The 72,089-nt window shown below is 38.4% G+C and overlaps 1 protein-coding gene and 2 pseudogenes across 1 annotated transcript; all 3 read left to right on the top strand.

The window, feature by feature from the left end:
* Positions 1 to 21,539: 21,539 nt before the first annotated feature.
* Positions 21,540 to 26,983, top strand: LOC149164128 (uncharacterized). The gene is made up of 3 exons (XM_089429378.1): positions 21,540 to 22,335; positions 22,946 to 26,066; positions 26,155 to 26,983. The coding sequence occupies exons 1-3, from the start codon at positions 21,540 to 21,542 to the stop codon at positions 26,981 to 26,983; spliced, it is 4,746 nt and encodes a 1,581-aa protein (XP_089285504.1).
* A 17,023-nt stretch (positions 26,984 to 44,006) lies between these two features.
* On the top strand, positions 44,007 to 44,582 carry LOC149164127 (LRR receptor-like serine/threonine-protein kinase EFR; annotated as a pseudogene).
* On the top strand, positions 44,581 to 46,079 carry LOC149164126 (putative leucine-rich repeat receptor-like protein kinase At5g63930 pseudogene; annotated as a pseudogene).
* The last annotated feature ends 26,010 nt before the right edge of the window (positions 46,080 to 72,089 follow it).

The following is a 72,089-nucleotide window of genomic DNA, read 5'->3' as shown; positions in this document are numbered from 1 at the left end:
ATAAATTCTGAATTTTGAAAACTTTAATTAAATTATAAAAGTTTCTAAAGTCTTGTAGGTTCCATTGCCTCGGTGAGCACAAACAATCATCAAATAGATGTGTTGTAGCTGCTACAACCACCCTCTAAAATTTTTCCTCGCATGCAAATTTCGGACCCTAACTTGGATCCTGTGATCAATCGTTCCTTGGTCACTTGTTGGTAAAATGATGATCTCAAGCTCCCGTCCTTGATATTAAGAGTTGTCCATGTTCTCATCTTTATGCAGCATGTGTCATCTTTGGGCATAGGGATTGTTGTTTGTCATGCAAAGGGGATGTTGTTTTGCTTCAAGGGAAAGCATGCACGCATGAGTTGTTATCATCACATAGACATGTTTCACACTCACTTCATGCACTCTTGTCATGAAGGTTGTTGCATCAAGTAGAGTATGTTTTATGCATTTTAGATGGTCTACGTTGTATCACTAAGTGTTCGTGTGTAATCATAGTCTAGTCCTATCACTGTTTACATATGTGTCATTGATCTCACACTTAGCCATTTCCCGAGCAAACTAGCCTCATCCAGCTTCCCAGAACTATGCACTTTACTTCGCAACCCTCGAGCTTTCTCCCTTGCCCACTGGAAATGCATAGTGCATAGAGACCCCAGCCTCCCTTGGCATCCAAAACTACGCAGTGGTTTCCCCCAGTGTCCCCCCCCCATACGGAACCCACTGTCTTAAAAAATTGCGCAGTATTCTCCCTCAGCTGCTCAGTCTGCCTTGCAACCCGAAACTGCATAGGTGTGTCCTCCTGGAACCCATCCCGCAGTAGTGCCTTGCATCCAGAAATTGTGCAGTATTGCCTCTTAGTTTCCCAAGTTGCACTGCACTCAAAAACTATGCAGAGTGGTCCTCTTAGAACCCCATCCCACAGCAATGTCTTGTGCCTCAAAATTGCGCAGATGGGCCTCCGATGGCCTCATCCCGACAACATTCACTACCCACTGAAATTGTGTTGATCTACCTCTCAGTAACTACAGGAAAAGGTGACATGCTGAGATCACCCGCAAGGAGTTGAGGAGAAGGACCAGGAGACCAAGTGATGGGAAAAGATCAGGATCGTTTGCAAACTCTGTCGGATGCATGATCATCTTAAGGGTAAGTATGGTAAGTAAACAACACCTTTCAAAGTACACCTCCTAGTTGAGTTCGCAAGACTGCTTGTCATTGTCATATCATCCTGTCTTCAGTAACATGCATGTGTGCAAACACAAAAAAGTCATTTCATGTATTCCCTCTACATGTCTTGCTCCCTTTTCACTTGTTTGACCAATTGTTGTCTTTAGCATGTTGATTGGTATGTCATGCTTGCGACCTTGTTCTGGTGATGTTGAAGGTTTGTCTTTGTGTGTATGAGTTGTGTCCTCTATGTGATCATCTATTGCAGTCACACACGAAGTTGTAAACAATGTCACATAAGTGTTGTCATGTTCGTTCAATGCTCTATCTCAAGTGTCCCACTTGCTCAATCTTTAGATAGTCACACTGAGACATGTTGTCTTGTTGGTTTGAGGTGTCTTGTCGTCAAGTCATGTTGAGTGTATGTTCACAAGGTCATGTATACACAAGTTTAATCGCTCACACACTTAGCCATTTTTTCTAAAAATTGGTAGACCGGACCACCCTCCATTAGCTGAACCTCCACTGAACTGCACTGCGCAGTCTCAGCCCTCAGTGACCAAGCACTATTGCCCAGAACTGCGCAGAGCTTAAGGCTGCCCTCTAGGCAGTCTGCACTGCGCAATTCTGGAATCAACCTCGCTGACTGTCACCCAGACCAACGCAAAAGTTTCCCAATAAGCCATATCAATATGCACTCCCCACAAGCCTATCCATCAAGCCTCCCGCTGCTCAACCAGAGAATTTGACTTGAGTAGTGACCCAAGGCTTCACTCATCTCCAAAATTGTGAAGAAGTTGTTCAGCCTACCTACCTGCAATGCCTGAAGAAACTGCGCAAACATGAGGGACATGCACTCACTTCCTGTCACTGCACTGTCTTGGGAAATTGTACAGTTTTTCCAAGCAATCCCCTTGCTGACCTGTCCTCCACTCCTCCTGAAAAATGTGCAGATTTCATTGACAGTTCACCTCCTTCCTGACACTATGCTCAGCCTAGAAATTGCGCAGTCATGTCTTTCTTGAATTCCTCCCAGAACTGTGTAGTTATGACCAGCAGGTTTTCATAGCCCGATCCTGCCCTCCTCTCGAAAAATGAGCAGTTTTCATAGCTAGTGATCCCTACTACTCGCATTGCCTTCCCAGGAAAAACTATGCAATTTTGCCTCCCAGCTGATCCATATCTCACAGATGTCACTGTTGTCCCAAACTGTTCATCCCAACCTCCCAGTGACCTCTGTGCATTTTTTCCCGATAGTGTCCCGGAGCCTCGCATCCTGACCTGACATGTGCTATGCGCTGTTTCAAGGCCTTTTCCTCTCTCCTGGTCACCTGCACCCAGAAACGAAAGACAATGCATCATGGTAGATTAGGGTATTTCTACATTTTATGTCATCTCATCATGAGTGATTGCAGAAACATGTACATGGATGAGACATGGTGCAACGACGAATGGGATGAACAAGGAGCACATGCTAGAAGACTTTCTCACGGTTGGACAAACACATGAAGCATACCAAGTAGCAAGCGAAGGAGACACATGCACATGCATGAACCATCAAGTGAACACCAAGACCATTGAAGACTCCACGCACTTTGCCATGCAGAGGTGAAGCTATGGTACACCACGAGCACACTCATCACTCAGCAGCACAACAACTCGACACGAATAACATAGTTAGCATGTGCATACCAGTAGTGTCATGTCGAGTTGTGTCATGAGTCGCCTCGGCCACATCACTACTTTGGGTCATACTTGTGTAATCAATGTAATGTAATGTGGAAGTCCAAGAGACCCACGGATGAATTTAAAGAGTTGTGTAAGTCGAATAATCATGAGGGAAGTTGAAGAGTCACAAGGGCTAGTTTCACCCTTGGCTATATATACCCCTCATTTGTACATGCATAGGAATTTTCACACTTCCTCCTCCCACATAGCCTTGAGAGTCTGTAGTCTTTTCTTTGAGGAGCGAGTGGTGGCTCCAACGCTCCACTACTGGTGCTAGTGATATATGGTGTATGAATGTGTCTTGGAAATTTCGCTTAATTCAGAAGCCTGTCATAGGCTAGCACGTTTTCACACATGTATTGTATTCGTTTGTAAGACTATTGTTTGGACGCTTGTAATGCATGTTTCTTTAACTTGTACTAAGATAGTTGAACTATTTCGGTTTTTTTAGTGCATATGCTGTTGGAAATGTGTTGTATTAGTTGTTATCATTATCTCACCCGTGTGGACTACTCCGTCGGACACTAGACAAACTCATTCTTGTAAACTTGTTATAACGGCCGTCGTACTTATGTGGACTACTCCGCTGGATGTTATATGTGCTATCTTTTCACTTTTGTGTAGGTGACTGTCGCATCCGTGTGTACTACTCCACCAAAAGCTAAGCAGATCCTGTTGTGTGGTGTGTCTCTACTTGAGTTGAGACTACTCCCTTTAGACTTGAGACTCACTCTCACCCTCCCCCTCTGCAGTGAAATAAATTTGACACAAGTGACACTAAGCACTCACCATGCATACGAACCTTGTTGTTTGAAGACCAAGTATATCACTCTCATGTGCTAACAAGCAAGAGCTAAGGCATATCTTTAAGATAATAGAAACTGGGACATCGTACCGGATGGGACTCCTACACCAAAAGGTGTGAGGTCTAGTTGGGATTTCATACAAGGGAGATCCCCTGAATGTTGGCGGTTCCAACATTGTCAACATTTCTAGCACTAGAAGGAGGGCCAGATGACAAGTTGAGCCTGTTGCATTTGATTCAAATCTCTTATCAAAATGGATCATACACAAATCATGCTCCCGATTTGTTTCTCCCATTCCTCCCTTAATAAACTATCACTCATCGATGAGCTTCTCGATCACTTATCCTTGTTAAAGTTTGATGGTGAAGACAACATATTCGTAACCATGCACATTTCTGATTTTCTTCATTTCTGTGAATCTCATGAAATAGATAATGAAGAGCTTGTTTGCATACTTTTCTTCCTCACCCTTGAAGGTCATGCTAATTGGTGGTTTCATATCCTACCACCTGCTTCCATCCATTACCTTCTTACTCTCCTCAAGGAGCTCCATCAAGCATTTGATAAGTATAACCACCAAGATGTCTATGAAATATTCTCTCGTTTAAGAATGAAGAATGGCGAATCAATTGAGGACTTTGCTACCCGCTTTCTTCACCTCTGTCACGAAATTCCTGAACATTTTTTGGACCTTGACTTCATGATCCAAGAGTTGAAATGCTTGGTTCATGTTTCCCGACACGGTGAACCTCCTGATTTCCCTTCTTCCTTGACTCTTGTGGATCATGAGGCCCCTCAATTTGTAGAGGAGGATCCCAACACCTTGTTTGTTCCTTGTCCTCCCCCCTTTCCGATCTCGAAGTGAGTGCCCCCTCGCAGCGATTACAAATTTGAGAAATATGTGTAGAGGGTGCCCCCTCGCTATAGTCGCAAAGTTGAGAAATCTGCGCAAAGGGCACCCCCTTGCAACAGTCACAAAGCTGAGAAATCTGTGTAACATGTTCCCAACCCATCTTGTTGGGTCCCTATAATACTAGTGATTACCCCATTACTATTGTAGTTATACCCCTTATTTATATTGTTGTGCCCCTATTACCCCCATATTGTTATTTATGTGCCCCATAGAATCCCTCTATTGTTATTTTTGTGGCTTTATATTATTATTGTTAGGTCGGCTGGATTATATTGTGACTCCTTAGACTCCTATATATAGAAAGGAGGTTTTGTCATTTGTATCATCCAAGAATTGTTCATTTATGTAATGTAAAGGAGGTTGCCCCCTCGAAGAGGCTGAATTCTAAGGCGTTGATCTATCTTTTCTATCTTTTCTTGAGCTGGTTTCATAACATTTGGTATCAGAGCTTTGGATTCTAGGGTTTCGCTGCTCCAAACAGGTCATCGTGGCATTTTCGCTATAAATTTATTTTCTGTGACGTTTCAAAAGTCACAAAAAAACCCATTTGAGAAGAAATCGCGCTGAACCTTGGTTCCGAATTTCAGAGCTTTTAGCGCGATATTTGCGGAGATATGATCTGAGGAAGTTCGTCTTTTTGTAGACTTCTGAATTACATTCAAAACAGGTGACCTGACGAAAATCGTCATAACTTTCTCTCTGGGGATCGGATTGAAATTTCGTAAGAAGGTACAGAAAGAGGACGGACTGTAGTTTCTTGTATGTGTGTTTCAGATTCAAAGGTTGAAACAGTGACTCGTGGCACGTAGTACAATTTCGCTCTACTGAACCAGTCTAAAAGCAAGTCACTGTGGGAGATTTCACATAAATCTTCCTTGGAGAATCCAATTTGGCTCAGACTTGTGGCATTGGAAAGAGGACGTAGAAGGCTACTACAGGTAGCAATTTCAGAACTGGATGATCCGAAATTACAAAGATACATCAGATTCAATATCAGGCTTCTATAAAGTGAAAAAAGGTGTGTAGTTTTTTTTTAAATTTTTTTGTAAGCTTGGTTTAACGGAATTCAAAGGGCATAGTAAAGCATTATTATCGGTAACTGATGCCCCGAGGAAAGAAAATGAAAATACCTAGTAAGGAACTTGAAAGCTCTAGCATGACTCATGAAGAAGAGGAAGAAATGCTACATGATATATCAAAATTACAAGAACAAGTGCAACAAATGTCACGCTCACAAAAGCTAACAGAAGCTAAGATAAGTGGCGTGGAATCTAAGATAAATGGCGTGGAATCTAAGATAAAGGGCATGGAAGCTAAGATGGATGATTCAAAGACAGATTTGAAGAGAGACATGGCAGATTTGAAGATAGATTTGAAGACAGACATGAAAGAATTGAAGAAGTTGCTACAAGAAAGGGTCACTAATGGTGAAAAGGTAGTAAAGGAAACTCATGATGAGAACAAAAGAAATGTTAATCATGATTCCATAGACGCTAATGTTGGATCGAAGAATCACCATATTCCAAAAATCAATATGAGGAAGTTTGATGGCAAGGATCTCGCTACATGGATATTACAGATGGAGCAATTCTTCGATCTCAATAATGTGCAAAACACACAAAAGGTATGTATGGCAACTGTATATTTGGAACCAAATCAGTTTGTATGGTATCAATGGCTTTGCTCTCGTAAACAATTTATCACTTGGGCAATTTTTACGGAAGAATTGATAGCACATTATGAAGATACAAAAAGCAACACTTTTTTTAGCCAATTGATAAGTCTCAAACAAAAGGGTTCAGTAATGGAGCACATTGAGGAGTTCCAAAAATTGAACATAAGGGTAAAAGATATTCCAGAGGAGCATAGGATTGATGTGTTCATAGGGTCTTTAAAGGATAATATCCAACATGATGTTCGCCTTTGGGAACCTGATTCATTAGAGAAGGCATTCAGGTTAGCAAGAAAAATGGAAAGCAAAATTATGGCAACCAGGAAGCATACCACTCACAACTATAAAGACGGAAGTGTTGTTGCCCCTAGTCTTCCACAACCTATAAGGTTGACACCACAACAATTGGAAGAAAAAAGAGCAAAAGGGCTTTGTTACAGTTGTGATAGCAAATACACTAAAGGTCATAAGTGTGCTGAGAAGAAATTATTCTACATAGATTGTGAAGAGGAAGAAGAAAAGGAGCAAGAAAGGTCAAAAGAAGAAGATATACTCCAGGAACAAAGCCTAGATGAAGAAAAAATAAATCCGACCATATCTTGTAATGCATTGGCGGGAATTACCACTCCTCAAACCATCAAGATAGAAGGACAAATCAAGAAGAAAAAGGTAATAGTGTTGATTGATTCAGGAAGCACCCACAATTTTATTCATTGTAGGGTAGCAAAAGAATTGAATTGCTTCCTATATCCAGCACCAGAGTGTCAAGTGATGATTGCAAATGGAGGAACAATAAATTGCTCTGGAAAGTGCCATAATATCAAGCTATCCATGGGAGAATATGTATTGACTAGCCCAATGCTTTCCATTCCAATGGGAGGTGCGGATGTTGTACTAGGAGTCCAATGGCTACAATCCTTGGGTACAATAGCTTTTAATTTTCAAGAACTTTTCATCAAATTTTCTACGGAAGGAAAGGAAGTTGAATTAAGGGGTATTGCAGGGAAACCAGGAAAGATAATCAGCTCTCATGGTATGACAAAGCTTCTAAAAAAGGAGCAAAGAGGTGTAATTGCACAATTATGCTCCCTAGATGTTTCCACATTGGAATCATCTATTTCTCCAGATCTCCAAAAAGTCCTGGACAATCATTCCAAGGTATTTGAGACTCCCAAGGGTCTCCCACCTATGCGTGATCATGATCATGCTATTCATCTGATTCCAGGAAGTGTTCCTCCAAACATCAGGCCGTACAGATATCCCTATGTCCAAAAAAGTGAAATTGAACGTATGGTTGCAGAAATGCTAGAGGCTGGTATAATTCAACCGAGTCAAAGTTCTTTCTCAGCTCCAGTAGTATTGGTGCACAAGAAGGATGGATCATGGCGCATGTGTCCAGATTATAGGGAGCTCAACAAGCTCACTATTAAAGATAAGTTCCCCATTCCTGTTATTGATGAATTACTGGATGAATTGCATGGATCAATTTACTTCACCAAGTTGGATCTTCGTTCGGGATATCATCAAATCAGAATGAAGATTGAAGACATTCCGAAAATGGCATTTAGAACTCATGAGGGTCATTATGAATTTTTGGTCATGCCTTTTTGCCTTACCAATGCACCTTCAACATTTCAAGGTTTGATGAATTCAATTTTCAAACCATTCCTTAGAAAATTTGTGTTAGTATTTTTTGATGATATACTAATCTACAGCAAGTCTTGGAAGGATCATGTTGAACATGTTGACAGGGTGCTACAACTATTGGAGGAGAAACAATTATATGCAAAAAGATCCAAATTTTTCTTTGGAGTCCAGGAGGTGGAATATTTGGGTCATATTGTATCTCATGAAGGAGTTAAGGTAGACCCTAGCAAAATTAAAGCCATTAAGGAATGGAAAATCCCCACATCCATAAAGCATCTGCGAGGATTTCATGGGTTGACAGGGTATTATCGCAAGTTTGTTAAGAATTATGGGAGAATAGCAGCACCTCTAACAACATTATTGAAGAAAGATTCATTTTCATGGACTCCGGAAGCAACAAAGGCCTTTGAACATCTTAAAGAGGCAATGTGCCAAGCACCGGTCTTAGCTACACCGGACTTCACAAAAACCTTTATTGTGGAATGTGATGCTTCAGGAAATGGAATTGGTGTTGTTCTAATGCAAGATGAAAGACCCATTGCTTTTGAAAGTCGTCCAATCAAGGGAAAGTTTTTAAGCAAAGCTATTTATGAGAAGGAAATGTTGGCAATACTCCATGCACTTAAGAAATGGCGACCCTACCTAATGGGAAGACACTTCAAGGTAAAAACGGATCATGATAGCCTTAAATACTTTTTAGAACAAAGATTATCCTCTGAAGAGCAACAAAAGTGGGTCACAAAGATGTTGGGTTATGACTTTGAAATCATCTACAAAAAAGGGAAGCAAAATGTGGTGGCAGATGCACTCTCAAGAAAGGATGAGGATGTGGAAGCATTGTTGTGTGCCATTTCTATTATCCAACCAGATTGGATAAACGAAGCAAGGGAGGAATGGAAGAATGACGAAGAAGTGTGGGCACTTATTCGAAAGCTACAACAAGATTCCAGTACTTCTGATACATTTAGCTGGAAAAATGATTCGTTATGGTACAAAGATCGCTTATACCTCTGTAAGAATTCCCAGCTAAAACAAAAGATTCTTATGGAATTGCACACTTCTCCCTTAGGAGGGCACTCAGGATTTTTAAAAACTTACCACAGGGTTAAGAAGGAATTTTTTTGGGATGGCCTTAAATCAGATATTCAAAATTTTGTGGCGGAATGTTTGGTTTGCCAGCAAAATAAAGTTGAAACAATTAAGACACCGGGTCTATTACAACCTTTATCCATTCCAAGCCAACGTTGGGAGGAGGTTTCAATGGATTTTATCACAGGTTTACCCAAGTCTGAGGGAAAGAGTGTCATCATGGTGGTAGTTGACAGACTTACCAAGTATGCACACTTTTGTGCATTATCACATCCATTTAAAGCCAGTACAGTTTCTACTGCATTTATGGAAACAGTTCAAAAGCTACATGGAAACCCAAAGATTATTGTAAGTGACAGAGATCCCATTTTCACTGGAAATTTTTGGACAGAATTATTTTCTTGTCTTGGTACTCAGTTAGCTCATAGCTCATCTTATCATCCTCAATCTGATGGGAAAACTGAGATAGTAAACAAATGTTTGGAAGGATATCTTCGTTGCTTTGTATCTGATAAACAGACACAATGGGTCAAATGGTTGCCTCTGGCTGAATGGTGGTATAACACTTCCTTCCATACAACAACAAAAATGACCCCATTTATGGCACTTTATGGGTATCAACCACCATCCATCACATCATATTTAAGAGAAAATTCTAAGGTTCAGGCAGTGGAACATCACATCGAACATCAACAACAAGTCCTCCAACTCTTAAAGGATAACCTCGTGTTGGCACAAAATAGAATGAAACAACAGGCAGATCAACATCGCAGTGAAAGAAGTTTTGATGTAGGTGATTGGGTATTCCTACGGCTACAACCATATAAGCAAATGTCCCTAAAGCAAGATAAGAAGGATAATAAATTATCACCAAAGTATTATGGTCCGTACAAGGTGTTGCAAAAGATTGGTACTATGGCATACAAATTGGAGCTTCCTGCAGCTTCTCGATTGCACCCAGTTTTCCATGTTTCATGTTTAAAGAAGGTTATAGGTGACAAGCTCCCAATTCAAACAATATTGCCAGAACTTGACGAGGAAGGAAAAATTATATTGGAACCGGAAGCAGTCACAGAAACAAGAACTCGACAGCTACGAAATCGATCAATTTCAGAGTATCTTATCAAGTGGAAGAACTTATCGGCTGAAGATTCCACATGGGAGGATGAGAATTTTATGCAGAAGTATCCAGAACTACTCAAGCGTTGAGGACAACACTTTTTTGAAGGAGAGGGGCATGTTGGGTCCCTATAATACTAGTGATTACCCCATTACTATTGTAGTTATACCCCTTATTTATATTGTTGTGCCCCTATTACCCCCATATTGTTATTTCTGTGCCCCATAGAATCCCTCTATTGTTATTTTTGTGGCTTTATATTATTATTGTTAGGTCAGCTGGATTATATTGTGACTCCTTAGACTCCTATATATAGAAAGGAGGTTTTGTCATTTGTATCATCCAAGAATTGTTCATTTATGTAATGTAAAGGAGGTTGCCCCCTCGAAGAGGCTGAATTCTAAGGCGTTGATCTATCTTTTCTATCTTTTCTTGAGTTGGTTTCATAACACATCTTCTCAGCCATTTCCCACTCTAATGGAGGAAATTCCAAAATCGCTCAAAAATCCTATGGCGAAGATTCATTCCTCCATTCGCAAGAGGAAATCACCATTCATTACCCAAATTTCAAGTCTAATCTACACCTCTACCATCCTCCATCATCTACAAGCCATGACTCCTTGTACCATGAATCGCTTGATCAATCCGCTTCACAAGCTAGCTATGCACATTCTCTTGATTCTCAAGCTGCTGGCCCAAATTGCGGTCATGTGCAAGGTAGTCTCGTTACACAAGTGAAGGAGCAGAAAGGTGAAGACATAATCAATTCCTCTTCTATGCTTCAAAATGGTTCACATCAAGACATTGAGCATCCATTCTTGATCGATTCTCAATCCACTAATATTGGTGAAACATCATGCACAATTAATTCTTTCGATAAACCTCTAGGCTTGGGATGTCATCACTCCCATGCTTCCATATGTTTTGATGAACACCCAAGCACATCATGTGAACTTTCGTTTTATCATGAATACTCTAACTCAGATCCAGAATTTCCTCTGGTCAAAGAAGACGTTCATATCGAAACTTCCTTTGCACCTCACTTGCCCATGTGTCCTACCATTCATAATGCATCTACATGTAGCAGAGATACTCCCTGTTCTCTTGCTTTTTCATCTGATGAGTTATCTCCTCGATCGACACAAGGCAATGAGGTTGTCCATGATGAAAACAATCTCAATGCATAGGACTCTTCCCACTCATCATCATCTTGTATGTTCCATGAAGAAAACTCATCAAGTCAGCTTGCTGAAGCTGAAAAGTTTGATGAAGCCTATGACAGAGATGGTTGCCATCCTAAGAGCAGTTTTGAAATCAGCAACAACATCCATCCTCAAGCCATGCATGATCTGGTTCACATCTCAAAATGCAATTTTTCAATTCTGGAAAGTTTCGGGACGTGCCATGGAGTCGAGGTACTTCAACGTTCTTTTATGGTCATGTCAGGACCTCACGACTATTATAAGGTCCTTGAATTAAATCGAATCCCGTTTCTCACGCACAATCTGTCTATCTGCATGGTTTCACTCGATGTGGATCCCCGTCTAAAAAATGTTTACTACTCCGAGTGTGATATTTCAAGATTTCAAAATTTCACTCATGATCGAATCCATGAGTCTATTACAGCATGTCTGTCTTCATGCACTTACATTACATCTAATTTGGGTTGGGAGTGTCTATCTCTCATGTAATCATGGAGCTGTCAAGTTGATTATCTCAAAGACTGTCTTTATCTGGAACCATACTTATCGGATATTCTCTCTCATGATCAACTCCTTGGTCTTCTTGCGAATCTTACACTTCAAATATTTCCGCTCATCACACCAGCAATTTCCTTGTGTGATGACGAGCACACAAGCTATCACGCAAATCAAGTTCCTCTCATTTCACCACACCCGAACTAGCTTCACACATTCAAAATGCTGGCATCCTTTCTACATTCCTGTGATGACCATGATGCCTGCACAATTTTTCACCAATTGGAGGTGGGTGTTTTGTCATATCTAGCGCACAGTGAACTTGGTTCCATCATTCAAAGCATTCACAAGATTTTTCAAAAAAATTATTTGTTCATGTCAAACTGGGAATCTAGCATCTTGACCAGCTAATCTAATATTTCTTCTATCTTAGATGATTATCATGCAATTTATCATTTTCCCAACAATAAATCTAATGAAAGTCGCTTCACGCACTATGATCTTCACCTTGTAACATATTTCTCCTAAGAATTCTGTTAAGTAGGTGAGGCACTTTAGCCAGTGCTGATGGCTATGGCAGGTCTTCAATGTCTTGACATGACCGACATTAATGATCAGATCTATATATATGTACCAGATTCCCATCGAGATCCCCTCTCTTGAATCAGAAATCCATATTTTCAAGGATCATGAGTCTTTCAAAGAAACCATCACAAATTTTATGATCCAATCATTGAATGGCTGGAACGATCTTACTTGGTGAGTTGTGTTGCAAGTAACAAGCTTCAGTGCTTCCTCGCACTCACTAAGAAAATTGGTGCAGATGAACACACACTCGTAAGGGGTTTCCAAGGTTTGTTGAAAAATGTGTTGGGTGTGGAGCCTTATTATCTTCTTTATTCACAGGTATTATCACATTGGACCCCATTTCGTAATGTGCCTGCAACGCTGCCTGTTATTTGTGCCGACGCTAAAAATAGATGTAAAATTTCCTTGTAAAATTTGTAATTTCGTAGTCAATCTGGGATGTTCATTAGGCGGAAATCTGACGGTAGAAGTTATGTTTAATTTAGGTTTTTTTCCCTAGAAGGAAACCCCTCAATATATATGAGGGAATTGTATTGCTGCTATATAGATGTTTATTTTGAGTGAGAAAGAGAGAGGAGATTGTGTGAGAGAGAAGAGGGAATTACAACGGATTTGTAGGTTGTATCTTTTCATTTTGCTGGATAATATAAAATGCAGGACTGGATGTTTCTTTGTGGACGTAGCCCAAATTGGGTGAACGATGTATATTTGTGTCTCTCTTGTTTTATGTGTTTTCTATGTTTATATTTGTGAAATATATTTTATGTGTTCCGTTGATCTGTAATATATAATTTTCTAACAATTGGTATCAGAGCTGAAGGTATATTTGGCTGATAAACTCATAGGAGCAATGACGGAAGATGGTAGGTTTAGGGTCGAAAAATTTAATGGCAAAAACTACTAGCTGTGGAAGATGCAGATGGAATATTAATTGTATTAGAAAGATCTGTACCTACATTGAGCAGAAATACAAAGAAGCTGACAAGTATGACTGACACATAATGGGATATTCTCGACAGAAAGGCACTTGGAACAATACGGTTGTGCCTAGTGGCGTCGGTAGCCTTTGATATTTAAAAGGAAATGACAACAAAGGGTTTAATGTCGGCATTGGCCAAACTATATGAAAAACCCTCATCCTCAAATAAGGTATTTCTTATGAAGCGTTTATTCAATATGAAGATGTCAGAAGGTGGATTTGTTGTTGATCATTTAAATGAATTTAATACAGTTACCAGTCAGTTAAGTTTTGTAGGGGTAACTTTTGATGATGAAGTTAGGGCTCTGTTATTTCTGTGCTCATTTCCATAAAGTTGGAATGGTTTAGTTATGGCCATTAGTAACTCTTTCTCTGGATCTAGTACTTTAAAGTTTGATGATGTTATCGGTGCAATCCTTAGCAAGGAAATGCAACGGAAAAGCTCCGGTGAGACATCAGGTAATGCTTTGATTGCATAGACTAGGGGAAGAAAAATGGAAAGAAGGAAGAACCCAGGATATCACACTAAGTCAAGGAAAGGCATATCCAAATCCAGATCAGGGATAGTGTGTTGGAAATGCGGGAAGTAAGGACACCTAAAGAAAGACTGCAAGTCTTGGAAGGGAAAAGGAGACACACAACAAGAAAACAATCATGAAGCGAATGTGACAGGTGATGTGTTGCAAGATGCTTTTATTCTTTCATTAGAAAATATTATTGATGCCTAGGTGGTATATTCAGGGGCCTCATTCCATGCCACACCTGATAGGAAACATTTTCATGATTATGTTCAAGGAGATTTTGGAGAGGTTTGATTGGGTGATGATAAACCCTGTAAAATCATTGGAATGGGTACAGTTTTCATAAAACGATAGAATGGAAATCAATGGTTGTTGAAGGAGGTAATGCATGTTCCAAATCTGAAGAAAGATCTAATTTCAACGGGGCAGTTGGGAGGTGAAGGTCATGTAACTAATTTTACAGATAAAACTTGGAAGGTCACTAAAGGAGCCCTGGTAATAGAAAAAGGAGAAAAGGTTGGTACATTTTATTTATGCAATGGTATTTCTAATTATGTTAATGCTTTAACCTCTACACGAGCAGATACGACATTGCGACATCATAGGCTCAGGTACATGAGTGAGAAGGGGGTGCAAATTCTTCACTCAAGAAATTTGTTGTTAGGTTTGAAGCATGTTGATTTAGAATTCTGTGAGAATTGTGTTTATGGAAAATATAAGAGAGTCAGATTCCTCAGAGTTGGGAAAGAAAAGAAGAGTGAAAAATTAGAGCTTGTGCATACATATGTATGGGGACCTGCTCAGGTATCATCTCTCGGTGGCTCTCATTATTATGTTACTTTTATTGATGATGCAACTAGAAAAACTTGGATTTATTGTATTCAAAATAAATCTGATGTATTTGATACTTTCAAGAAATGGAAATCTTTGGTTGAAACTGAGACATGAAAAAGTTTGAAGTGTCTCAGATCAGACAATGGAGTTGAATATTGCAGCAAAGAGTTTGATAGGTATTGTTCATAGAATGGAATTCACAGAGAGAAGACAGTTCTAGGAACACCACAAGAAAATGGTGTGTCAGAAAGGATGAACAGGACAATCATGGAGCGTGCAAGGTGCATGAGATTGCATGCAAGATTGCCTTTAAAATTTTGGGTAGATGTTGTAGATATTGTTGTTTATCTAATAAATAGAGGGCCTTCAAGTTCCTTAGATGGTGGTATTCCAGAGGAGGCATGGACAGGTAAAAAGGTAAACTACTCATTTTTAAAGACTTTTGGTTGTGAAGCCTTTGCCCACATTAATAAGGAAAATAGAACAAAGATTGAGGAAAAATCAAAGAAATGTACCTTTATTGGATATGGTGGTAATGATTTTGGCTATCGCTTTTATGATTATGAAAAACACAAAATCATTAGAAGCAGAGATTTCATATTCAATGAAAATGTTTTGTATAAGGATCAGATGCGGGAAAAGAAACAGGAAAAATAAAATAGAGAATACACAGTGCTTGATGAGATCACAGAAAAAGTGAAGGTGTCTAAAAATCATAATGATCAACAGCCAGAACAACAACAGAAACCACAACACCAACAAGCACTTCAAACACCTGCAAGTGGTATTAGAAGATCTACCAAGATAAGTAGACCCCCTGAACGATACTCTCCTTCATTATATTATGTATTGTTGACTGATTCTAATGAACCAGAATGTTATGAAGAAGCAGTGTTGGTAGAAAGCAAGAAGAAGTGGGAGCAAGCCATGAAAGAAGAGATGGACTCCTTGGTACATAACCAGATTTGGGACTTAGTCAGGTTGCCTACAGGTAAAAAAACATTACAAAATAAATGGGTTTACAGGTTGAAGGAAGAAGATGGAGGTAGAAAAGGGTATAAATCTAGACTTGTGGTGAAGGGGTTTGCACAGAAAAAGGGTATAGAATTTGATGAGATATTTTCTCCTGTTATTAAAATGACTTCAATCAGAACTATTTTAAGTCTAGTAGCAGCTGAAGATTTTCATCTTGAGCAATTAGATGTAAACACAACCTTTCTCCATGGGGATTTGGAGGAAGAGATATATATGCAGAAACCACAAGGATATGAGGTAAAAGGGAATGAGAAACTAGTCTGTAGGTTGAAGAAGAGCTTCTATGGCTTAAAACAGGCTCCAAGGCAGTGGTATCTAAAACTTGACAGGTTTATGTTTGAACAAGGTTATACTAGATGTCACTCTGATCATTGTGTTTATCTCAAAAGAAAAAATGACGGTAGCTATATTATATTGTTATTGTATGTAGATGACATGCTTGTTGTAGGTTCTAACATGCAAAAAATAAATGTGCTCAAAAGAAAATTGGTAAACTCATTTGCAATGAAGGATTTGGGTGTTGAAAAACAAATCCTTAGTAAGAGAATAACTAGAGACAGGAAGAATTACAAATTAGCATAGTCTCAAAGTGAGTACATACAAAAGGTGTTGAAAATATTTAATATGTAGAATGAAAAACTAGTTAGTATACCTTTAGCTATCCATTTCAAAATAAGTAAGGAGGTGCGTCCCAAGACTCAGGAAGGAATGGCTTATACCTCTAAAGTTCCATATGCATCAGCAGTTGGAAGCTTAATGTATGTAATGGTCTACACAAGGCCTAATATTGCACATGAAGTGGGAGTTGTAAGCAGGTACATGAACAATCTAGGAAAATAACATTGGATGGTTGTGAAGTGGATTGTTAGGTATTTGAGAGGTACCACAAATCAAGCATTATGTTTTGGGGTTTCAAACATTTCTCTACAGGGATATGTTGATGTTGATATGGCAGGTGATAAAGATAACATGAGGAGCACCATAGGGTATGTGTTTATTGTAGGTGGAACAAATGTGAGTTGGGTTTCAAAACTGCAAAGTGTTGTTGCACTCTTAATGACGGAAGCAGAGTATGTTGCTGCTACAGAGGCTAGTAAAGAAATGATTTGGTTACAAGGTTTCTTGATGAATTAGGTAAGAAGTAGGAGTTCAGTAGGTTGTATAGTGATAGCCAGAGTGCCATGCATCTTGCAAAGAACTCTGCATTTCATTCCAAGACTAAACATATACAACTCAAGTACCATTTCATATGATCAGTGTTGGAAGATGGAGAATTGAAGCTAAAAAAGATACACACTAGCCAGAATCCTACAAATATGTTAACAAAAGTTGTAACCAGAGAGAAATTGAGATTCTGCTTGAATTCAATTAGTCTTCAAGTATGATGATGAAGATGAGAAACAACCAGGTCCAAAGTGGAGTCATTGTCCAGCAAATGAAGCAATGGTGGAGTTGCTATAATCAGTCTCCAAGTGGGAGATTGTTGGGTGTGGAGCCTGATTATCTTCTTTATTCAGAGGTATTGTTGCATTGGACCCCATTTTGTAATGTGGTGGCAACGCCGCCCATTATTTGCGCCGAAGCTAAAATTAGATGTAAAATTTCCTTGTAAAATGTTGTAATTTCGTAGTCAATCTGGGTTGTTCATTAGGCGAAAATCTAATGGTAGAAGTTATGTTTAGTTTAGGGATTTTTTCCCTAGAGGGCAAGCCCTCGCTATATATGAGGGAATTGTATTGCAGCTATATAGATGTGTATTCTGAGCAAGAAACAGAGAGGAGATTGTGTGAGAGCGAAGAGGGAATTACAACGGATCTGATGTAGGTTGTATCTCTTCATTTTGTTGGATAATATAAAAGGAAGGACTGGTTGTTTCTTCGTGGATGTAGCCCAAATTGGGTGAACCATGTATATCTGTGTCTCTCTTGTTTTATGTGTTTTCTGTGTTTATATTTTTGAAATATATTTTATGTGTTCCAATGCCCTGTAATATATAATTTTCTAACAAAACTGTAGTCATCGAAGAGGTAAGCGTGTGTGTTGGGTGGTTTTGACACATCTTTCTGCCCACAGGAAATACCTTCTCTCTCGTGTGCAAGATTATCAAGTTTTTGTATTTTCTATTGCACACTAATTTTTGTTCTGTTTTAATTGCTTGTATCTTTTTGGTTGCAGGTTGGGTGCGCCTATGGTGGCTTCACTGGAAATTTCATTTCACATAACCCCGACTGCTTAGCGTAGGAGTAGGATTAATGTTTTCTTTCTTTCTTTTCTTTGCTTTATAATTTTCATATTTGTTTGCTTGCTGACTTGGTTTGGTTTGGTTGCTTTTCTTACTTGATTTGCTTTCTCTTTACTTCTGTTTTTTGGCTTTTTTCTTTCTTTGCTTGTTTGTATCTGTAGGTTAGCCTAACACGAAACCATGTTTAGCTATCGAGACAAGCCCAAGAAAATCTAAGAGGACTTATACAACTATCAACATCTGGTTATCTGTTGTCCTCTCTCTTTATTAAGAGCTTGTTGTCTTCAGTTTATGATACCCTGATGGACAATACGTTCTGTTCAGAGTGAGTCTTGGTGAAAACACAACGCTTGCACTGTTAACTAGTACTGCCTACTCTATTCGGTCTTTTGGGTTAACCCTTGTTAGCTCAGTCAAGTAGAGTAAGGTTAGGGAGAAAACCTTAACAAGTATGTCAAAGGTATATATAACATACTTCTATGAAGGAACAACCTCTTCTTCTCTCAATAAGTCGGGATCCCTCTTCTTCCTCTGAAACAAATAAGTGCCTATGCACAGTTCTTTGAAAAAATGAAAAAAATGAAAAATGAATAAGGTGAAAGAAGAGAAAGGCTTCCTACACAGAGAGGTGATGCAAGTAACTTTGCTAGGGTACTGACCAGGCTCGATAGCAGCGGAGTGACGCTTGTGTTCCTTCTTGACTCCACCAGGGTACTGTCCAGGTTTGCTGGCAGCAGAGCAACACCAGAGATGAAACTTAAACTCTGACATTTATATTACTTGTTCATAAATATACCCCTCATCCTCAATCGAAACAACTAAGTTGAATTGGCTTGGAATTTGTTCTGACTAATCAAGAGAATGGTAGGGACTACATCTTTCACACAAGCTAGTGCGAAAGTCATCACGATCAAAGAATTGAACAATACTTCTCGAAGCCTTAGACTCACTTTTCATGAAACAAGGTCCATATAGAGAGTTGGAATTCTACCAATGTGTTGCCCATGTTGTAGCAGCTACAACCACCCTCTAAACTTTTGGCTCACATGAAAATTTTGGAGCCTACCTTGGATCCTGTGATCGATCGATCCTTGGTCACTTGTTGGTAAGCTAATGATCTCAAGCTCCCCTCCTTTTTCTTAAGAGTTGTACATGTTATCATCTTTATGCAACATGTGTCATATTTGGGCATAGGGATTGTTGTTTGTCATGCAAAGGGGATGTTGTTTTGCTTCAAGGGAAGAATGCGTGCGTGAGTTGTTATCATCACATAGACATGTTTCACACTCACTTCACACACTCTTGTCATGAAGGTTGTTGCATCAAGCAGAGTATGTTTTATACATTCTAGATGGTCTACGTTGTATCACTAAGTGTTCGTGTGTGATCATAGTCAAGTCCTATCATTGTTTACATCTGTGTCACTGATATCACAATTAGAATTTTCCCAAGAAACCTAGCCTCATCTATCTTCCCAGAACTGCGCACTTTGCTTCTGCAACCCTCAAGCTTTCTCCATTGCTTGCTAGAAATGCGCAGTGCGGAGAGACCATAGCCTCCCTTGGCATCCAAAAATGCATAGTGGTTTCCTCTAGTGTCCTTCCCCGAGCCGTAACCCACTGTCTTAAGAAACTACTTAGTATTCTCCCTCAACTACTTAGTCTACCTTGCAACCCAAAATTGCACAGATGTGTCCTCCCAGAACCCATTGCGCAGCAGTGTCTTGCATCCAGAAACTGCTCAATATTGCCTTTGAGCTGCCCAGGTTTCACTGCACTCGGAAACTATGCAGAGGTGTCCTCCCAGAACCCCATCCCACAGTAGTGTTGTGTGCCTCAAAAATACGCAGTTGTCCAAGCTTCCCTATCTATCTTGCATGCAGAAACTCTGCAGATGGGCCTCCCACGGCCTCATCCCAGCAGGAGTCACTGCCCTCTGAAACTACATTGATTTATCTCTTAGTGACTATAAGAAAAGGTGACATGCTAAGATCACCCCCAAGGAGTTGAGGAGATGGACTAAGAGACCAAGTGATGGAAAAATATCAGGACCACGTGCAAACTCCATCAGATAAATGATCATCTTGAGGGTAAGTATGGTAAGTAAAGAACACCTTTTGAAGTACACCTCTTAGTTGAGTTTGCAGGACTACTTGTCATTGTCATATCATCTTGTCTTCAATAACATGCATGTGTGCAAATACAAAAAAGTCATTTCATGTATTTCCTCTACATTTCTTACTTCATTTTTTCTTGTTTGACCAACTATTGTCTTCAGCATGTTGATTGGTATGTCATGCTTACGACCTTGTTCTGGTGATGTTGAAGGTTTGTGTTTGTGTGTATGAGTTGTGTCCACTATGTAAACATCAATCACACTCACACACAAAGTTTTAAACAATGTCACACAAGTGTCATCATGGTCATTCAATGCTCTATCTCAAGTGTCTCACTTGTCCCTCTCAACCTTTAGATAGTCACACTAAGAAATGTTGTCTTGTTGGTTTGAGGTGTCTTGTCAAATCAATCTCTTTGACATTTTGAGGTATGGCTCTGCAACATGGACCATCGGAGACCCGTATGAACGGGGTTTACAGGCCGGAAACGGCCCTGTAGCCCCCCCGACCCCGTTTTCCCTTCGCTATTACCTTAGTTTCTCTGTGCCGAGGTATTACCCCACTGTCTCCCTGCTCGGTCCTCCTTTCCATTAACCCTGCACCTCGTTTTTTACCCTCTTTGGTTTTTACCTTGTCACGGGTTTTTACTCTCTCGACCGACGCTAGGGTTACTTCAGCCTTGCCGACCACTAACGACAGGGATCCTGCCTGCGCGACCTGGCTGAGCACCTAACTCCTCCAGCTTGTTTTCAACCCTAACGGATTTCCCTTACGGTCGGTGCCGATCCTGGGCGGTTTCCTGGATTCGAGGTCGTTCCAAGCAGCTGGCGACATGGACATTGACGAGGTGGACTATTCGGACTCCCCGCTGGCTGAAAGCTCCATCTGGCGCTCCACGTTCTCGACTTCTGGAGGTATGTACAGTGAAAATTTCTCTGCCAGCTTTGAGGACCCATCTCTGTCGACCGATCCGTCTATTCCCACCTCTCTGCTCCCTGGCGAACCCTCCTCCTGGACCACTTTTTCTGCTCCATCCCCGGCTACCCTCGGATTCCTTGCAGACTGCTTACATTCCTCCCCTACTGTCGTCGGTCCTTCTCTTCAGCCGGGTCTCCCTGTCAACCCCCCCTGCCCTCTGACCCTCTGGAGACTCCCGCTCCCACTGATCCAATCCCTCCCCCTCCCCCTCCGGCCTCATCTGGAAGCTACCACGCTATCCCACCTCTCCCGGAGGCTTCCCCCCCCCCCCGAGCTCCCCACAGGCAGTGCCCAGGGCTCCTGAAAACCCTAGACGCATGTCCTCCCGCCCCCTGAAGAAACAACGCTGTTTTAAATCTAGATCTGAGGACGTCATCCTTAGACTTGAAGAAGACATCCAGTGGGGAGACGCTATGGATCTAGCGGACAGAGTTCTTGTGGGCCGCATTCGGGGCAGACACATCTCAGCGGAAAAACTGAAGATATGGGCCACGGAGATATGGGGCCAATATCTGGCGGAAATCCCCTCTGTCCAGACATTCGTGCGAGGCTGGTTCGCACTGAGATTTGCAAGGGCGGACCACACGAGCTGGGTATTGTCTTCGTTCTGGCATTTTGAAAAAGCTCCGGTACTCCTCAAACGTTGGACGCCCCTCTTCGACCCGGAGTCGGAACAGATTGGGATCGGGCCAGTATGGGTCAGACTCCCGGGCCTGCCTCTACAGTATTGGTCCGAGGACATCTTCAGAAGAATAGGGAACTCACTGGGTACTTTCATGGAGTCAGATAAGTCTTATATTCAGACGGGGATGATGGCATACGCCAGGGTTCTTGTCCATCTTGATACCAGAGGGGGTTTGCCTGAACACATCACCATCCAGTGGAAATCCTCCTCAAGGAAGCAGAAACTCGACTACGAAGGAATCCCTTATCGCTGCAGAAGATGCCATCAAGTGGGACACCTCTACAAAGACTGCCCTCTCCTCCAAAAAGCACAGCAGATCCCCATTACACAAGAACAACCCGCTACTGAGGGACTACCTGACCCTCCGGCAGTGGCGGTTCCCAGAACGGAGCATAATATAACCTCTGATACGGTGGAAGCGCCGCCTGCACCTCGGCAAAGGAAGCAAGGAACGATCCCGATCCGGCCTCCATCTCCTCCTATGACGCGTTCAAAGGCTGCAAAAGGAGCTGTTTTCTCTTCGGGTACGTCTTTTCCTTTAAATGTCTCTGCTTCGCTTCTTAATTCTTTGAGTTTATCTCTCCCCTTCCCCTTGCCCCACCCGATCAAGATCCCCCCCCCTCTTCCCCCTCTGCCCTTGATCTGGTCAAGGTCTCTCGCCCGCCTCATCCCCCTTCTCGCTCTCACTATACGACCTGCCCCATCCCACAACCCTCGGGCTTACCTACCCCCAGTTCCCTCCCCTCCATCCCCCCCCTCTCCTTCCCCTCGCCCTCCCCCTCGGTAAACTCTACACCGAGGTACTCCACCCGCTCGATCACCAAGCAGTTTGAAGCGGACGCCATTGGGCTGTCTGCGGAGCCTCTCATCCTATCGCCCAAGCAAGGAAGAGGCAGACCTCCCTCCATCAACAAGGCTAAGATTCAAGCCGGGGTCGATGTCATCCAGGGCAAACAGCACACCATCGATAGGGTTCTTAGAGCAAAGGACACCCTCCCCCACCCCCCTCCATGAAGATTTTATCTTTCAACTGTAGAGGGCTGGCCAGCCCAGAGAAAAAACTGGCCCTGAAGTGACTCTTTTTCTCAGAACCGGTTGATATTATATTTCTACAAGAAACTCTATGCAAAGCAGACTCGGTCACATATTTCCTCGGCTCTTGGATGCCAGGATGGTCTTTCCACGCCTTAGATGTCTCTGGGCGATCTGGGGGCATAGCTATTGGTTTCAAGACCAGCTCCATCAATCTGAAGAATATCTGGGGCGGAGTTGGTTTCTTGGGGGCAGACATATACTCCATGGATCTGGAGGAGGATCTAAGAATTATAAATGTCTATGGACCTTGCCTCAACAGGGAACATTTCTGGAGAAAGCTCTTCAATTCCCCTCTCCTCCTAGCCGAGAATACAATTATAGGGGGAGATCTGAACTTCTCAAAGGGCCACGCTGAATCTTGGGGACATATGGCGCAGATCGACCCGCTCTCGGATTTTTTCGAGCAGCTGCTTGAGGACCATCACTGGATAGACATTCCCTCGGCAAAGATCCAACACACATGGAAGAATAATCGAACTGGTGATCATAACCTTGCCAGGAGGCTGGACCGCTTTATTATCAAGGAGGACTTCCACTGTAATCATCCCAGATCCAGGCAATGGGTTGGAAGTGGAGGGATATCGGACCACAGACCGATATACCTTGAAGTTGGAGCAAGGCAACAGAAACACAAGGCCCCTTTCAAGTTTAATTCCACATGGCTCCGGGACCCCTCCTATATTAATCTAATATCAGACTATTGGAAATCACATCCTTTCCCTGAAGGAGCAGACCCGGTTCCCTGCTTCGTAAGGAACCTCTCTGAAATCAAGGTGCTATCCAGGAAATGGGCGCACCAGAAGAGGCAACAAGATGACCAAACGATCTCCCTTGCAGAGCAAGCGATTGCAGACCTAGAATCCCACTCGGAGGGAACCTATATCTCCCCGGAGCAAAAAGCCAGGTATGAAGGCCTTATCAATCAGAGAACACAAGTCCTAAGAGATCGTGAGGCAAGCTGGAGATTAAGAAGTAGAGCAATCTGGCTCAAGGAAGGGGATGAGAATACAAAGTTTTTTCACCGGTTCGCGAATGGACGGAAAGCGATCAACACCATCTGGGAGCTGCAAAATGAACATGGCCAACAGGTCCACACATCCAGAGAACTTGCATTCCTAGCCTCCTCACACTTCAGAAACATATATAAGGCCCCGAGAGAAGCAAGTCTGCTAGAGATCATGAGAGTAGCCGAGCTCTTCCCCAGATTTGTGGATGAAGAGGAAGCAGCTGAGCTCACTAAAGAAATTACAATGGGGGAGCTGGAAGCCACCATGCGGGGGTTCCAAAGGGACAAAAGCCCGGGACCTGATGGCTGGTCCATAGAGTTCTATCTAGCTTTCTTCGAGCTATTAGGCCAGGACCTCCTCAAAGTGATCAATCATTGCAGCCTCTCTGGCAACATCCCCTCGGCCATCAAAGCCACATTCATTGCCCTCATTCCTAAAACCGACAAGCCTGTCTCTTACAATGATTTTAGGCCAATCTCGCTCTGCAACTGCCTCTACAAGATCATGGCCAAAATCCTTGCGAACAGACTCAAACCCATCCTTTCTGCCCATATATCCCCTGAACAATTTGCTTTTCTCCATCGCCGCCAAATCCATGAAGCTATAGGTACTGCTCAGGAACTTCTCCACTCGATGCATAGCAAGCACTTGAAAGGAATGATCCTTAAGGTAGACCTCTCCAAAGCTTTCGATAGGGTAAACTTGCTCTACATTCGTATGCTTCTCACCCATCTGGGGTTTCCCTACATGTTTATCAAATGGATTATGAGCTGTATATCTGATGTGTCGTACAGTGTCCTTCTAAATGGGGCCCCTACTCCTTTCTTCACAGCTGAAAGAGGTCTACGGCAAGGGTGTCCACTATCTCCTTTACTTTTTCTTCTCATCATGGAAGGGCTTAGCAGGTTGATCGCATCAGAACACAGGCGGGGAAGGATAAAAGGGATAAAAATCACTGAAAACTGCTCTCTCACTCACCTTCTGTTTGTGGATGATGTGCTCATCTTCTTAAATGGAAGCCTGGCCGATACCTCTGCCTTACATTTTGTCTTTGATCTATTTCAGAAGGCTACAGGTATGATTATAAATGTCCATAAATCCACTCTCACAGCAACTGGCTGCTCGGCCCATGAGATCATCTATACGAAAAATCGGTTCCCTTTCCATATACACCCGATGGAGGAAGGACTGAAATATCTTGGCTTCCGAGTGAAACACGGGGGATATAAAATTGCGGACTGGACCTGGCTTATTGCAAAGGTGGAGAAAAGATTACATGTGTGGTATAACAAATACCTCACCAGGGCTGGGAGACTCACCCTTATAAAAGCTGTTCTGGAAGCAACACCGGTATACTGGATGTCACTGGCTTGGATACCACGAGGAATCTTAAACAGACTTCAAAAGATATGCTGCAGTTTCCTTTGGAAGGGGAACAAACAGGGAAACCTCTTTGCCTGGGTCAAATGGGATACCATAGCAAGGCCTAAGAAGTGGGGAGGATGGGGCATAAAAAGACTGGATTTATTCGCAAAAGCCCTGGCAGCAAAACTAGGATGGCAACTCCTCACATCCAACAGCCTTTGGAAAAGGGTAGTAGTGGAGAAATATATCGCCCCGGAAAGTATTTTCAGTTGGATTCGCAGGGAACACAGGGACAACGGAAGACACTCAAACATATGGAAAGCGGTTCTCTCATCCCTCCCCCTCATCCGGGAAGGTTTAACTTGGAGAATACATCAGGGGAACGCAGTCCGCATAGGTGTAGACCCTTGGATTGGATGTGGCAATGCCCATCAACTCCCAGCACAGTTAACGGAATACCTTATGGACCAGGGTATCTCTCATATAGCACATATTGCAGACCAACAAAACTCCAGCTTTCTCCAACAGGCCTGGAAGACAGCTCTAGATCTTCACATCCCGGAACAGTGGTGGCAAGAATGGGAGAACTACACAGATGCCCTTACTCAAGCACACATTAGGATCTCGGATGAGGAAGATGAGATAGTATGGGCACTTGCAAAAAATGGTTCATACACTCCTAAGGAAGGGTACCAACAGCTTATGCAACAATTTCAGCCTGAAAATGCACAACAGTGGTGGAAGGCTATTTGGCACCTCAAAGCAGCCCCCAGAACGCGCATGCTTATGTGGACCATCCTCTTCAACAAAATTATCACAGGCTCAAATCTGAAAAAAAAGGTCATTCCATGGACCTTTCTGGTGCCACTTATGTAGGTGCAATGAGGAAGACACTGAACACCTATTTCTGACCTGCCCTGTTGTCATTGAGCAATGGACCCATCTCACCTCCCATCTCCCCTCCCCCAACAGATGGCAAGGACAGACAATCATCGAAGCCTGGCTGCATTGGCTGGAGCACCACTCGGGCAAAGAAAGAAACATCCCCCTCCTCATGAGCTGGGCTATCTGGATGGTGAGAAATCGTGCAATATTTGACCATAAAACTCCATCCTGGCCATCCATCAGAGCACACATCTTGGCAGATTATGCTCTCCTCCCTGATGATCCCCCTCCTACCCCTCCTCGAACTATTACCCCCGAACACATCGACAAATCTTACCCCTGGGCCTATTTTGATGGCTCAGCACAAGCAGATGGCTGTGGGGGGGGCGCCCTCCTCTTCCTTCGGGAAGCACACTGCTTCAAATTACAAATATACCTGGGAAGGGGCACAAACAATTATGCCGAGCTATCCACAGCCAAATTCCTGATCCAATTTGCACTTGAGAATCATTGCACAAAATTACAATTATTTGGAGACTCACAACTTGTTTGCAACTGGCTCAACAGAAAATCTAACTGCAATGTTTATTCTTTGAGACATATTCTGGATGAGACACATAGGCTAACAACAGCTTTTGAAAAATTTGATTGTTATCACATTTACAGGGAGCGCAACTCAAGGGCAGACCATCTATCCAAGCAAGCAGCGCAAAGGCAAGAGGAAGACTGGTTAATAGAGGAAGAAGTGGATGGAACCTACCATCGTCATTATCATAGGCCTTTTGTAGATCCACGAGCTCAAAGAGATAATCAGATTTGAAGTTGGCTCCATCCTATTCACACAGGTTTTTTGCATTCGGTTTTGAAGTTGCTGCAAACTCGGATTTTTTATATATTACAGACTTACTATCCGGTCGCCACAGGCCGGCTTATGCTAGTTTTTTATATATGGTTCATACTCTAAAGTCTCCCTGCATGGAGCACTATAACAAAGTATATCACTGGTATTTTATGATACAACAACTATATGAGTCCAGAAAACTCCCTGCGTGGAGGTAAATGGTTTTTTTGTAGTGCTGAATGTACATGGTCGAAAAAACTGTGTTTAATTTTGCTACTGTTAAGAGAGGCAGTCAGCCTCACTATGCATATGTCTAAACATCTACAGAATGTAATTTCTTTTGACTAATGGAAATTACGACTTTTTCTACGGGAAAAAAAAGAGGTGTCTTGTCGTCAAGTCATATTGAGTGTGTGTTCGCAAGGTCACGTATACACGAGTTCACTTGCTCACACACTTGGCCATTGTTTCAAAAATTTGTCGATTGGAACACCCTCCATCAGCCGGACCTCCAATGAGCTACACTGCACAGTTTCAACCCTCATTGACCAAGAATTGTTTCCTAGAACTGCGCAGAGATTGAAGCTGCCCTCCAGGCAGTTTTCACTGCCCATTTATGGAATCAACCCAGCTGACTATCATCCAAAATAATGTATAAATTGCCCAAGATGCCATCTCAGTGCGCACTCCTAGAAAGCCTATCCATCAAGCCTCCCATTGGTAAACCATATAATTTTACTTGAGCAGTGACCCAGGGTTGCACTCATCTCTGAAAATGCGCAGAAGCTGTCCATCCTACCTACCTGAACTTCCTGAAGAAATTGTGCAAACATGAGGGATAAGTACCCGCTGCTGATCACTACACTATCCCAAGAAATTGTGCATTTTTTCTAGGCAATCCCCCTGTTGGCCTACCCTCCACTCCTCCTGAAAGCTGTGTAGTTTTCATTAACATTTCACCTGCTGCCGGACACTACGTTCAGCTTGAAAACTACGCAGTCATGTATTGCTTGACTACCTCACAAAACTGTGTAGTTCTGACTAATAGGCTTTGGTAGCCCGATTCCGGCCTCGTCTGGAAAACTACGTAGTTTTCATTGCCAGTGCTCCCTGCTGCCTACACTGCCTTCCTCAAAAAAATGTGCAATTTTTCCTCCCAACTGAGCCATATCCTGTAGATGTCACTACTATCATGAAATTCTCATCCCAGCCTCCTAGTGACCTTTGTGTTGTTTTTCCCAAAAGTGTCTCGGAGCCTCGCATCCCGACCTGACATGTGCTTTGTGTTGTTTCAGGGCCTTGTCCTCTCTCCCAGTCACCTGCACCCGGAAATGAAAGACAATGCATCATGTTAGAGTATGGGGTTTCTAGATTTGATCTTGTCTTTTCATGAGTGATTGCAAAAACATGTACATGGATGAGACATGGCACGACGATGAACGGGATGAACAAGGAGTGCATTCTAGAAGACTTATTCGTGGTTGGACAAACACATGAAGCATACCAAGTAGAAAGAGAAGGAGACACATGCACATGCATGAACCATCAAGCGAACACCAAGATCATTAAAGAATCCACACACTTTGTCATGCAGAGGTGAAGCTATGGTACACCATGAGCACACTCATCACTCAGCAGCACAACAGCTCGACATGAACAACACAACGATCATGTGCATACCAGTAGTATCATATCGAATTGTGTCATGAGTCGCCTCGGCCATATCACTACTTTGGGTCATACTTGTGTAATCAATGTAATGTAATGTTGAAGTCCAATAGAGCCACAGGTGAAGTTAAAGAGTCATATAAGTCGAACAGTCATGAGGGAAGTCGAAGAGTCACAAGGGCCAGTTTCACCCTTGGCTATATAAACCCCTCATTTGTACATGCAAAGGACTTTTCACCTTGCCTCCTTTCACATAGCCTTGAGAGTCTGCAGTCTTTTCTTTGAGGAGCGAGCAGTGGCTCCAATGCTCCACTATTGGGGCTAGTGATGTATGGTGTACGAATGTGTCTTGGAACTTTTGATTAGTTCAAAAGCCTATCACAGGCCAGCATGTTTTCACACATGTATTGTATTCATTTGTAAGACTATTCTTTAGACGCTTGTAATGCATGTTGCTTTAACTTTTACTAAGATAATTGAACTATTTAGGTTGTTTTAGTGCATATGTTGTTGGAAATGTGTTGTATCTGTTGGTATTGTTCTCTTGTCCCTGTGGGCTACTCTGCCAAACACTAGACATACTCATTCTTGTAAACTTGTTATAACGACCGTCACACTCATGTGGACTACTTCGTTGGGTGTTGTACGTGTTATATGTCCACCTTTGTACATGTGACTGCCGCATTCGTGTGGACTACTCCACCCGAAGATAATCATGTTTTGTGGTGTGTCTCTACTTGAGTTGAGACTACTCCCTTTCAACTTGAGACTCACTCTCACCCTCCCCCTCTATAGTGAAAGAAATCTAACACAAGTGACACTAATCACTCACCATGCACACAAACCTCGTTGTTGTAAGATCAATTATATCACTCTTATGTGCTGAAAAGCAAGAGCTAAGGCATATTTTAAGATAATGGAAGCCAAGCCATTGTACCAGATGGGACTCCTACACCAAACGATGTGAGGTCTAGTTGAGATTTCATACTGGGGAGATCCCCTGAATGTTGGCAAGTCCAACACCGTCAACAAGATGTAAAACACAACTGTTTTAGAACAAGGAAGCAACTTTCACATGCTTAATACACTCAACCACCTAAAAAATAGCATCAAAGATGATTGTTTAAACTTGAGACCCCAATTCCAATCCCAATAAGCTAATCCTACCTTGAGACCATCCAGGACTAGGAAGAGGCAAAACATGCATAACATTATGCCATGCAAATGACAGAACCCAAGAAGCACCTTGTCAACACAACAACAAAGAAGCAAAGAAATATTTTGAGCAAACAATACCTTGTTAGTCTCGGACCAACCAACTACACCATGACAGTGATGAGTGTGACACAATATTAGCTCCCTTAACTTTCTCAACTCCTCTTGACAACATTGGTTTACTACATTGGTTCAAAAAATAGTTATCAACCGATCCATCTGCTATTCCAGCCTCATAATTGTTTAGAAGAGTTACTACCCACTTCAAACGTATTTTCCTTTGCCACAGAATCCATTTGCATGGTTTAAAGGCCTCAATAATTTTGATCTGAAAGATTCAAGGCTTACCTCTAAAAGGTTGTTTTCTCCATTAGTGTATAAAGCACTTTTGAATTCCTTAAGACATATGAAAATGTAATTATTTTTAAACTATTTTCCTTGGAGATAATAGATATTTACAAGTCAAATGGTTTCTTTAATCTTGACCATTCTAAATTATGTAACAACTCTTCTCTCTCTTCTATGCCACTCTATCCAAATTTCAAACGTACCTATCATTTAAGGAAATAAGGTAGTTTACAATCATGAAAAACAACATTTGAGAAAATAAGATAGTTTACAATCATGTATAGAATCACATTAAAGAATTGTGCCAAACCTCGGTAGTTGCACTATCGTCCACCCATGTCCTTGTAATTGTTGTAACTCGGAGCTTCATTTGGCCATCAAAATGTTGGTAAATGCATACAAAATTATTGCAACATCATGATGATTTTTTTCCATAATTATTTTATTTGACACAGCCAAAGATGCGCAACTGAAAAAAAGCAATTTAAATGAACAAAAACAATGTATTGTGTTAGAAACAAAATAAATAGTTGTTGATTGGCAACCTGTAATGTTGACCTAGAACATTCACTTGGTGAAACATTGAATAAAAAGTTTCTGGTTGGAAACCTGTAATGCTGAGCTAGAACGTTCACTTGGTGCAACATCGAAAATATCATCAAGGAAGTATTTTATTAAGTCCACACATCTATTGGCATTATGATACTGGTGTTGTCCTTGATGGCAACTCACTTAGAGGTATGATACAGGTGTTGTCCTTGATGGCAACTCACTCAGATGACAGATCATAGTGCAGCAGGTCAAGAGCAAGGAATTAATGATCAGAGAGAGGTATACGCAGGTTAATCTTTATGGAAGTGCGTATACACATGGGTTAGCAGAACAAAAGGCGCGTATGCGTATACACGCACTTTCACGCAAGAAAAGGTGCGTACGTGTTGGAGAACTAAGTTTTGGTCCGTGGTATTTGGTCCATGGTATTTCGGTATTTGGTCCGAGGTATTGACCCCAAGTATTGGGTCCAAGGTATTGGTTCTACGTGGTTTTGGACCATGGTATTGAGAGAGGCCTAAACCTATATAAGGAGAAGATCATTAGGCCAAGATGTGCAAGTGAGCAAGGATTGAATATCTGATGAAGTGTGAGATCTAGTATGTTGGTTATGGGTTTGTGATGCTTTGCTTGATCTGAACCAAGGAAGCACCTATGCGGTTGATGATGGATGATGGATCAGGATCATAAGGCTTGGAATGTATTATCATTATGTGGTTTGATCATGGATAGACTAGATCTGAATTATTGACGCATGTTTTATTGTATGAATGTTATGATCTGGGTATGATTGATGTCTGGAACAACTGCAAAGTTATGAGTAAATATTTGCAGATCTGTACGCGGGTTGGCTTTGGTAAAAGTGCATATGTACACTGGTTTGGTTCATCATAGTAGCGTATACATTATGAGATATGATATTTAAAGTTGCAGTTGGATCTGGTTATTGTTGCAGAGTTCTGTGTTCTACTCTGTGTTCTGGTGACTATGTTTTGTTGACAGGGTTTCAGTGATTCAATGTTGGTTGATTCAGAAATGAATGATGCAAGTGTAGTTGATGGTTGTATTATAGTGGTGATTGATTTTGTGCTTCATTGTTGTTGATGGGTCCAGTATGAAAATTGGATGAAATGTGGCCTTCAGATTATGATGTTGTGCTTTAGGAGTATCCATTATGAAAATTTATGAAACGTGGTCCCTGGAGGAAGAAAGAAGATTGTAGCCTTTTGTAGGCCAGCGCCTATGTACTGGTAAACATATCAGTCAGTACAAGATCCAGGGGGTTGGAGCTCCCTTCCAGTAGTAGCTGGAAAACGAGTGAAGGTTGGAGCCTTCAGTAGGTCGGCGCCTACGTACTAGTAAATGGATCGGCTAGTATAAGAGCTAAGGGGGTTGTAGCTCCCTTACAGGAGAAGCTGGAGAATGAGAGAAGGTTGTAGCCTTCTATAGGTAGAAGCCCGCGTACTGGTATAAGACTGCACCAGTACATAAATATTGTAAAAAGAAGTTTCTTATTAAAGGAAGATAGAGATGAATTGCAGCAGGTGGTTTTCACCCACATTGGGTTTCCACCTTACATCATGGTGTTCATGTGTGCTTCTTATGTGTGATGATCTGTTCTGTTTTACTACACCTGTTTACTGTTCATGAAGTTCTGATGCACTGATTAAAGATCAACATTTAATGGATTAACTAAATCATAAGTTTACTGGATATACGCTAGTTGCTTTAGACATAGTTGCATGTACACGCGGGTTCCCTTAACTAAAGTAGCTTATATGAATCTAAGTATGGAAATGAAAAATTTATTGATTTGCTAATATTGATTCACCCCCCGCACCCCCCCCCCCCCCAGTATTATTTCCAACAATTGGTATCAGAGCAGGTCCTTTGGTAGAAGCTTGATCGCTTGAAGGAGATCTATAGAACAATGGGAAAGAAAGCATGTCAAAAGAAGAAGACAACTCAAAGAAACAATGATAGCCTGCCATTGAGTGGAAGCAAGTATTCAGATTCTAAATCACCTCATATTGAAGATGAACAAGCAAATGAAGCATCAGATAAAATCATAGATCAACAAGATCTATTTAGCAAAAGAGAGAGTGCCCTCAAAGAAGAAATTATTAGCTTAAAAGCTCAGCTGGAATGTGCCTTCAGAGTTCGTCAAATGCTACAGGAGTTTAATGAAGAACAAGAAAAAGAGATTCTCAAACTAAGGAAACAAGTGGAAGAAGGAAGAAAGTTTGAAGAAATTTTGAAGAAGCAATATCTAGAAAAGGAAGAACAAGATCAGGTTGAGGTAAATATCTTGAAAGGTAAATTAGAAGAAAAGGGTAAACTATTACGATTTCAAGACAATACTAAGATTTTGGATGATATTCTTAGTAGTCAAAGGTCTCCTGCTATCAAAAATGGTCTTGCTTTTCATGAATCTGTTGAAGGTGAATCTAGCTCACAGGGTGAGGCAAGGAATTCTAATGAGAAATCTGAAATGCTCAACAAGGAGATGAGAGGACAACCCCATCAACAACCAAGGAAAGAAATTCCTCAAAGAAAATATTTTTCTCCTAACTATGGAAGTGATGACGATTATTTCCTCCAATGAATAATGTTGAATGTTATGTATGTCATAATCTTGGACATGTTACAACCAGATGCAGAAGTAGAATGGTTCAAGACCATCACACAGAAAGATCATCACGTTCCAGGTACTTTAAGGGATATTGTTTTGCTTGCAATATGTTTGGTCACAAAGCCATTGACTGCTATAGGAGGAATATGAAACATATAAGATGTTATGCATGTAATAAGCTTGGACACATAGCAAAGGAATGCAGGAGAAGATTTTGGGCACCGTACCAAAAGGAGAAAACAACATCACAGTTGAAGATATGGAAGAAAAAGGAAGTACAACTAGAAATATGTGGCATAACAAAATATATAGACATCACAGACTCAGAATAAGCTGAAAGTGTGGAACATCAGTGTTCTAAATCTCATATGCAGGTCTCATGAAGAAAAGTCGCGTATATACACGAGTTAGATGTTGCACAGTTGTGTATATGATGTTTTGAAGAAAAGCAACAGTACAAAAGTCTGATATGGTTCAGTCACTTATCTGCTCTTTTTGATGATGGCATGGCACAAGTTCTAGGGGGAGCATATACTTCAAATAATGCATTTTTGGCATTATGGTTAGAAGTATTTGGTGATGATGCTTATGTGGCTAAATGATACATCTTGCTACTTATTATTGGTTGGTCAAGAGTATGATATTGTAGGTTACAGGCTGTTGATGATGATGATAAATGCTTATAGTGCAGATCATATGGTGTATGGCAGTTACTAGTGACTATCATGGTCTTGTTTAGACTTGAAATGTGCTCAGGGGAAGCATGGACAGATTGGTACATCTTGGCATGTACAAAGGGGGAGCTCAATCAGAGATTTCAGCAGATACTCAGGAGGAGTATGGACAACAGAATGTATATCAAGGAAGAGAATATCTTGGTCCGCCCTTTGCCCTTGATGTCAAAGGGGGAGAGTGACTTGGTGTGGTTTTTGCCATCAAGTCCAAAGGGGGAGATTGTTGGCATTATGATACAGGTGTTGTCCTTGATGGCAACTCACTCAGAGGTATGATACAGGTGTTGTCCTTGATGGCAACTCACTTTGATGAGTCATGACATATCATAGTGCAGCACGTCAAGAGCAAGGAATTAATGATCAGAGAGAGGTATACGCAGGTTAATCTTTATGGAAGTGTGTATACACATGATTTAGCAGAAAAAAGGCGCGTATGCGTATACACGCACTTTCCTGCAAGAAAAGGTGCGTACGTGTTGGAGAACTAAGTTTTGTTCTGTGGTATTTGGTCCATGGTATTTCGGTATTTGGTCCAAGGTATTGGTTCTACGTGGTTTTGGACCATGGTATTGAGAGAGGCCTAAACCTATATAAGGAAAAGATCATTAGGCCAAGATGTGCAAGTGAGCAAGGATTGAATATCTGATGAAGTGTGAGATCTAGTATGCTGGTTATGGGTTTGTGATGCGTTGCTTGATCTGAACCAAGGAAGCACTTATGCGGTTGATGATGGATGATGGATCGGGATCATAAGGCTTGGAATGTATTATCATTATGTGGTTTGATCATGGATAGACTAGATATGAATTATTGACGCATGTTTTATTGTATGAATGTTATGATCTGGGTATGACTGATGTCTGGAACAACTCCAAAGTTATGAAGAAATATTTTCAGATCTGTCCGCGGGTTGGCTTTGGTAAAAGCGCATATGTATGTCGGTTTGGTTCATCATAGTAGTGTATACATTATGAGATATGGTATTTAAAGTTGCAGTTGGATCTAGTTATTGTTGCAGAGTTCTGTGTTCTGCTCTATGTTTTGGTGACTATGTTTTTTTGACAGGGTTTTAGTGATTCAGTGTTGGGTGATTCAGAAATGAATGATGCAAGTGTAGTTGATGGTCGTATTACAGTGGTGATTTATTTTGTGCTTCATTGTTATTGATGGGTCCAGTATGAAAATTGGATGAAATGTGGCCTTCAAATTATGGTGTTGTGCTTCAGGAGTATCCAGTAAGAAAATTTATGAAACGTGGTCCCTGGAGGAAGAGAGAAGATCTTAGCCTTTTGTAGGCTAGCGCCTACGTACTGGTAAACATATCAATCAGTACAAGAGCCAGGGGGTTGGAGATCCCTTCTAGTAGTAGCTGGAAAACGAGTGAAGGTTGGAGCCTTCAGTAGGCCGGTGCCTACGTACTAGTAAATGGATCGGATAGTACAAGAGCTAAGGGAGTTGTAGCTCCCTTCCAGGAGAAGCTGGAGAATGAGAGAAGGTTGTAGCCTTTTGTGGGTAGAAGCCTGCGTACTGGTATAAGACTACACCAGTACATAAATATTGTAACAAGAAGTTTCATATTAAAGGAAGATAGAGACGAATTGCAGCAGGTGGTTTTCACCCACATTGGGTTTCCACCTTACATCATGGTGTTCATATGTGCTTCTTATGTGTGATGATCTATTCTGTTTTACTGCACCTGTTTATTGTTCATGAAGTTTTGATGCACTGATTAAAGATCAACATTTGATGGATTAATTGAATCATAAGTTTACTGGATATACGCTAATTGCTTTAGACACAGTTGCGTGTACACTCGGGTTCCATTAACTAAAGTAGCATATATGAATCTAAGTATGGAAATGAAAATGTTATTGATTTGCTAACACTGCTTCACCACACCCCCCCCCCCAACCACGCCCCCTCTCAGTATTATTTCCAACAACATCGTCCATGAAGTTGTATTGCCCTAACCAATCATAATGTCTGAGGAAGATAACCCTTTCTGAAAAATTATCCATGTAAATGGCATTATTAACTGATATATTATTTCAAAATAGTACTATATAGGTTAGGCTACTTTCTTAATGCTCTGTTAATTAAAACTACTTGCTTCAATAAAAGTGATATACTTAAAATATACTAAAAATGAAATCAGGGTTCTAATTCCAAAGACCTTCAAATGTTTGTTACAAGATAGGACAAGAGTATTTATTGGGACCCAAATTTAATGTATCTAAGAATTACCTGAGTGTATCATATATTTGAACATAGCTAAGTATCATACTAAACAAAAAATATTCTGAAACAACAAAAATAATATATCAATGATAGAAAGGCAAAAGTGAGCAAGGATAAACCTTTTCCAAAGATGAACAAGGTCCTATAATACCTTGAATATTTACATCCTTAGAAAAATTTACTTCAAAGGTGCCATTGCAATAAACATAGTATGTCAACTTTAATTTAGCACAAATTTTCTTACATGAAAAATCTTGTCAAATCATCAAATGCGAGTTGAGACACATTTTGAAAGGCATGTAGCAACTTCTGACAAATTAATACGTTTTAAAAATAAAAATGCAGTATGATTCCTGTCTTTTAATAAGAAAATTACACAATTTCCACTAAATAGATGGTAGATATCATAAAGTTCTCATTCAAACACAATATTTCAACATAATCAATGAGCAATTACAAAAAAGCGGAGAGATTTAAAGTAAGATGTGATTTTGTTAAAAAGAAGAAAAAAACTATATTAGCATACATAATGAGTCATGTCAAAAAATGCAAAAAATAATAATTATATATATATATATATATATATATATATATATATCTATATATATATCTATATCTATATCTATATCTATATCTATATCTATATCTATATCTATATCTATATATATATATATATATATATATATATATATATATATATATATATATATATATATATATATATATATATATATATATATATATATATATATATATATATTTATTTATTTATTTATTTATTTAGAGAGAGAGAGAGAGAGAGAGAGAGAGAGAGAGAGAGATTGTGTTAACAGAATAGCGCTAACACCTAGTATATATCACAAACTGAATAAAAGATATCATCAAGTTCTCATTCTGAGTCATTATAGCAAGTCTCCAACCCTTCAGACACATTCTTTCAACACGATCAATTATAACCAACACACAGGTGTGCCAGATTAAAAGCAATTAAAAAGTCGAAAACATTAGTATTAGCATACATAAAGACGTAAAAAAAAAATATAAAAACATACTATGAACAAAATAACAATGATACCTTGTGCTGATCACTGAACATTTCTTGGTTCAAATCATGTTAATGTGTTGATGTACTGTGAATGGATGACATTTGTAGATTTGGCTGGGATACGTACATCAAATATTATTAATTAAGGTGAGTCAACCTAGCAATTATCAAGTGTGTTCTCTACCACAAAGCTAATAGCACATTTGAATGCATGTCTTGCTATGCCAAAAGCGAGAGAAGCCTTGTCCCTCTCTTTCTCTTCTAACCTCAAAAGAATATTAAAGCTCATTAATTAGCTCCTACTTCACTACCCTCTCTTAGCTTAAGATTTAAATGCGGCACACTCTCTTTTGGGTGTCAAGCAAAACCAAACCAAATAGTAAAGTAGCATGAGCTCTCCATAAAAATGATGTTTTATTGCCACAACTACCAATAGGGAAAGTACCCTGTTACAACTCCATTCCTATAACTAGCTTTGAATCTAGCATCAAATCCCTTTTGATTAAGGTAGAAACTATAGGAATGGCCAACACCCATACTACAACGTGCTACATGAGCAAGTTCTGGGTACAAGTATGTTACAATACTACTTCATGAAAGTAAGTTGTAGCCTGCAATAAAAACTAAGGGAAAATTTATGGTTCAAGTGTGTCTTTGTAAAGGTGCAATAATCCTTTCTCCTAGTCATAATAACATGTGACACCTAGATAAATGGCACATGACGACTTGAAATCCTTACATTACTCCAACTTATCACAGGTGATATCAATCAAAGTTTCCAACATCAATAGCTTCCATTACTTTACCAAGCACATTATGGCACAATGTTTTGCTTCAAATCATATACCATTAGTGTTTACTACTCACATCTTACTATAAACCTAGGTAGATATCTCCTTATCCCTTAGGCAACAAGCCTTTTATGACACGCACACCTTCAATCATGGCAATAAACTCTGCAAGTTGTCAGGAGGATTATGATGCCATTAAAGCCAACAAGTTTGTACCAAATTTATATGATAAGGGAATGACTCAGAAGGCCAATCCAATTTTTATTGACACTGATGAATATAAAAATTGAGTACAAACCAATTATTGTAGCTTATTTTAATTCTATTGATAACAATTGAATATGGATCTTCCTTGGTCTAAATTCTCCTAGTAAATAATCTATGCTATCTTCAATGACTGCGAAAATAGGACAATGTTTCCACTAGTATTTAGTAAATTATGTACATGTATTCATGTTCCATTCTTATTGGATGAATGGATGCATCAGAGATAGGTTGAACGACATTGATTAGGATATGCTATAAACAATGTACATATTGTTACATCCCTGCCACTTTCTTACCTGAGCGTAAGTGTTAAGAGAGTTGTTAGCCCTGAAACTTGAACTGACTATTGTTGACACACTAAAGGTAATTGCAACTAAGGTCCATTACATTGATGCCTTCATAATGAGATGAACAGGGTGAATTAACTTGAACGATACTGACCATGTGATAGCCTTGGTATAATTTACAACTACCTCATTTGTTAGGCCCCTATACTACTAGTGTAACCCCTTATTGTTATTAGTACAACCCACTTATTATATTGATGTACCCATGTAGTGCCCATATTGTTACTATTGTGCCACATAGAAGCCCACTATTGTTACTGTTGTGCCCTACAATATTATTGTTATGTAGGCTTTGATTGTATTGGGACCACTTAGACTCCTATATATAGAAAGGAGCTATTTTCATTTGTATCATCCAAGAATTGTTCATTTATGTAATGTAAAGGAGGTTGCCCCCTCGAAGAGGCTGAATTCTAAGGCGTGGATCTCTCTTTTCTATCTTTTTGTGAGCTGGTTTCATAACATTTGGTATCAGAGCTTTGGATTCTAGGGTTTCGCTGCTCCAAATAGGTCATCGTGGCATTTTCGGTATAACTTTTTTTCTGTGACGTTTCAGAAGTCGCAAAAAAAACCCATTTGAGAAGAAATCGTGCTGAACCTTGGGTCCGAATTTCAGAGCTTTTCGCGCGATATTTGCGGAGATATGATCTGAGGAAGTTGGTCTTTTTGCAGACTCCTGAATTACATTCAAAACAGGTGACCTGGGGAAAATCGTCATAACTTTATCTCTGGGGATAAGATTGAAATTTCGTAAGAAGGTACAGAAAGAGGACGGACTGTAGTTTTTTGTGTGTGTGTTTCAGATTCAAAGGTTGAAACAGTGACACGTGGTACATCGTACAAGTTCGCTCTACTGAACCAGTCTAAAAGCAAGTCACTGTGGGAGATTGCACATAACTCTTCCTTGAAGAAACCAATTTAACTCTTCCTTGAAGAAACCAATTTGGCTCAGACTTGTGGCATTGGAAATAGGACGCAGAAGGCTACTACAGGTAGAAATTTCAGAACTTAAAGATCCGAAAGAACAGAGTTACAGCCGTTTCAAGGTCGAGCTCCTAAAATCAAGAAAAAGCAAGATGAGGAAGTTTGATGGCAAGGATCCGGTAAATTGGATACTTCAGATGGAGCAATATTTTGATCTACATGGTGTACAACTGTTACAAAAGGTATGTATTGCATCCTCATATTTAGAACCAGATCAATTTTTATGGTACAAAGGGCTTTGTTCTCGTAAACAACTTGTTACATGGTCAATTTTCACGGAGGAAATGATAGCACATTATGAGGATACAAAGACCAACACCTTCTTTAGAGCAACACCACAACAATTGGAAATAGTAAAAGGGCTTTGTGACATAGTGGAAAGCAAAATTATGGAAACCAGGAAGCGTAGCCCTCACAACTATAAAGATGGAAGTGTTGTTTCTCCTAGCCTTCCACAACCTACAAGGGTTACACCACAACAATTGGAAGAAAAAAGAGAAAAAGGGCTTTGTTACAATTGTGATAGCAAATGCACTAAAGGTCATAAGTGTGCTGAGAAGAAATTATTTTACATAGAATATGAAGAGGAGGAAGAAAAGGATCAAGAAACATCAAAAGAAGAAGATATACGTCAGGAACCCACCCCAGAGAAAGAAGAAATGAATCAGACCATATCTTGTAAAGCATTGGCAAGAATGACCACTCCTCAAACTCTCAAGATAGAAGGACATATCAAGAAGAAAAAGGTGCAAGAAGTGAAAGATCACATCAAGAAAGAAGAAATGAATCTAGCCATATCTTGTAATTCACTGGTCGAAATTACCACTCCTCAAACTATCAAGATAGAAGGACATATCAAGAAGAAAAATGTTCAAGAAGTGAAAGATCATATCGAGCGTCAAGAAATGAATCTGACCATATCTTGTAAAGGATTGGAAGAAATTACCACTCCTCAAACTCTAAAGATAGAAGGACATATCAAGAAGAAAAAGGTTCAAGCAGTGAAAGATCACATCGAGCATCAACAACAAGTTCTCCAACTTTTAAAGGATAACGCCACTTCGGCGCAACATCAAATGAAACAACAGGTAGATCAATATCATAGTGGAAAATGTTTTGATGTAGGCGATTGGGTATTTTTACGGCTACATCTAAAGCAAGCTATTTATGAGAAGGAAATGTTGGCAATACTACATGCACTTAAAAAATGGCGACCTTATCGAATGGGAAGACTCTTCAAGGATGAGGATGTGGAAGCATTGTTTTGTGCTATTTCTATTATCCATCTAGATTGGATAAACAAAGCAAGGGATAAATGGAAGAAGGACGAAGAAGTATGGCCATTTCTTCAAAAGTTGCAAAAGATCCCAATTCAAATAATATTGCCAGAAATTGAAGAAGAAGGAAAAATCATATTGGAACTTGGAGCAGTCATAGAAACAAGAACCCAACAGCTACGAAATCGATCAATTTCAGAGTATCTCATCAAGTGGAAGAACTTAACCGCAGAAGATTCCACATGGAAGGACAAGAATCTTATACAGAAGCATCAAGAACTACTCAAGCGTTGAGGACAACGCTTTTTGAAGGAGAGGGGCATGTTAGGCCCCTATACTACTAGTGTAACCCCTTATTGTTATTAGTACAACCCACTTATTATATTGATGTACCCATGTAGTGCCCATATTGTTACTATTGTGCCACATAGAAGCCCACTATTGTTACTGTTGTGCCCTACAATATTATTGTTATGTAGGCTTTGATTGTATTGGGACCACTTAGACTCCTATATATAGAAAGGAGCTATTTTCATTTGTATCATCCAAGAATTGTTCATTTATGTAATGTAAAGGAGGTTGCCCCCTCGAAGAGGCTGAATTCTAAGGCGTTGATCTTTCTTTTCTATCTTTTCTTGAGCTAGTTCCATAACATCATTTAACTCAAAAATGGTTCGTATTCATGGTTGTAAGTGTAAGAAGTTGGATGTGTAGCACTATTTAAACCTAGTAGGTTGAAAGTTTAGCTGATAGTTGAGTAATTGGTTGTTAATTCTCTAGATGATGGTTCGAGCTTCCATATTTAATAATTAGCAAACCACAAGTTTTCCATTCTAGCAAGTTCCACCAGACTTTATTATAACAGCCTAGCAGCAGCAATTGTTTGTTCTCTTGTGGGACAAGTCAATTCTCCATAGTTAGTTTTGGTGAATGATAGAATATTGGAAGAATAATACATGCAAGTACCAGGAACTGTGTCTATTATTGAAACTGATAATTATAGATGGTTACCTAGTGGTACCCTTCAACCAGCCCTAGTTTGTAGCAACTATAATCACCACAACAGATCAATTTAGCTAGAGTATGAGGAGGTTGTGGTCACAAAGAGAAAATGGCACAGGTTACACTGATAGATACATGAAACAACTCATAGCACTAGCTAGCGATACAACCCTGCTAGACCTTTAGGTCATGTTATACATGCAAGTACCAAGACCTGTGTCTATTATTGAAACTGATAATTATAGATGGTTAACTACTGGTACCCTTCAACCAGCCCTAGTTGGTAGCAACTACAATCACCACAATAGATCAATTTAGCTAGAGTATGAGGAGGTTGTGGTCACAAAGAGAAAATGGCACACGTTACACTAATAGATACATGAAACAACTCATAGCACTAGCTGGCCATACAACCTGCTAGACCTTTAGGTCATGTTCAAGAATTTCAATGTTGTTGCACGAACCTTGCAAGGGAAGAATGTCAATGTTGTTGCACAAACCTTGCGAGGGAATACTGTTAGTATTGTTGCACAAACCTTGCAGGAAAAATGTCAGTATTGTTGCACAAGAATTGCAGGGCAGTCCCCAAATTTATGGTCCAATGGTTAAGTAGGAGGTTCGATCCCCATAGGTGTCATGATTCAATTCCAAGTAGGGTTGTGTATGCCTGAGAACTGCTCCGGGCTCAATTTCTTCAGTTGAAAAAAAATATTAATAACAGAGTAAGAGGTTATGTTACAGATAGCTTACAGACTTGCAAATTAATGATTACCAAGGGATACGCAAGCATCGAAATAGAAATATTGCATGCCACCAAGGAAAAATATGATGTAAACCGCCAAGATGGTGCCAAAACATGACACACACTTGATTTTTTAAATTTAAAAACAAACCTTATATTAAACTTACCGTAGTACCTAAAACAAAAAATTTGTTCAAGTTCGCCTTGGAGTTTGAATTCAGCTTGAGGCTCAAATTCATCCAGGTTCATTATTAGATTCAACTTTCAGGTTCAACTTAAACAAAACTCATTTATTTTGGGTTCATTGAATTCCAAACCTGGAGGTTTAGGTTCAGTAAACCTTGTGACTTAGCTCTCAACATGCTTCTTGACAAGCTCTTTTTCTATGAAAACCATGATCTCCACTTTGTGTTGTTCTTGCAACTAGCAACACAAACCATGCACTATGTACCATGTTGCAACCTTATAAAAACTCAAAAAGAGTCAAAATTTCCCTATCAACAACTGTTTACATGCATTATACACCACTTTGAAATCACCATACAAGCATTTTTCTTGCCACTAACAAATTAGAATGCATAGACACCAGCCCAGCAAAGCCCCAAAATTATTTATTTATTTTTACGCCGCACTCTGCTCACCATGTCTATGCTTGAACACAATTATGGGGACAAATAGGTATTCTCCATTCACCTACTATCTCTCTCATGCTATCACAAAGCTAGAACGGTGACCTTCTTGATGGTGATTTCCATGGGCACAGGCATGACCTGCAAATGCAATCCATGAATGTCCATTGAGAAAGAGATTAAGCTCATGTTGGATTTGATCTCATGTAAAACTTCAACAATAAGCAACTAATGCCTCAAACAGACATAAATAAATACATAGTAGATCCAGCAACACAACAATAGCGAATAGATAGCTAGAGCTGCAATGGTAAAACCACCCTAGCCAAAGTTTGCATAACAAAGCCAAATGGCCTAATTCGGGTGTATGCCCACTTTATGATTTATTTGCATTTTTGGGTGGTTGTACTGTTTTCATGGGATTTACCCACATGGATTTTCACTCCATAAAATTATGGCCATTTTGAAAGTATGTATAACTCTTAACATTTTGACACACATAGAGGCTACCTTCAATACAACCATTTGTCACACAACATGAGGGTACCTGAAAAATCATAGAGTTTTTCATTGAGGGTACTTGTGGTTACCCTTTTGGTGGTTCAACTTGATGTGCTTAATGAAGAAGGGCAATGTCTTCTTGAGTTTAAGAGAAATCTTCATGATCAGTTTGGTAAATTGAAAAGTTGGATGTCCACCGATGAGAATCCTTGTAATTGGGAGGGTGTAAAGTGTATAAACAGTACTGGTGATCCTAGAGTATGGTCACTTGATCTCAGTGGCATGCATTTGATAGGAATATTGTCTCCCGCAATTTCAAATTTGACTTCTCTAAGAGTTCTTAATGTTTCAAGCAACATCCTATTAGGTAAAATACCGCTCGAGCTTGGGGACTAATTGCAGCTAGAGATTCTTAATGTGAGTAGCAATAGTTTGCAAGGTCAAATCCCTCTATAGTTATGCAAGTTTTCGTCCTTGAGAAAACTTGAATTGTCTAATAATCACATTGTTGAAAATCTGCCACAAGAGCTTGGTAATCTCTCATCTCTCGAGGATATTTTTGTCTATAACAATTATCTTACCGATGCATTGTCTATAACTTGTTAGTTTGACTACTCTTGAATTAGAACAGAAAAAGTTTAGTGGATTGATTCCACCAGAAGTAGGGAACTTGGAAAGTCTGGAGAAGCATCCCTTTTCTAATAATTATTTGTTGGGTTTCCACCCCCATAAACTTGGAAATATTTTGGAAATGATAAGTTTAAATATCTCATCAAATAAGCTTACAGGAAGCATTCCTCTGCAGCTTGCCAATTTGTTAAACCTTGCATGACTTGACATGAGCATGAATTATTTTACTAGCAATGTCCCAAATGAGCTAGGCAATCTTGCTTGTTTAGAATCAATGAAGCATTCTGATAACAAACTGTTAGGACAAATACCTGGTATTCTTGGAAGGCTTTCCCGTTTGACAAAACTGCAACTGGGTGGGAACAACTTTTTAGGACCTATCCCATCAGAACTTGGTCAACTTAAAGGCTTGCAGATTACTCTAAATCTGAGTTGGAATAGGCTTTCAAGGTTATTACCAACTTAATTGGGAAACTTGAGTTTGTTAGAATCCATCTATCTCAAATTATCAATTTATTGGTCAACTTCCTCCTTCATTTGCAAATCTTTAGAGTTTGATGGTGTGTAATGTTTCATACAATAACCTTACTAGGCCTCTGCCTAACATAACGATTTTTTGCAACATGCATGTTGGTTGTTTCATTGAAAATTAGGGGCTCTATGGATGACCAATGCCAGATGCATGTCAACCCTTAAGTGCAGGGCAATTCACCTTTCCCCATTTTTGGCAGGAGGCGGAGACCCAAAACATCGAATATTGTGGCCATAATTGTTGGAGTGTTTGGGGGGTCTTCATTGATTATAATGGTGGTCATTACCTATTTTTTGAGGTAGCCAGGATGTATGCTCATTCCTCTTGAAGACCAACAATCCATTAAGTCAGTGGTTTATTTTTTCCCAATACAAAGCTTCACTTTCCAAGACATAGTAGAAGCCACGGATAATTTCTCTGAGACAACTGTGATTGGAAGAGGAGCATGTGGAACAATTTATAAGGCCACCCTGCATTCAAGAGAACTTATTGTTGTCAAAAAGATGGTTTCTCAACTAGAAGGAAACGAAAGAGCTTCAATTATGAGATATCCACTCTTGGTGAAATCAGGCATTGTAATATCGTGAAGCTCTATGGTTTCTGCTATGACAATGGATCAAAGCTTCTATGAGTATATACCAAATAGAATCTTAGGTGAGTTGCTTCATAGAAGTTCATTTATATTAGATTGGGATGCTCGTTACAAAATTTCCCTAGGAGCAGCAGAGGGGCTATCATACTTACATCATGATCACATACCATGAATTATTCATCGAGATATAACGTCCAATAATATTCTACTTGATGAAAATTTTGAAGCTCATGTGGGAGATTTTGGACTAGCCAAGCTAATCAACCTTCCATATCCCAAGTCAATGATTGTTGTTGTTGGCTCATATGGTTATATTGCTCCTGGTAAGATATGTTTGCGCCCTGAGTAAATTCTTATTTACCAATTCTCTGTTATTCACTATGAAATATGATGTACTACTTTATTTGATGAGTTTCTATTGCATGAAGATTACTTCTTTCAGAAAATCCTTGGCATCTACTTCAAATTTATTACTCAAGAATATGCTTATTTCCTTGGACTTGTTTTATGATCTTCACTCACAGTATCATTCTTTTCTACACAGAAAGCAACAAATTTGGGGTTTAGTTCACTAGGTTAGAAACAAAGTTAGGATTAGTTTTTTGGGGGGATTAGTTCAATTTGTTAGAATGAAATGTCTTAAAGTTGTTGCAAAGTTGGAATCTAGCTCTTGGAGATGATTGAATCACATTCCATCTAAATCCACTGAACAATGACGAAATATTACAAAATTTTTCCAAAAAATAAAATAAATCAAACGCTATCATACCAAAATAGGTGTGCAGGCCTTGTAAGTTTTATTAGGAAAGTAGCTTTGCAGGTCTTGTAGGTTTTTTAAGGTTGAAGCACAAGTAATGAATAAAAAACCTATCATATAAAAGTAGCTATGCAGGCCTTATAATATTTTTTGAGATTGAAAAATAAATGGTCATAATGAGCTGCATTTTGTGAATTCACCTATAGATCCTTATCTTTCTCACCAACTTCGAGGGGGTTTTTACCAAACAATCCTCAACATACAGGGCCAGAAGCTCAAACTTTCATGAACCAATTTCTTGAACCCTCCAGAGCCTATTACCGGGGTTCCCCTGCCTTCATTAGCTTGCATAAAACCCTACTGAGGTCCCATGCTTATCAGGGTTTCTGGGCATTTAACTTTGAGCCAAAAAGCCTTCAAATCCCATCTAGAGTTATTCTCCTCGCTGAAAGGTTCTCAAAAAATTAAACTATGATTGTAACAATATGTCATTTATTCACATGAAACTTCAATTCATGAACCATGGTATATTTCAATACTGTAAAAACAAAAAAGGTTTCAATGTTTAAAATCATGTTCAAAATTACAATCAAATAGAGGAAAAAACACATACAGAAAACCAAATCATAATCATGAACAAGATTCATCTTGAATTGAAATGAAGTGTAAAGGAACTTACAAAATGTGACACTACGAACTTGGTCAACACACAAGCAAAAAGATCCAGGGCATGACCTTGTCTGACAAGTTTTTTTGCAAGGCTGTCATAAAATTTGATAGCTTTGTGATAATGTGGAGTTGCATCCTTGTCTAGGTCTTTGTGGGAACAGATAGACTCAGATAGATCTTTGGACACAATCTGCAACCAATTGCATGTCTTAGAAATATCTTTCCATAACAGAGAAAACAATAGGCCACAAAAAGTCAGAAACACAATCAAACTGATATGGAGAAACTTTATTGCATTCTTTGACATTCAAGATATATATATTATTTCTACTTGTCTATATACAACAATACAGATTTTGAAAATGGCACTTTCAAATTTCTGGAAACAGTGAAAAGGAGCATGCACACACCACATGATCACAGTGACAGACGCACACACACACAATGTCAAATGAAGACCCAAAGTATTACATATGTTGTTTATGGCAACTCCTTTATGGTGGCCAGTTTCTCTATCCCCTTATTCCTTCTCATAATCAAGTCTAAGACTGAAATATCCACCTCAATCCATTGTAACACAGATTCAGGATTCCTGTTAATATCTTAATATTTGAGCTCTTTTCTTATAGACTTATCCATGCCTTGCAACATCTTAGATGTTCCCAACAAAATTTCAGCTACCTTGTACACTTTAATATTTGCTAGTTCTTTGATAAATAATTTCATTGGCTAGCCTATGGGGTTAGCTCAACTTATTGTTGCCAATGTTGTTGGGAATTTGACTAGTTGCATGCCAACAGATGCCCAGTTCAAATCCCCTGGGTTAGGCACACCAATCTACATAGTCAGATTTACTAGGGATACAATCCACATATGTGGGGAGGCATTCCTTAGGTTTCCTTGCTAGAATTTCCTGGGGAAAAAAACTTCAATGGATAGATTCAATAAAGACAATGTTCTTAGTTGTTTTGTCAGTTTAAAAAAATTATATATCCTAACAGAAATTCACTGAATATAAGAAACTCTTGAAATCACCTATGTTGTTCACAAGAGACTGCAGAGAATACATTACTAAAGCACCAAAGTAGACATGCTTGATAAAAGATTAAAACACTTGTTTACACAACAATCAAGAGAACACAAGGTATGGTGCCACATATAAGTTGCACAATATGTTAGATAAAAGATTCTATGCAATTATCTTAGCATCCTTGGACCCTCCATACATGGACCACCAACAAGAGCTAGAATCCGAGCTCTAGTTCCTAGCACACAAGCACCAGTAAACCTGCTGCAACACTCAAATCCATGCCAATACAACACATAGCTCTACTATTAGCTCCTACTGGCCATTGATCCCTATGTAATTCATCAAGAAGCTTAAAAAAAAAGGCATGTAAGTACATATGGGTTTGCTGAAAAAATTAATTGAAATGTAATCTCCATTAAAATTGATTGAAATGTTAATCTCCACTCCCCAAATCACAATCTCATTGTTTTGAATTTTCTAATACAAAAGCTTATATAAGTTGTTCTATAAAGAACAAACATGAATCAGAACATAGTCTCCAAACTACCAAGGTAAAAATGTGAGCACCATATAAACCAACTAGGTTCAAAAAATATAATATTAATGTCAGCATTCCAGAGAGGTCTCTTGGGCTTTCTAAGTTGGAACAGACGTAAAAAATGAAATGTAATGACCTCATATGATTCAAGTTCTTGTTCACTGAAGTATGGAAGTTGATCAACCTTCTCTCTATATTAAAAAAAAAGAACATTCCAATGCCACAGATCTTATAACCAGTGTAGATATACTATAGACTAATCCAAGAGTTCAGATATGCAAATTTGTACAAACATTGCACAACAATTAAGCTTAAACAACAACAAAACATATCCACCAAAATAACAAAGTGAAGCCTCTCTGGTTTGGATTGATTTGTTTGAAATTTGAATTTCAGAGAAACGTGCATTATATAATGACTAAATAGAACATAGAAGAAGCTTCTATATCTCAATCCAGGAAAATTTCATCAAAATGTCTTTCAGATCAATGGGAAATATAAAGCAAAGAATTAAAGCAAATAAGAAACGTTACAAGTTTATTCATAGTCAAGGATTGGACTTGTAGATTTCCAAATCAGTGCAATTGTGGTTGGATTAAAAAAAAAACTATAAATGTCTAAATGCATATAAAATGATCTGGCATATCACAAATTTGCAAAAAACGTAATTGCAAAACTTGAACTCAAAATCAACAACTTGAATGTTACTAGAATTTAAACCATGAAGAACTCTTTATATTATTCCATTCCTCTGCATGGGAAAAGAAAGCCTTACCTCATGTCTGGTGTCAAAGGGATCCTAACCAACCATAAAGTTTGTGGTGCTTCAATTTATTCTATTTATGAAGAGAATGTTATGGTTTCTTAGACAATCCCATGCATTGGAAAATTGCAGTTGTACAAAAAAATGTTCATATCACAAGAATAGCTCTACTTCTATTCATAAATTCCCTTACAAGAGAGAAAGTAATGAGTGTGTTGATCTAATAGAAAAGGTAGAAGTTATATAACAACCCTAAATCTATAAGACCAGAATCTGCAGTTGCACTGCCTCAACGAACAAAATCAGTTATGAAAAGGATGTGTGAGTATTAACAACAAAACTCATGTACAAGATCAATAGTAGAGATTGAGAAACTAATAACCATAGGGTTTCTCCTCCTTGCTCTTTTCTTCCCCCCCCCCAAAACCAAAACCCTAGAAAGGGTAACAGAGGCAAAGAGAACAGTACAAAGAATCCAATCCTAAACTCTTATGTTTAAAATGTTACATTGCCAGATTTGAGAAAACCTCATTGAGGACATCATCCTCACCATTGGAAAAAAGCTCTGCATCCTTCTCTTATTCATTAACAAAGAATCTAAGCTCAAGCCTTGCATGTGAGGCAACAAAAATCATCTTCTAAGCTTTATCCTTATTGTCCGTGAATTCCCATGAGCATACACCCACCTCATGAATGACCAATTACACTTTAGACCACATGAAGTTGCATGAATGAATATCAAATGAACAGTGAATTTCCCAAGGGCTTTAAACTTGCTCAAGCATGTCTCCCACACAAGCCTACTACTTTGAGGATTGGCAATTTTCATTTTACCTGTTACAGGGTCTTGTTGTTTTACCTGAACTGCCTGAGCATACAATGGGTGTAGGCCCTCAGTGCACCATTTCATGAGTTTCATGAGTGCAATATGTGCTTCCTAATGATATTCACACAGTCCATCTCTTGCACTTTTTGTACAAAACCCATGAGTTAGAAAATAAACATCTAAAATAAGAACAACCACCAGCATTAGGAGAAGGACTAGGAGTGTTTGCTAGTAGGGAACATAAAGGAACTCAGGAGAATCAGAAATGTCATTTGCATTTTCTGGTTTAAGAACCAGATGCAGAAAAGGAAAACACAAGCACCACCAATTTTAACCCTTTACTTTTTATTTTCCCTTTTTTTTGCAGCTTTTGATTTTCTTCCTTTTTTTTTTCTTTTGCAACTTCAATAGCATATAAACTATAGGCATCTATAGGCACACTTGGGAATTCTCTTACATTTGTTCCTATCTTTGAGCCAAATGGTATTTTGGATAGTTTATGCCCCCACTAATAGATTTGTTGCAAAAATTGCATTGTATATCTCCCTTCTCTAGTGGTGCTCTTGCCAACATTAAAAAAAAAAATCAATCAACAAAAAACTTTGCAAAGCCAAAGTGTAAGTGTTCTGCTCAAACTTGGCAATAACTTGGCAACAAATATCATCCAAAATGAGTATTTTTTTTCCCATTTGGCATTTATATTTGACACCTAAGAGTTTCTCCATCTACCTGTGAGTTGGACTCTTAGGTAGGTAAATTGCCTAGAAGTTATTGAGCGGTCAGGGTCTGTACCAGCAAGAACCTACAAGACTCACTCACTGCCGAGTATGACTTGCTGGAAGAGATCTGCAAAATTGATTTCCCCATATTAATAGTAGAGAACACTGAAAATATGAAATCATTGCAACCCCCATTTCCTAATAACATTAGCTTTTGTAGAAACAGGTGTGTCATCTTGAGCTTTTGAGTTATCTTTAAAGCTAGAAACTAATTCAGTTCCTATTTTGGATTGAGCAGAAGAAATTGAATTCAAACCATTTCTAAATCCTCGCAAGAAAAACAATATGGAGTTTTGATGCAACTAACATCATTGAATTACCCTGGGAAAGTAGAACATATTTTCCAAAGAATAGGTCATAGGTCATCAAAAAATGAATGAACAGAAACATAAGTAGCATGTCACCAGGTAGTCACTCCAGCAATGCTATTATTAGGAGTACAAAAGGGAAACATGTTATCACACTGAATAAAGATATGACTCCACTACTATAAGAATCATTAAAGGGAATTGAGTTTCAAATTAAAAAATCACTCACCAGAAGAAATATCTCAGCCATTGCCAAGATTTCTTATTGGATTTCCTCCTAGGAATCCTCATTTCCAAAACCACCAAACCATCTTCTACCTCCATTTCCACCCCACCTCCAGCTACTTCCCTCTTTTTTATCTCCCCATCCCATCTATCAAATGCATCTTTCTTTCCACTAAGGGCATCTTCTAAAGCTCTATGAGCAACATCCTACAGGGAAGATCAAATTTATTTATTTAGACAACATCTATTATTGTTGATCAAGGAAACACCACTAGATCTTTCTTCCTTGACCAATTTAAAAAAAAAAAAAATAAATAAATAATAAATAAATAAATAAATAAAAAAATAAATAAAAAAATAAAAAAAAATTGGTTTCAAGAAATTGTGGACCATTCTGAACTTTTGACTAGATACAATATTCGATTATGTTCTGTGAAGCAGGACTTGCTGGGTATGACATGGACTCATGATTCATACTAGCCTTGGTGCTAAAAAAAGTGTTGATTTCAGTGTCAAGGAAAATATCATGACTCATATCTAGCTTAGTGCCAAAAACATGCCAAGTTGAATTGTCCTAGAAAAAATTCACAAATCAAATGTGAACTCAGGGAATAATCTAGGAGTTTTTCAGACCCATAGAATTTCAAAAAACAAAGCCTTGACAAAACATTTTGGGTGAAATTTTGAGCAACTTTTTACTTTTTATTTTCTGGAATTTTTCCTAGTCCGAGTCATATTCTTACTCTCCATCCTCAGTGTGTTTCTTGCTGAGATGAGTCTGACTACTTTGATAAAAGATATTATTAGTTTTGGAAACTTCAATCATTCAACATAGATTAAGCAACCTTTGATATTAGCCCCATGGTATGTGTACTGACAAAACATGATTTCTCTCCCAATTAGTCAGCCTTGCTCCTAAAGAGGACCATATGTTTGATATGTAAAAGCTTAGACTATGGCTAAATTGATTCACCAGCAAGGAGCTTAATTAATTTTGTGGATATTAATGTGGTTATCTTTGTTTTCTATTTCACTGTGATTAAATTTGATTTTGTAGTACTTGTAGACTAAAAGTTAAATGAATAAAAACGGTGTTAAAGAAATTAATCACATATACATTCTTCTTCTCACCATATTCAGAATTTTCCTCTAATAATGTGGGTGCGTTCACTTATTGAAGCCCTTGGACTCAATCCTCTTTCTTTCCTTCTGCTATGAAGGCCAAGGGACCATATAAACAACCCATGTTTCCTTTCCACTCTCTTTAATATATCTCCAACGTTTTTTTCCCAGCTCAGCTTCCATCTCCCCTTTCTTTTTTGTCAACCTCTTTATTACCTTTCCTCTAACTATTCCAAAATCCAAGAGACCCCCAAGAAGCCATTCTCACTGTTTTATCACCTAATTATTATATGCCCTAAGTGCTGCTAGTGAAAACCCCTAATGTATCACCTCTAATAACATATTTTAGGCATTACAATTCTTATTTGGGGATGCTATTGCATATGTCCATGCCATGTGGAATTTCTTGATTTGTTATATCATTTATGTTGTTGGTTCAACCTAATCATTGTAAACAAAGGGGTAAGGGAGAAACATATAAGAAGAAACTTGTCGCAAATCAATAAGTGTCTATTCCATACAAAAAAATTAACAAGATTATACCATATTTATATTGAAATATATATGTATATGAATAAAAATTAGCACATAGTCAATGATTTTACAAGAGGAAGTATGCATAAATAGATATAACCATGTCTCTTTGAAATAAATATAGCACATCATAGCAACTATCAGTAATTGTTAGTCAATTATAATACATATGTTGATTTCATCCTCTAGTTATCAATTTTTTGGATTGTTTTCAACATTTCTTACTTCTGTTGATTGTCCAGTGTCTTGTTAGAGGTAGCATGATCCAATTGCAATAGGATTCCCATTGGGAGGCATAATGTAAAGAGTACAACTCTTGAACAAAGAATATCCTAGGTCTTTAGGTTTTCTTCTAATGGTTCAGTTGATTTTAGTCTAACTCTAGTTGATTAGAAGCTAGTTTTACAAAAGGACCCTCACAAAGGCTGGCAATGAGGAAAAATATTCCCCTCCATTAGAACTATATTGGTTAAAACCATTCAAGGGTTTCTCCTTTCATCTCACCTCACCTGACAGGTGAGTTTACTTGGATATAATAGTTGAGAAAGAATTGTTGTAGAGCAAGAGTTGTGGGCAACAATTTTTCCTCTACATGGATAGATGTGTTAATGACAAAGGAGGATTCATCTCAATAGGTCCCTTCACGATCATCTTATGCAATAAATTAACATCAAGATGTCTTCAACCAGGGCATAATAGAAGTCTACTAATGATATTATTTTCTTTTGGCTAATAATTTCCTAGTGAAGCATGTTTATGTATGGATGGTGGTAAGTCATTGATGTTATTAAAATGAGTAAACTTAGGACAACTCTCACATTCTTAAGGGCCGCTTCAGGCACAAAACTACTGAAATGGTACCCTTTCCCTAAAGTTAATTATCATGAAAATATGCCACTGGGGTCACAAAGTGGGGGCAATGAATCCTATACTCGAAGGATTTCACATTTCAAAGTGTTAAACACAAGACATGATTTTTGTAATTGAGACTAATATTTTGTCCTCTATTTTCTTATAGTGTGAAGAGCCTTGTAACCTCTGTCACTACACACCAAAAACATGATTGTGCATATTTTTGTAAATTACATGCAAAATGTTGAACTAATAAACCTGCTTCTAGAAATGTTGATTTCTATTTTGGGCTTAATATGGCTCAAATGTAGTCTTAGGAAATTCTAATGAGAAACAAAATATATTTGCATGAAGCATTATAATTTATCAATGAGTACCCAACATCTCGCCATTACTTAGTTTATGAGATTAATTTTCAATTAAAACAACATGAATGCTACTGTCAAAATCTCATAGATGCTTTTGATAGAACATATACCCCTCACCTATGGCTACTCTATTAACCAACACTTATTAGTTTTCTGACTTGTAACACAAGCAACATAAATTCCCATGTAAGTTATGAAAAGGGTTAAAACTAAACTAAACTAAACTAAAGGAAAACTAAAATTTTTGAATTTAAGTAAAAGGGTTAAAAGATAAATATAAAGGAAATGAAAACCTTGATAATTTTATCTTATGATTCATTTGACTGGCAAGGGTTGAACTTGTCACTTTAGAGCAAGTCTTGATGAGTTTCAACAAAGCTTCCAAGAGTCTTGGTGATTTTAAGTTGAGTATAAGGTTTAGGGAGAGGCTTGGTAACACTTGCAAGTCCCTGCCAAATCTCATAACATCAGTACCAAGCATAACTCTCCACTGCTTTTAGACACCTAGAAAATGATTTATTGTTATAACATAGTAGTGTGAAGTGAGTACTGTATTCTCCTATTCTGGTTTGTGATACTAGTGTCTCAATGTAAGAATGTTGCCAACATGTGATAATTATTATATTATAAATAAGGGGGATGATGGTTGTATGGGAATTATCATGAATGTAAGGCATTGGATTTAATAATATACGTTGGGACATCTATAGCAATTCAACATAGGCATACTATGGTTTGAGACAAGATGCTTGAAAATAGTTACAAGATAGTATTTTCTTGTAAGGTTGTGCAGAGGCATTAGTCTATTATATTGGTATATAATGAATACAATGAGTCCTATCACTAAAACATTAGTTCAACACAAGAATAAATTGACAGGTTCCAAAGAAAATCAAGACACTCAGAAATAGAAATTGCTATTTTATGTACTAATGACCAAAACAGATCAATGGGACTCAAATAATAAATAAATGATAACAAAGAATATAGTTCTTAGGGCATATCTCCAAAAGTGAAAAAAAATGGCATAGTAACAAATAAAAGTAGAGTTGGCCTAAAATGGGTAGGCCCTAGAAAGTGAATTACAACCTTGAGAAAACAGAGTGCAATATATGCCACAATGGAGAGAGCAAGTCAGCTAAACCATGAGCAGAAAGCTGGAGGGAAAACAATCTTTAGTCAGCATCTAAACCAGAGGGGCATCGTGTATCAATGATTGTGAACTCACCACTACTAAACCTGATTATGTTATTGAGAGAGTGGTATGTAATTAAAATTTAACGATTGAGTAGACTTAGTTGTAGTCCATTAGCCCACAACAGTCAATTGAAATTCAATGCACTTACTTTTCCAATCAGAATTGTTTATGACAAAGTGAGGAAGATCCCTAGAAATAACAACTATTTTATATTTGCTATTGTCTCTTACAAAGGCAGGCTAATATTTCAAGACAGTAAAACAAGCTCAATGGCCTTATAAGTTCAAATGGTTTAGATGAAGAATACACATTGTCCACAAATTTATAAGTGACCAAAATAACCAAAACATGGATGTTATTAAAAGTTAGCAGAAAGTTTTAAGCTAAGCCTAAAAATATGCTATAAGCACGTTGATGCGAGATAGAACACTAAAATCAGAAGCTTTTCAAGAACATCCAAGGTTACATAGAGATAAAACACAATATGTACCAATTCAATCAACCCATATAGGACAAATCAATTAACTAGATACAAATGATAAAATTATCTCAGCTTTTTTGTTCTATACTTAATCAGGGGATAAGGAGAGATTCATTTTCTTCCACTCTCCCTTGGTTTGGGACTACAAGATTGTTTTCATTTTCTTCAAATTTTCATCCCTACCAAACGTGATACTCTTTGTAAAGGAAAATAGGCCTGCAATGCACATTGGTAGGCAAGGCAGGCATTACGAATAATGCTTCAACATGTAAGGGAATACCCACTTACAACATACTGTAACCCTAAGATAATACACTCCTTTCGGTTCATAGGAAATGTAGAGTAATTTTAATTTTCATGCCTATAGTTCAATTGCATGGGATTTCAACACAACTTGTGTCTAGATTATCCCCCTTTACGTGCATTTAGGAGTTGAAGAAACCATCAATCCAATGCACTAGTTGAATCTACAACCATATTGATTCAGAGCTTTGTTGGCGGAGTGATGTGGTGAGGAATTGATGATGATGTGGTGAGGAATTGGACTTTCTGGGGGGGTTCAAAAAACTACCATGAAAAATATATTTAAGGGCAATTTAAAAACCCCCTCCAAAAGTCATGAGAAAACACTTTTAAAAATAATTGTTGGAAACCCTCCTGAAAAAGTTCAAATTTCCATGAATTTTGGGGGGTTTCCAAAACTACCCCTAAATCCATAAAAACACTTTTCGAGGTAGTTTTAGCAAGAGTGTCGCAATCCAAATCACCCCATAGGCACAACTCTTGCAAAGGAATTATGGGACAAGTCCAGTGATCTTATATTTTTCAATGACCAAATTGACCCAGGAAGAGACCCAGACAGATGGTTTGGAGACAAGTTCAATGTTGTCAAATTGGAACAAGAGCTCAGGCTAGAAGGAAGGGCACCTTGCAACGCATTGTGGGAAAGGGAAATGACTCTGAGTGTATCACATTATTGAAAGAGTTGGGCAGGAATTGCACCAGAGAACGCATTGTGATTCAAATTCATGATTTTGTGGCTGGGAATCTACACTGATATTGATATCGCCAGAGAAATTTTTGTAGGAAAGAGAGAGTGTGTGAAGGGACTAAAACCTAATGAGACCTCTGCCAAGCACCACTTCTGTGACTCTTCCTGTTTTGGGGCTGCATACCACACTTTCCCACAAACATGGGTTGTCATCGTCCTCATTCCAAGAAGCAAGGGACAATTTTGGATCGTGCAAGTCTGCCTTGAAAACTATGAGTCCCAGCACATCATCGTTCACCTCAAGCCCAAACTGGCTCAGAGAAACCATCAGAAAAACTACAACTTCCAACACAGTCAAATGAAACAGGCCACCCATCGAAGTTGGCTACTACTACTATCACTCTACAACTCTCAACGAACTAAAAACTTGCATTACCTTAGGGACTTGTTTCCTTCCACATGCTACAGTTCCACTAAAGCCCTAGGTGATTCCTCTTACACGAAATAATATTTCTAGATCGGAAATGTATCCATACACCGGAAACAAGTCCATCGATTGGAGACAACAAAATGCAGGAATGATCCAGACTAACGTTTCTATTGTTTTGATGTGATTTTGGGGCGATTGTGGGTATACATAGAGTCAAATCTGCTTACATGATTAAAATATTTCTAGATCAGAAATGTATCCATAAACTAGAAATAGGTCCATTGATTAGAGACAACAAAATTGCAGGAATGATCCAGATCAACGTTTCTGTAGTTCCGATTTGATTTTGGGGGAGTATGGGTATACGTAGAGATGAATCTACTTACAAAATTAAAATATTTCCAGATCAGAAATGTATCCATAAACTAGAAACATGTCCATCGATTGGAGACAACAACATTGCAGGAACGATCTGGATCAACGTGTCTGTGTTTTTGAGCTGATTTTAGGGTGAGTGTGGGTATAGGAATAATTGAATCCCATAACTTTGCTTCTTGGTTGACCCTTTATAAAAAATTGTTGGCCTTGGGCATTTCATAATGATAGATGAAATAATTTTATTAAAGGTTAATGGGTTGAGAAAGTAAAACAAACCATGCCAAGACAAAAATATGGAGCGAACTCTGCATAAAATAGACGTCATTGTTGGAAGATGGTGAATACAAAGTATATATATTTTCGATTCATGTAAATACTAAGTATTGATTGTCCGTAATTTGTGAATTAATACAAGAGAAATCAAACTCTATGTTATGTGTGAAATTTTCCTTTGGTTACAAAGTTTCTGGGGTTAGATGAAGCAATGTTTTGTTCTTTCTGTTCAAACCTGAAATGTATTGGGTTGTATGAAAATATGGACTACACAACAATTGCGCCAAGCTTGAAGATTGTTGTAAGTAATACCAATGGTAATATATTGGTATTTAAAGCCTAGATCTGAAGATATGTCTGTGGGTTTTATGAACATTTGGACTACATAGCAATTGTGTCAAGCTTGAAGATTGTTGTAGGTAATACCAATGGTAATATATTGGTATTGAAAGATGAGATCTGAAGATAAATCTGTCATATGGTAAGGAAATCTGTGAATTATGACAGGGAAAATTTTTCTATCTAGTCGTTGTTGAATCTGGGTAAAATATAAATGACATGCAGAGTTTGGATTGGCATTGGAGCTTGTAGAGGAACAATTGACTCATCACATGGGGAAATTATCTGTAATTACCACATGAAATATAAACATGTAATGGGAGAGTTCTGATGACAAGGGTATCTGAGTTATTTCTTTTTGCAACGACACAACCTCCTAGCTCGGAGTTATGGGCACCAATGAAGGTCACACGCAAATATTTTGATGCCTCTTCAGTAGATTTGAAGGTGGCTTTGCAGCCTATGCCAAACAACAACTCTTTCGAAACCATCATCTCCTAGAGGCCGAAAGGATCCTACATTGGCAAGGGTTGATCGCTCTCATTCTGGATTGAAATTTTATCCATGGATCGAGCCATATCCTATTATATATGCTCACCCAGAAGCTAGATCGGCCCTCTCACTGTCCAGATCCGGAAGCATATCCTTGATTCAACATTGCCCATTACCGGTCTATTGACTCCAAGCTAAAATTTGAAGGAGGGTCTTTTGAGAAGTCTGGTATACTTATTCACAGTCGCTTTCTTCGATGTACAGGGCATTTAGATACCAATCGCTACTCCATAATGAGAGATCGACACCCACTATGGATGTATCTGGCTTTTTTCCTGGGGTTATAGGATCCCGTGGGGATGGATCTAGCTTTTTTCTTGGGGATACGGGATCACGCCCCAGATTTGGTGCATATTGTAACACTTTGGTCTCCCTTTTGGTCAAATCCCTCAAAACCAGAATTATTTGTAGCAAATCGACCCTTGATATGGACAGATCTGTATCATTCTTTTCGGATCCGAATGTTAACACAACTCGATGTCAGGGAGGAAATGGCGAAAGACCGTGACAAAGAAAGAGTGGAGGCAAACTTGATGGAAAATAGTTCTTTTTTGCAGATCGAATCAATACTAAACGCTACAAGGTAACAAGGTATGGAGACTGCCCCAGATTCACAAATTGTTGCATACAAGGGGTTTTTCCAAATTTTATAAAAACCCCGGCAGGAAAATTTACAGTGGTTTGGATTCATCCCTTCGACAGGGTCATACACCTAAAGCTAAATATTATGAATAAACTGGGATATCCATACCAGCTTCAAAAACTCATCTACAGGGTTAGTTCCCTACAAGATGAGTGAAGTTTACATGAATACAATATTCTTCCATCTACTTCCATCATTCTCAATCTGAGACTAAGAGGAGGAGGAGCGGGTTCAAGTAAATCCAAAGGAACCAGAGGTGTTTTTGGATCTAAATTACCCAAAGGATCATAATCAAATTAGGAACATAACAAAGTCGATCTCTCATATAAAAACATCCTCCAAAGAAAATCAACAGCTACAACAAGCTCAACTTAGATGCCCAATTCTCCCAATCAATACATGTGGAGCTGGAAAATTATGTCTTAGAACTAAACATAGAACTACCAGAAACAAATGATTTCTGCTCAACTTATGAGGCACAAGGCCTTATATGCAGATTTAATGGTTTTTGACCAAAACCAATGGAACCGTTTCACTGGATCTTCACAAACTAGACAACAAATTGTGAGATTCACCTCTGCTCCAAAGTATTCTTCATTGTAAAATTCGCATCACCGGAAGAATGAGACATTATCTTATAGGAAGGCTCATGTTTCTGCAAATCAATGGGGTTTTTCATCACTCCATGGTTTCTAGAATTTGACGCAAACACTGTGATTGTATCAAGGATGCCAGTTTGGATAAGGTTACATAACGTCCCCCTACACTTCTAGCATAATCAAGTGCTAGAAACTATTGGAAATATATTAGGATGATACATAAAGACTGATGAAAAAAGGATGGAAGAATGAATATTTACTTTTGCACTCATATGTGTGGAATTGGATCTCAGTAAAGGCCTACCGGATCACACTCAACTAATACACAACAAGCATAGATGGACTAAAATCCTGGACTTTGAGAACATAGCTTTCAGATGTCGAATATGTCGCCAAATAAGACACTTACAAAACATTTGTCGTGATGCTAAGAAAGAGCAGTGAAGAAAGAAGAAAATAGGGAAACAACCAAAAGGATGGCAATTTCCCCCAAATAACTCATATGAGGAATAAGAAGAAGCAGAAAAGGACCCCACCCTGAATCAGGAAGAACAACACATACCAGAAAACAAAGAACAAGTCAAAAAGACACACATACTAACAAAATTACAAGGCCCCACAAATCAGCTAATCACGATATCTGAAGCAAAGGACAATGGAGGAATAAAACACCAACATTTTTCCAATAACTCAGATTCAGATAAGGAAACCACAAGAATATAAGAAAACAAACTATCTATTGTCTCATCTATGCCATCTCAAGGAGAATGGCGGAAGGTTGAAAATAAGAAATGGAGAAACGTCTAACTTTTCTCCTCATCTTTTAATTGATTATTTATGAACCTATGATCATCAGTCTCTGACTAGATGATGGAATTCTTGTAAGCAGCTACAACATGTAATTTTATTTTCACTAATAAAATCACGATTTTTTCCTTGGAAAAAAAATATAACCTGTAATGGATCCAACAAACATAAACGACTTCAGGTCATAATTACATGAACTTCTTGTAATCACAATTGCAAAGAAAGATTAAGAAGGATGTTGCGTATGAATGGATAATTATTGGTAGCATTAATTTCCTACCAACAAATTTGTTTGCATCACTAACTAGTTTTCCATCCCATTCAATACAATAACTGATATGTTGTAAAAAAATGGTTGAAGCGAGGCAACTTACAGGAGCCATCCTAAGTGGGGTTCACCCTCAATGAATATCTAAAACCCTAACTTTCCTCCTAGATCCTCGTCTGCAGTGCACCTCATCTTATTATCTATTGTACCTCCACGACCACAACCGCAACCCCCTCCCCTGCCTCATCCACCATCAGACACAATAAACTTGGAGTTATGACCACGTCTGCAACCCCTCCCTTGCCTCGTGTCCACCATCAAAGGCATTGAACATGGAATTAATAGTGCTCATGTTTTCTTTGCTCCAATTAATATCCAAGGGAATCAAACCTTTACCAATATATCAAAGACTCGATCAAAGAATAGATATATCACAGACAAAGCTCAACAGGATTTTCCAAAAGAGTGAAATAACACTTAGTTGTATTTTATGAAATAACTCGAGTGAGTGGAATGAATGGTGGGAAACACTTACCAGGGAAAGGAATATTTTTGGTCCATCCTTATTTCTATTATTATATTTGCTTTTTAGAATGGAGCGAAGTGTTTAAAAAACTCCTGAAAAAATATTTTTAATTAAAAAAATAATTATTTGCTTATGTTTTTTTTTAATATATGTTTAGTTTTAGTATATTTTTATTTTCTAAAAAATATATATCTAGTTTTTGGTATTTTTATTTTATTTTTATAACAAAAAATATATTTTGTTTTTATAAAAATGGATTTTAAACATTCCATTCATGCTAGTTTGTGATTTTATGATAAAAGTTTAAATAATATATAAAAAAATAACTTAATTCCATATGTTATGTTAGTGAGATGGTGTTGACGGTGCTGGACCCGCCAACATGTCAGGGGAGCTCTCAGGTAAGAAGTCTTAATTAGACCTCAGATCATTTGGTGTAGGATTCCCAACAGTGGGTTGTACGACAATGCCTTGACCGCGATTTCGCACAGAGGCAAGTAAGATAACTCTATTGGTAGCAAGCGTGTGACATATGCAGTAAGCCAAGGAAAGTGCATGAGAGGTTCTAACACATGGGATTTGAGATGCGTGCACCCCTTGGAAACCTGTGATAACACGGAGTTAAGAAGGGAACACACGAGCAAAGATGCATCACAACATGGAAGGCAAGCTAGCTAGCAATCCAAAGTGATGGTTAAACCAACAACACATTTTAGAAATATTCATACATACATACATAGAAATAGCTATACATGCATGCGTAAGCAAACAAATACATATATCATTTAGACTAAACAGATAGCTGAAATACAATACAACATACGCATGAAACTTGTTGGCTCTTGTTATATTAAGAAGTGTAAGTTCCAGTCATACAATATGTCTAGTCAATTTAACGTCTTAAATTGCTCTACATAAATTATCAATCCGGGTATCGTAAACTAATGAAGTGTGGTGCACCATATGTGCTTAGTTAACCTTTTTTCTTACTTTGTTGTTTTATAGTTTTTATATTGTCTTGGGGTTTTGTTCTTGTTGATTTTCTAAAGTGTCTAATACAAATGGAAATCCTATTATAAGGTCTTAAGAATATTTTTAAAGGTCAAATATGGATGTAGATTTCAAGACAAGGTTTATGTCCCTTATGGTAACTTCCAAAACTTAGCACTTCAAAAGATCTCAAAACATGCTATTAATACTTGAACAGGAATGTAAATATGCAGCTACTTAAATCAAACAAAAGATGAAACACTGATCATGAAATCGCTGTCTCTGCTGCCCATCTAATTACAAAAATAAAATATAAACTATTGCACTCAAACAAACCAAAAATTGCAGATTATTGAAAGCAAGATCAATTTACTTCACTTATAATCCTATAGCTCGCCAAGTAGCTTTTCCGGGTTAAGCCATGGCTCTAGAGATAACGTCAATAACATGAAGAATTGATATCTAATTTACCTACTTGCAAATAAAAGTAAAATCAAGACACTTCACTTATAATCCGATAGCTTGCCAAGTAGCTTTTTGGGGTTAAGCCATCGCTCTGGAGATAACGTCAATAACATGAAGAACCTGATATCTAAATTACCTACTTGCAAATGAAAGTAAAATTAAGTCACTTCACTTATAATCTGATAGCTTGCGAAGTAGCTTTTTAGGGTTAAGCCATGGCTCTGGAGATAACGTCAATAACAGGAAGAACCTGATATCTAATTGCAGAGAAGAAAGTAAAATCAAATCATTTCACTCATAATCTGGTAGCTCGTCAAGTAGCTTTTCGGGGTTAAGCCATGGCTCTGGAGATAACGTCAAATGACATGAAGAATTTGATATCTAAACTAACTAACAACAACAAATAAATAAGACTAAAATCAAAGCATAATTGAAATTGAAAATATTAAGAAAAAGTTCAGCAGAGAGGCAAATCTCATGTCACTATTTGATGCAAAAACATGTAAAGAAAAACTAATCTACAATCAACTGGTTGAACACACTTGCATGAATGGAAAATTTAAACTATCAAACTTGAAAGCAATAAAATAACAAACATGAATGAAATCAAAGCAAAATTACAAAATAAAATCTACTCTACCCTACATTCTCCATGACATCTACTTCATATCTCCTTCCATGTTGAGAACATCAAAGCTTTATTCAAATTCTTCAAAATTACAAAGTACAACAAAGCTCTCCAAAGCTTTCTAAAGCCATCAAGGAAGAACTACAAACTTCAAGCTAAAGAACTAAAAAGCCAAGCTAAGCCAAGACTAACAAGCTAACAAATGAAGGAGAGAGATCTCCTATTTATACAAAAATATGAGAAGCCATCTCATTAATAATAGTCCATGAATCCCTCCCTCTACCTCTAGAGTCCTAATCAAAATAGGAACTGATAAGACACATGTCTTCTTAGAGTTTCAATACAATTAGGAGATGTGACACATATCCTCGTGATCCCATGATTCTTTCCACTCAAATTCGAATTTGGCCTTAAAGTGCCACATAAAGGTCTTCTAGAAGCCTCCTTTTGACCTACACATGTCAACAATCTCAAACCACTTGTTAGGTATAAGCATATGCACATTATTTCCTAAATTTTAACCACAAATTCACTTAAAAAGGCTAAGAATTAATAAAGTTTGGAAAAACATAAATGTGGCCCAATGATAATGAAAGTGGGATGAATGTGGTGACATAGTAGTGAAATGGTGGTGAAATAGAGATGATATAATGGACATAATAGTGAAAGTGTAATGGAAATGAATGACATTTTCAAGACCCAACATACCCCCCAACTGAAGTTATTGCATGTCCTCATGCAATATATATTACATTAACTTTTTTTGATCCTTGAACTTTGGCTTAACTTTGCATGATATCATTTGATAACTTCATATTTTTGCAAAGTGTTTTACTTGAATTGCAATATGGTTGGTTCTTGTGTTACAACCAATTTTTTTTTGTTGTTGTTGCATTCTATTTTGATCTTTGAACTTTGCATAATGATATTTTGATTATTGTTTGCAAAGTATATCTTTATTGGATTGCATGATAGTTGGTTCTTGTGTGACAACCATGATTTTGTTTGTATCCAAGTTATCCTTTAAGCACTTTTTGAAAAGCCATTGTATGCTCATAATAACAATGTAATAGTTAATATATGTTGGAAGTATGTGGGCTCCTAAATATGATATGGACATGGCAAGATATGAATATGAATGTATTTCCCCCCCAACTGATGGTATTGGCAATTTTATGGAATGAGGAAGAGAAATGTTTTTCCAACAATTATCATTCTAGCTTTTTATGTAATTCTATGGTCAAAAGTTAGAAAATGACGTACGTTAACTTACCTTTTGGAATGGATGAGTTATATGTGTGGTGGCTGCAAAATTCTGATTATATTCTTCTTTAAGTGGCTGAACAAGAAGAGTCATGGATAAAGAGTTAAAATGACTTTTTATTGCTTCTACTAAAACTTGTTGAATCTGCTCCAAAATATTGAAAATAATAGTCTTCATGTCTTCAAAACTCATTGGCACAATTCCTACTATGTGAAAAGATGTTCTGATGTCGAACATAGCAGAAAATTGTTGACTTAGTGACCATTAATGGATGCCACTAGTCAACACGAGAACTCTCACCATTGATGACAATTAGAGTCAAAATGCCCAAACACATCTTGCTAGGTACAAATGAATTTGCCGATGTTGAGTCACCTAGAAGATCTAACGAACAAGGGACATTAATGTATTCCCATTGTTTGTCAGCATGAGAACTTGCCATTAAGGCATGCAAGCCTCAAGGTGTCTTTACAAGGAACTTAGACTCAAAGGACTATGGACTCAATAATTTGCATTGAAGCAGGACTTATTTGCGGAATGAAAATAACAGGAAAGGGAAGATGGAAATGGAAGATGGCAATGGAGAGTAGAAATGGCAATGGGAAATAAGCATGTGAATGAGCCTCTTGCTTTTATTTGTGGATTATGAATGGACAAAAAGAGATGGAAAGTGTATGTGAATGTAAATGGAAAATATGAAGTGAAATGAGGTGAATGGTTTATTATGAGGTATGGATGTGATGGAGACAATAGTATCTGAAAGTTTTTCAAGTGTTTGGATCTGATTTTGCATCAGCGTATTTCATCTTTGTTGCTGATCATCCTCTTATGAAACAAATTGGTCTCTTAGAGAGACACCATTCTCTTGTAGTCATTTGTCCTTCCTCCTGGAACCTGCAAAAAAAAAACCAATACTTCTTCTGCAATGGAATGTAAAATTATCAAAGGAGAGAGGTGATCAATCTCTCTAGTTATGATATTTACACACAAAACTAAGAATTTGTATCAATAAAACAAGTTCTCAAAGGAAAAATCAAAAGAATTTATACCTGCTTTGGAATTGGTGCCCCAAGTTGAATGTTTCTTTTTTTCAGCAATTGATTTCATTATTTACCATTTCAAACTCTAATGATGGATTTTTCATTGTGTAGATCTTGTTTAGATCTTTCCAACGATACTTGAATCATCAAAATCTGATTTCATATGAGAAAGTTAGGCTGATTTGAACAATGAGGTTTTTTTAGCTGGAGAACAGCTGCGAAATTGGACTTTAGCTGCGGAATGTGCACAGTTTCTGTAGCTAAAAATCTTGAATAAAAAGTTAGCCATTCATCTTTCATCATCAGTCCAAAATTAATCAATACCTTCAGAAAAGTGAGCAAATAACTTATTCATTTCATTGATTTTTTTTTTGTTTTTTTGACATGCGGTGACTTAGTGTAGTGACTTAGTGTGGTGACTTAGTGATAACACACACTTTGACTTCCCTTTGACTGGGCTCTTTTTCATCGACTTGGATCAAATGAATAGGACACCATCCATGTAATGACATTTTCCCAGCTACCCATGTGGTTTGCTTCGTCTCTTGACACCTATAACCTATAGAAGTATGAAAATGGTTGCGGAATTGCTAGTTAGCTGCGGAATCAGGCTGCATCTAAAAGACAGTCTCAAGACTACTGATTAAAGGAATTCTATAAACTGGATTCAGCTGTATACTAATTGTTGATTTATTCAAATTGCTTACAGCATACTGCCACCAAACAAAAACAAAGATCCCCACTGCATTAAGGATATCTGATGTATATTTTTGTCATTTATTATGATGTCAAATACTCGCTACTCAGGAGCTTTAATGGTTGGATCAATCTCAGCGAGGTGAAACCAAAGCATATAATCCAACCTAGCTGTAAGTACAGTTTGATAAAGATGAAGTGGAAAATAGTCATGAGCTTGATTAGTGCTTTTCATGGGATTACGAGTTTGACAGAAATCATTTCATTACATAGTTTTGGCTGAAAGTATAGTTAGACTGCCAGACACGTCATAATAAAATAAAACATGTACACAGAACTTGTCAATGAAGACAAGATCCACGAGTACCAACTCCTGTGCCGCTATTTTAGTGAGTACAATGCCAAGTAACCTACAAGAACGAAATAACATAGGAATAGCCGTTAAATGGGTGCAATGAAAAGTGTTGTGTTCAATTGGGATACGTCTCTAAATAGGTGTGAGAGTTAAGTAAAAGTTTATTAAAGATGGGAAGAATTAAGGGCAGGAGACGTGGTGGAGTAATGTTAGATGCCAGCACATAGTTGATTCCTAAATCAAAATTCCCTTGCCGAATTAAATCACAGCATGTTCATTAATTAAAATCCATTTTTCTTCACGTGGCAGGCAAAAAGAAGCTTCATAGAACTGAAAAATTCTCTCAACCCGCCACAAATTTCTTAAAACGATTTTTGGGTTATCTAATTGACCCTACTTCCGAAAAAACCCATGTTTTATTTTTCTCAAATTCATCTCCGTTTGGCCAAATCGTGCATTTGAAGTTTGACGTTTTTCTTTATTTTGCATTTTTGTGGATTACTGTGGTTGAATTTTTTTCATTTGCAGGTTCATGAGCATCTTGGAAAATTCTTGCAACAGTATTATGAGTAGCCACAGTGAAAACCTACCACATGGAGCTTTGTGTTGATTTTATGCGCTTGGAGATAGCAACTGTCCATCAGACTTTTCCTAAATAACACACTGTTTTTTTTTTATCTGCTGAGTTTGCATTTTATAATCTGAAACTGTGTTTTTTTCTCTTTGCTCTGTTAACTATCTGCATAGAAATACCAGATTGAAAAAGAAGAAAGAAAAAAAACAAAAGTTTCACTTGCAGTGCAGCTTCACACTCTTTCTCAATTCTAGCCTTTTCATGCTCTAAATACTGACCCTTCCAAATCTCTGAAGAAGGAAATCATGTAGATAAATCTGGAAGAAAAATAATAGTGATTTCTTTGTGGCTTGGCAGGCTGTCTTGCACCTTAGCAACAATCTTCCTATTAGTTTTGTTTATCAATTTCTGTAATCCATTGAAAGCTCTCCATATGAGTAAGATACATGATCCAGATGAATGCAAATGGGTTGCTTACAAAGGACTGAAGATTTTCACTAACATTGGCCTGCTGCTGCTGATTACAAGAGTCAGGCAGACAACTAGAGAAGGCTTTTGTATTTTTTTTGTATTTTTTTGTATTTTTTTTATTGAGGCCACAGTGAAAGCTAGGATTGAAGATAGCCATAGATTGTTTTCCTTCTTTTTTTTTTCTCTAAAATTGTGAAATTTTATAAGAAGGATTAATGATTTTCAATTTCAGGCAGCAAAAGATTTCAAGTAAAATATACTAAAAACAGGACTTTGACTGAGGTCTTAAACTGATTTTTTATCAATCTGGGCTGGGTGACTAGGATAGGATCCATGTCAGGACAATTCTGGAGATGCCCATGTGGTCGGTTTCTTCATTGGATGCCTGTAACCTGCTAAACCTTGAAATTAGCTGCGGAATTCACAGTTAGCTGCGGAATCAGATTGCATTCCACAGCTAATTTGCAGAATCTTATTAAAACAGGACACAGTGTTTTGAGGACCACTACAAACCATAACCAGTCCATCTTGGACAGCTTAACCTATCAAAATAATTGGATTTTTATTTTATTTTTTCATTTTTTTTTTATTGAATCAAATGAAATGATGAAGTTTATTTTGTCCCCTTTTTTTCTCTCTCTCTCTCTCTCTCTCTCTCTTTTTAACATAACAATTCTTTTTCTGATCCTCTAGATCACACAGTGCAGGAGAGAGCATACTCAAGAAATTATCAAATTTTTTTAGATGTAAGAAATAAGGTCTCCTAATTACACTTCCCCGGCAACGGTGCCAAAATGTCTAGTCAATTTAACGTCTTAAATTGCTCTACATAAATTATCAATCAGGGTATCGTAAACTGATGAAGTGTGGTGCACCATATGTGCTTAGTTAACCTTTTTTCTTACTTCGTTTTTTTATAGTTTTTATCTTGTTTTGGGGTTTTGTTCTTGTTGATCTCCTAAAGTGTCTAATGCAAATGGAAATCCTATTCTAAGGTCTCAAGAATACTTTTAAAGGTCAAATATGGATGTAGATTTGAAGACAAGGTTTATGTCCCTTATGGTAACTTCCAAAACTTAGCACTTCAAAAGATCTCAAAACATGCTATTAATACTTGAACAGGAATGTAAATATGCAGCTACTTAAATCAAACAAAAGATGCAATACTGATCATGAAATCACTGTCTCTGCTGGCCATCTAATTACAGAAATAAAATCTAAACTATTGCACTCAAACAAACCAAAAATTGTAGACTAACGAAAGCAAGATCAATTTACTTCACTTATAATCCGATAGCTCGCCAAGTAGCTTTTTTGGGTTAAGCCATGGCTCTGGAGATAACGTCAATAACATGAAGAATTGATATCTAAATTACCTACTTGCAAATGAAATTAAAATCAAGTCACTTCACTTATAATCCGATAGCTCTCCAAGTAGCTTTTTGAGGTTAAGCCATGGCTCTGGAGATAACGCCAATAACATGAAGAACCTGATATCTAAATTATCTACTTGCAAATGAAAGTAAAATCAAGTCACTTCACTTATAATCCGATAGCTCACCAAGTAGCTTTTCGGGGTTAAGCCATGGCTCTGGAGATAACGTCAATAACATGAAGAACCTGATATCTAATTGCAAAGATGAAAGTAAAATCAAATCACTTCACTCATAATCCGATAGCTCGCCAAGTAGCTTTTTGGGGTTAAGCCATGGCTCTGGAGATAACGTCAAATGACATGAAGAATTTGATATCTAAACTAACTAACAACGACAAATAAATAATACTGAAATCAAAGCATAATTGAAATTGAAAAGCTTAAGAAAAAGTTCAGCAGAGAGGCAAATCTCATGTCACTATTTGATGCAAAAACATGTAAAGAAAAGCTAATCTACAATCAATCGGTTGAACACACTTGCATGAATTAAAATTGCATGAATGGAAAATCTAAACTTGAAAACTTGAAAACAATAGAATGACATACATGAATGAAATCAAAGCAAAATTACAAAATAAAATCTACTCTACCTTACATTCTAATGTGCTCCATGACATCTACTTCACATCTCCTTCCATGTTAAGAACATCAAAGCTTTATTCAAATTCTTCAAAATTACAAAGTACAGCAAAGCTCTCCAAAGCTTTATAAAGCCATCAAGGAAGAACTACGAACTCCAAGCTAAAGAACTAAAAAGCTAAGCTAAGCCAAGACTAACAAGCTAACAAATGAAGGAAAGAGATCTCCTATTTATACAAAAAGATGAGAAGCCATCTCATTAATGGGAGTCCATGAATCTCTCCCTCTACCTCTAGAGTCCTAATCAAAATAGGAACTGATAAGACACATGTCTTCTTAGAGTTTCAATACAATCAGGAAATGTGACACATATCCTCATGATCCCATGATTCTTTCCACTCAAATTCGAATTTGGCCTTAGAGTGCCACATAAAGGTCTTCTAGAAGCCTCCTTTTGACCTACGCATGTCAACAATCTCAACCCACTTGTTAGATATAAGCATATGCACATTATTTCCTAATTTTTAACCACAAATTCACTTAAAAGGGCTAAGAATTAATAAAGTTTGGAAAAACATAAATGTGGCCCAATGATAATGAAAGTGGGATGAATGTGGTGACATAGTAGTGAAATGGAGGTGATATAATGGACATAATAGTGAAAGTGTAATGGAAATGAATGACATTTTCAAGACCCAACACAATACATCCATGTCCAACCACTAGTTCCAACAGTGGAACGTTACAGCCACAACCACCTGCTTCTCCAAAGAGATGTACTAGCTCTGCGCAGTGGAGAAGCCAAGGCTCATTATAATATTGTCCAAGCTCTCTCTAAGATAGTCCTATTGAAAGCTTGGCTGATCAAAAGCCTTTACAATGAGTTATGCGGAACTATTTATAACAAAGGGTGGGGTGACCCTTAACATTTCCCTTTGTGATATTTCATCTACCCTCATGCCTTTTCATCTACTCTACGACTGTTACATCCAACTATTGACACTTGAACTTACACTTGACAAGATGTTACATTACAATGCACATGTACCCATGTGAGACAAAATGGCTTGAGCAAGCCATGCAAGACATCACTATGACTCGGACAACTGTGGGAAGTCCAACCCTTCAACATCCTCACAATGATCAATAGTAGCGTATTGATGCCAAGATCGGTAGTCTGTGATGGTGTTTGTATACTCCAAGGTGACATATTTTTGGAACCTGACTCTTGCCTCCATAGCATCTGGGTAAACTGCTCGGGCTTCTCTATCCAACTCATCTGAAAGCATGCGCATCATTGGCTTCAATGCTGTCGGACCAACAACATACGTATGCATGGTTTCTGCACTGATCGACAAGTTTGGGCTGGCGAAAATGCACATCAACTCGTCAAAGTACGAGTCAAGATCTAGTCGGACCTGTGCCTTTGTCTTCACCTGGGTGAGAGACCCAATAGATGGGATCACATGTGCGCACACCACAACATCCATACTCTTGAATGCATGTGCATGGGAAGCCTATAGACCAGTGATGAGCTACCTGAGCTCTTCATAGTTCCAGATCTAACTCTGGATGCGTGCCTTCAGCTCGACTGCTCTAGGCTTCA

The sequence above is a fragment of the Pinus tabuliformis genome, chromosome 5_1 (genome assembly GCF_031772625.1).
Source record: "Pinus tabuliformis cultivar Carrire ecotype Pingquan chromosome 5_1, CPIR1, whole genome shotgun sequence".
NCBI classification, from domain to species: Eukaryota; Viridiplantae; Streptophyta; class Pinopsida; order Pinales; family Pinaceae; genus Pinus; species Pinus tabuliformis.
Note: the sequence above shows the minus strand (reverse complement) of the source record. Positions and strands in the feature narration are given on the sequence as shown.

Coding starts and splice junctions, on each gene's coding strand:
- LOC149164128 (XM_089429378.1), top strand. CDS start 21,540: ATGGATCTAGCGGACAGAGTTCTTGTGGGCCGCATTCGGGGCAGACAC. Junction 22,336..22,945: donor AGGAGCTGTTTTCTCTTCGG/GTACGTCTTTTC, acceptor TATGCAAAGCAG/ACTCGGTCACATATTTCCTC. Junction 26,067..26,154: donor CCCAGAACGCGCATGCTTAT/GTGGACCATCCT, acceptor CCACTTATGTAG/GTGCAATGAGGAAGACACTG.